The 60948-nt window shown below is 42.3% G+C and overlaps 1 long non-coding RNA gene across 2 annotated transcripts; it reads left to right on the top strand.

Annotated features, from left to right (window-relative positions):
* The first annotated feature begins 2203 nt into the window (after window positions 1-2203).
* LOC126073408 (uncharacterized) lies at window positions 2204-58034 on the top strand. 2 transcript variants are annotated; one of them, XR_007516733.1, is made up of 3 exons: window positions 2204-4461; window positions 10668-10774; window positions 57943-58034. It is a non-coding gene; the product is annotated as an uncharacterized LOC126073408 (long non-coding RNA). The 2 variants fall into 2 exon arrangements; XR_007516734.1 differs by lacking the exon at window positions 57943-58034 and adding an exon at window positions 24959-25324.
* The last annotated feature ends 2914 nt before the right edge of the window (window positions 58035-60948 follow it).

Here is a 60948-nt window from a genome sequence, read left to right as displayed (position 1 = left end):
TGGTGGTGCAATTGTTGAGAGCTTGGCTGCTAACCAAAAGTCCAGCAGTTCAAATCCACCAGCCAGTCCTTGGAAACACCCTGGGGCAGTTCTGGTCTGTCCCATGAGGTTGCTGAGAGTTGGAATCAACTCGACCCGAAGATGGGTTTTTTCCCCCTCCTATTATAGAACTGTACACTCATAACCTTTGCCATTTGACCTTGTAGTAGTACCTTTCACCAGAGTACTTGAAGAATATTTTCCTGCCCTTTTGATGTTGGGCTTGACCGTATGATTTGCTTTAGCCAATGGAATGTCAATGGATATGATCCAGCAAAGGTTTAGAGGTACCCGGAAACCTTGGTGGTATAGTGGTTAAGAGTTTAGCTGCTAACCAAAAGGGCGGCAGTTTGAGTCCAGCAGATGCTCCTTGGAAACCCAATGGGGGCAGTTCTACTCTGTCCTACAGGGTCACTATGAGTTGGAATTGACTCCATGGCAACGGGTTTTGTGTGATTTGGCTTGGGCCCATGTGCTTCAGTCATTCGCCTGTGAACACACCCTGAGAAACCACTGGTCTGAGGAAAACGAGGAGGTTCACAGAGCAAACCGGCACCCGATCTGCAGCTGGAGCCAAGCCCAGAGGATCCAGCAGAGCCATGGCTGAGCCACAGACCGTGAGTGAGAAAAATCCATGTTTGTTGTTTTAAGCCACTGAGATTTTGATGTTAATTGTCACACAGAAAAAATTGTCTATTGCCCCACATAAATTCTTAACCTAACATAAAATTTAAAATGTGTATAGTGTAGAGTAGTTACCTTTTTCCCTCTTTAAATAAAATAATGTATTGCATAGTAGGAAAGAGTTTAGATTTTGGAGTCAAACAGACCTAGGTTTGAATTTCAGCTTATTAATTCTGTTGTTACTTTATGCCTTTGAGTCTATTTCCACATCTGTAAAAACACATACATTAAAGAATTGCCGTGAGGGTGAAAGGAAACTGTTCTGGATTGACTTGTGTCCCCACAAAATATGTGTTGGATCTCTGTTTGGATCCCTATGCCTCTGGATGTAATATTATTTGGGAATAGGATTCACTTTGTTATGTTAATGAGGTCATATCAGTGTAGGGTGTGTGTTAAACCAATCACTTTCAAAATACATTAAAAAAGCAGATTAGGCACAGAGACAAGCAAGCATAGATGAGGGAAGGTGGACGCCACATGAAGATCAACACCAACGAACCAAGGATGGCCCGGCCCCAGAGCCACACTCTGAACTCAGACTTCCAGCTTTATGAACTATGAGAAGATAAATTTCTGTCCTTCAAGCCACCCACTTATGTTTCTGTTACAGCAACGCTAGGAAACCAAGACAGAAACCAAGTGTGTAAAGTGTTTAGCCTCAGAGCCTCATGCACAGCAGAGCTTGGGAGACATCTTTGGCAGTCTTGGAAGCATCCATTCTCTCTTTCTCACACTATCCCTATTTTTATTTGTGTCTCCCTTGTGTCCCCCTGTGCTTCCTAGGAAGCTGACCCCACCCTGAACTTCAGAGAGGGTTTCAGCTGGGCTAAGGGCAATTCCAACTCTCTTGCCACCATTATTGGCTCTGGAACTTGGGTCTACACTGGTCAGCAGAGGGCATGCCCCCAGCCCCAGCCATCGCTTAGGAACAGGCGTGTGAATCAGTCAGCGTTCTTAGTTACAATCACAGAAGCTGACTCTGAATGATTCAGCACTTCAGAAGTTTGTTAAGAGGACAATGGGTGGCTCACAAGATCACAGGGAGGGCTGGAGAGACAGGCTCCTGGCCAAGCTGGCCCAAACCATTCCACAGGTCAGGTCTGAAGAGAAACGTGCAATTGGCGCTAAGCTCTGGATGCAGGTGTTACAGATTGTACCCCAGCTGTTATGTGCCAGAAGCTTGACTTTATTGCAACCACTAATACCTCCAAAGGGGGGAGGGGGAGGGAGGAAAGGAGGGAGGGTGAGAGATGCTCTGAACCTCCCTTCTTGCATCACCAACTCTTGAGTCATAGTCCCATGTCCGTGTTTTGACTGCAAGGGAAGACGGGAGAGCAAAATCTGGCTTCTATCTGTGGGAGGTGGGACTTACAATTTCAAACTTGTCCTAACAGAGGATGAGTGTTCAAAAGAGCCAGGGTGACCACAAGCATGACAGACATTTACCACAAGATTTGTTCTAGCTTTGAGAAAATGAGGCACAAGGGGGTGATTCTTTGGGACTCCTTATGAAGAATCTTCTTTATTCACATGAATGACGCAAGAAGAGACACAAGAAGAGACGCTGTCTTCCTCTGGACGTTGTGTTGATGTGGAGCTTGGAAATGCTGTTAATCATTTTGTCAGCTTGAGGGAGGCCAGCCTGAGAATAAAGCCAACACACAGAGGAGAGAAAAAGCAAGGGAGCTGATTCTGACGCTGCCCAACCTCTGGGTTTCCAGGTACATGAACCGATGTGACTTGGATTTTCTGTTGCTTATGGTCAAAGGCATCCTAAAAGATGTAGCAGCAATTACACCTAAAAACCAATTAAAACCAAACCCACTGCTGTCGAGTCAATTCTGACTCATGGCAACCCTGTAGGACGCAGTAGAACTGCCCCACAGGTTTCTAAGGCTGTAAACCTTTATGGAAGCAGACTGCCACATCTTTCTCCCGTGGAGCGGCTGATGGGATTGAACTACCAACCTCCTGGTTAGCTGTTGAGCGCTGTAGCCACTGCACCACCAGGGCTCTATAAAAGAACTAAATGTATGTATATTGCTATAATACAACAAAACAAAGGTGAAATAAAGGCTTTTCAGACCAACCCCTTACCCACCCCTGCCAAGAAAAAAAAATGCCCCCAAAACAAAACACCACCAGAGACAGCGAAAAGTAGGGAAACAAGTGAGAAGACATGGGTTCTAGTCCCACTTCTGCCATGTGCCCTCTTTGTCAAAGCGTTTAATCTTTAAACCTCAGTGCCTCTTTTTTTTCACAGAGTTATTGTGAAACGAATGAAGGGTGAAAGAAGCCTTTGTGTTGTTGTTAACTGCTGTTAAGTTGACCACTGACTCATGGAGGCCCCATGCACAGTGGGATCCATAGGGTTTCCACTGGCTGATTTTCAGAAGTAGATCTCCAGGCCTTTCTTCCCAGTCCACCTTAGTCTGGAAGCTCCTCTGAAATCTGTTCAAATCACAGCAACATGCCATCCTCCACTGACAGACAGATGGTGGCTGCGCATGAAGTGTACTGGCCAGGAATCGAACCCAGGTTTTCCGCATGGAGGGTGAGCATCCTACCACTGAACCACCACTGCCCTCGAGAGCCCTTTGTAGGTTAGTCTAAAACGCAAAGAATCATGATTCTTGCCTACAGGCTCTTGTAATCGAATGAGACAGGAGCAGAAATGTGGTAATAAATGAACAAACAACTGTTTTCTCAAAGGCTTTAACATTCCAAGTTCCCGTTTGGCCTAAGTTCTCGTGTATTCTATGTACGTGCCAGCTGGGTGGGAGGTGGTGGGAGGTAGGAAAGAGAAGGAAAAGCTTTGAAGCAGAATTAGGTCAAAGCTGGTCATCAGATTTGGGGAGTTGGCTTTTGCTTTCCTCTGTGTTTCTAAAGAGGAATTGGGGAAGCTGGAAGTTCTCATTCAGGAGGGGAAAGAAAGGCCATTCCTTACAGCAGCCCTCGGAGGTAGGGATGACAGCCTCCATTTTAAAGATGAGGAAACAGTGCAGAAAGGGGAAGTCACCTGCTCTACGTATGTCTTTGAACTCAAGCTTGTCAGATTCCTGGCCCCGGGCTCTTTCCAGTACTCCTCACCATCTCCCAGGAAAACATAACAACATATTCCATGTAGTATTTGAGTTCCAAAGTTTTAAACAGAAGATTAAAGAAGGCTAGGAGAAGGTATTATTTACCTTTGGTTAACATTAAACATTCTTTTCCCCTGAGGGAGGCAAAAGAACAGGGTCATGTTTGTAATTACCAAGGATATCTTTGAAGGACACTTAAGGAACCGGTCATAGTGGGTGACTTGAGTGAGGGTGGCAGAGGAGGGAATTGCATCACTTAGGGATAAGAAGAGAGAGAAACTTTTCACTGTCAGCCACCTTTTCCTTTTTAAATGTACTAACTGCATAGTCCCTGGGTGATACGAATGGTTAATGTGCTCAGCTTTGGAGGTTCGAATCCACCACCAGCACCTTGGATGCAAGGCCTGACAATCTGCTTCTGAAGGGTCAAGCCATTTAAACCTTGTGGAGCACAGTTCTACTCTCACACACATGGGGTCGACATGGAATTGAATTTGTGGCATTGGCTTTTTTTTTTTTTTTTTACTATATGTTTGCTGCTAATCAAAAGGTCTGTAGTTCGAATCTATCAGCTGCTCCCTGGAAAGCTGATGGGCAGTTCTACTCTGTCCTATAGGATCGCTATGAGTCGGAATCGACTTGACCGCAACAGGTATGTGCAAGTATTACCTACTCAAAAGAATAAATAAATGAAATGATTTGTGGTGTTTAGGTCTCAGGTTTCTGCTTCTCAGTAGTGACCTGGGCTGGTCACTCTTAAATGTTTTCTTATTTGTAAAATAGGGCTAAAAATATCTGCCTGTCAGACCTGCTCAGAGGGTTAAACATAGAATGCACATGAAAGGGCTTGGCACTTAGTAAATGCTCAATAAACGGGGGCTGCTTGTGCAAACTGCAAAGCTCTAGCCATAAGAAAGCTAAAATTAGTGTCTTACAACCTGTCCTCTAAGGACTTTATATGCATAATTTTAAGATTCTACAAATGAGAATATTTTAATTTTCAACCTGTTCTACTTCTTGGACCTGAAAAAAGTTTGGTAAGTTCACCACAAGAATAAGCCATCTGCTCGAGGAAAGAACCCAGGTGTGGAGTCAGACAGATCTGACTTCAAAACCTAAGGCTGTTCAAGTGGCCGACAAACATGTGAAAAGATGCTCATGCTCATTAGCCATTAGAGAGAAGCAAATCAAAACTGCAGTGAGATATCATCTCACCCCGGCTAAAATAGCACTGATTGAAAAAAAAAAAAAAAAAAAAACAGATAGCAATAAATGTTGGCAAGGATGTGGGAGGGCTGGAACCTTTATCCATTGCTGCTGGCCCTATAAAATGGTACAACAACTATGAAAAATGGTATGGCAGTTCCTAAAAAAAACTAGAAATAGAACTACCTTATGATCCAGCAATCCCACTCCAAGTATATACCCCAGAGACCTAATAGACATTACACGAACAGACATATGCACGCCTATGTTCATTGCAGCATTATTCACAATAGCAAAAAAATAGAAATAACCTAAGTGCCCTTCAGTGGATGAATGGATAAGCAAAATGCAGTACACACATACAACGGGATATTATGCAACCATAAAAGACATTGATGAGTCCATGAAACATATTATAACATGGATGGATCTGGAGGACATACTGTTAAGTGAAATAAGTTAATCGCATAAGGACAAATACTGTACAATCCCACTTTTATAAGACAAGAATAGATATAGACATAGAAACCAATGTTCATTGATGGTTCCAGGGAGGGGTGGGGGGAGGGGGAGTCATGTTGTAGATTTTTGTTATTTTTAAAGATGGGAAAAGTAGCACCGAATGTGAGTGTAGTGAGCACAGCTTGACCAAAGTAAATGATGTCATTAAGAAATGCTCAAGAGAAAAGAATGCTTGTACTGAAGAATCTGACATATATAATTTGGAAATAACATCAACAATGATAAAAATAAAGAGTGTATGGTCACATATGTTTGTGTATAGGCATATAGGTATATGGGTAAGATGTATACATATGCATACATATGTATGCACAGATAAAAGTATCTGCGTGTATGTATAAGTACAGATATGTGTGTATAGGCACATATATTCATAGAAGACACAATTACAGATGCTTCTCAGACATAGCCAAACACCCCATGAGATTGGTTTTCTAGGTTTGAAGTCTTAGGACCTTGGTTTCATGGGACAACTCAGCCAATTGGTGCAATATAGTTCACGAAGATCATATTCTGCATCCTAGTGAGGTGAGTAGCGTCTGGGGTCTTAAAGGCTTGCAAGTGGCCATCTAAGACACAACGACTGGTCTCTACTCATCAGGGGCAAGAGAGTAAGAAGGAAACCAAAGTCTTAGAGAAGAAACAAGTCTACAGGGCTAATAGCCTACATGAGCCACAGCCTCATCTACCCTGAGACCAGAAGAGCTAGATGGCGCCCAGGTACCATTACCAACCATTCTGACTAGGGTCTCAATAGATGGTCCCAGATAGAATGAGAAAAAAATGTAGAACAAAACTCAAATTCTTAAAAAAGACCACTTGAGACTAGAGGACTCCCTGAGACCAGAGGACTCCCTGAGACTATTGCTCTGAGATACTCTTGAAACCTTGAATCAAAACTATCCCCTGAGATCACCTTTAGCAAAGTAACCGTGGCACACAAAATAAAGAATATTACCTGCAAGCATAGTGCTCTATTAAAAAACCATCTATATGAAACCAAAAGGTCAACACTTACTCTAAAGCAAAGACGAGACGATAAGGGGGCAGGGAAACTAGACTACTGGAAACAAAATAACCAGAACACAGTTAAAGAGAAGGTTGACACATTGTAAAAATGTAACTTATGTTGTTGGAAAATTTGTATAGAAATTGTCAAATGGGAACTTAATACCTAATTTATTTTGTAAGCTTTCCCCCAAAACACAATAAAATTTTGTTAAAACAAACAAACAAACACCCTAAAGCTGTGTAGTCCTGAGCAAAGCACTCAACCTCTCTGAGCTTCAGCTCCCTTGTAGCACTGGTACAATTGGATCTCCATGGGCAGTCTCTGTTCCTCAGGGGCTCACTTCCCAAACTAGAGTCAACTCCAAAACACATTAACTAGAATTTTTTTTTGTATTGGGAAGGGAGGAAGAAGATACATATCACTCACCACAGCCATTAAACCGGTTACCACCAAATCGACTCTGACTCATGGTGACCCCATGTGTATCAGAGTAGAACTGTGCTCCATAGGGTTTTCAGTGGCTGATATTTTGGAAGTACATTGCCAAGACTTTCTTTAAGGCCCCGCAAGGTGGGTTTGAACCTCCAATATTTCGATCAGCAGCTGGGTGCATTAACCCTTTGCACCACCCGGGGACTCCCACACATCACATAGTAGAAACTAAATCAAATTCTCCAACAGACACTCTCTTCTCATAACATCCTAAATTCCTCTTCACTGCCAATCATCTCTCTCCCCCTCTTTTTTACCTGTAAGACTTCTTCAACCCCCCCTCTGTTGTCCAGAGTAGCTCATCTCCACCCTCAGCTTGTGAGTCCCATTCAGCAAATGAAGACCCAGTAGCAGCCACCTTCCTGGTCTCTTTGGAGGAGGGGCAGGAGCAGCCTCAGTCAATCCTGTACTGTAAACCAGGGATAATAATACCTAACTTGCAAGGCTGTTGTGAGAATGAGCAGAGCTGAAATACAGGCCCAAGTTTTCTGACCTCAAGTTCGGTGTGCTTTCCAATATACCACGGCTATCTGAGGACAACAGAATATTGTAGGATCTTGATTACCAGAAACTCACTTCTCCTGAGCCTTCAATTTAACTGCATAGTTTGTTGCTGTCAACTTTTAGAAGAAAGAGGCAAAGAGTTAGTCAAGAATGACTAAAGAGAAAAAAAAATTCAATTTCCAGGGTATGTGCTGGGGTCACTACAAATTCATCCCAACATCTGCTTCTTTCTATAAGTGTGATGTCAGCCAGCGAGACGTGAATTTAGAGTGATGACTCCTGAGGCAGAGTGACATCTTCCACCATCAAAGAGCAAACTTATTATGTTCACTGACCTCTGCTTAGGCAAGAACATAGATTGAGAGATTTCAAACTATCATCCACAAGACTTGAGAGGAGATGAGGTTTTCTTCTTAGCATGAGTTCCCACTTCCTAAGCCTTCTAGCGCAGCAGAATTTCACAGTATATGACTTCCCAGGAAGGGAAGGAAGTCAGGGTACCTGAGTCTATCAACAGGGTGGGCAAAGGAGACAAGCTGGCCAAGACAGTCAGCAGCAGAGCTGGGAGCAGAGTGCTCTTCCTACTTACTAGGAGTCCCTAGGTGATGGAAACAGTTAACATGCTTGGCTGCTAACTGAAAGGTTGGCAGTTTGAGTTCACCCAGGGGCACCGTAGAAGAAAGGCCTGGCAGTCTACTTCCAAAAAATCAGCCATTGAAAACCCTATGGAACACAGTTCTACTCTGACACGCATGGGGTCGCCATGAGTCAGATTTGACTTAACTGCAACTGAGTTTGATTTCTTTCTTACCTCCTGAGGTTGGCAGCAGAAAATATCTGCTGAAATGACTCAATGGTTAGGACATAGCTAATAGTGATTGAAGGAGAAAGGTGGGAAGGTGAACTTGTAGGGTAGCAACTTCTACATTCCTGAGAATGGGGCAGTGGAGGGCTTGGGTGGCAGCCCAATCCTTAACCTCCTTTCTTCCCAATCCCTGGCAGAGGCACACTTTCAAAACAGGTATCAGAAGTGCAGAATACATTGCTAGTTTTGACCTGACCCATGACCTAGAAATAGATGCTGGAAATCGGCGTGTTCATCATTTACAAGGTGCAGTTTCATGTGATGGTGAACTGTCCCTTCCCAGGTAGACATGTGTGTAATTCATCCCAGTATTTGAGAGAGATCTCCCAGAATCCTACTCAGATTTATTATTCAATAACAGTTCTGAGAAATGGCTTCGGATGCTGACTCAGGCCTGGCAGGGAGAATTGCCACAGACTCTGAGCACTGGCATTGATCTGTGACTTACCAGCAGGAGAACCTCAGGGGTGGACACCCACAAGGCCTGATTGCCCTGTTAGATTAATATTTAATAGGATGACTGCCCCCATCCAGCCTGCCAACCCGGATCAGTGCCACAAGCCAAGGGCTCAGTCTTGCTGTGCTCGGGGGCTACGAGGAAGACTTGGCAAAATTTTAATTAACTGAAGATAAACATACATAGGGAGCCTGAGTCCATTAGCTGGCACCACCACCCAAAGAGAAAAGGCCTCACTAATCACATGTCACAGCAGGTGAAATGACCTGCAGACTGGCAACGTCCATTTGCTTTCAAATTAAAAAACATATTTTCAAAATAAATATGTGTGCAGTCCTTGTTTGCCATTATGTTTTTCCTGAAAAGCAGAGGAGCTGGGTTGCTAATGAGCAACTGTTTTCAATATTTCAGCCCAGGAAAGCTGAAAACACAAAGACAGCAAAACAAGGCAGGAATTGGCTTTCTCTTTGAGAAAGGAGGGATGCCATTTAGGAAGCCAAGCCAAGGCAATCAGAAATTGAGGACCTGTCCCCATGGAAGAAAACAAATAACACAGTAGGCCTGGGCTGGATCACCTAAATCTAGTTGTTGCTGTTAGGTGCTTTTGAGGCATTTCTGACTCATAGCACCCCTATGTACGACAGAACAAAACACTGCCGGGTCCTGTGCCATCCTCATGATCATTGTTGTGCTTAAGCCCATTGTTGCAGCCACTGTGTCAGTTCATCTCGGTGAGGGTGTTCCTCTTTAAATCTAGAGGTGTGTGGAAAATCAGGTGTGGCAGAGGTATGCTGTTGTTGAGGAGTCAGCAAGGTGAGATTTTAGGATAGGCCTGCAATTCACGAACCTTGGTTTGGATGGCAAGATGGCCAAGTGACAGGGCTAGAACTTGAATTTATAATATTTTTTAGAAGGAAGGTTTTACACTATTTTATAACCTGGTCAGAAAGTAGGCACTTCAATTATCCATTAAAATATATATTCAGCACTTACTATGTAAAAAGTGCTGTTCCAGGTCTGGGAATACAGTAGTGAATGAGACTTAACAAAACTTGCACTTTACTTGGGGTAGACAGATGACAAATAAGTAAGAAAATACCAGGTGGTAATTAAGTGTGACAAGAAAAATCTGAATGACAAGAAAAAGCTGAATGACAAGAAAAAGCTGACCATTCAAAGATCAGGATAGGGGGCGCCATTTCAGGAAGCGGGAGCAGCAAGTACAAAGGCCCTGAGGAAGGCAGGAGTTTTCCCTCTTGGAGGAATGGAGCAAAGGCCAGTGTGGTTGGAGCTCAGTGAGAAAGGAGACGAGTAACAGAAGGAAAGAACAGACAAGGGCAAGGTTAAGAAATCTGAATTTTCCGCTAACTACAATTCTTTGTAATTATTTATATGGAATTTATTACAAGCTTCAAGAGGGCAGGACCTGTATTTGTCTTGCTCATTCAATGTCTAGTTTTCATTCCAAAGCCAAATACTGGCTGTCTTATCTTTATTATTATTATTATTCATCTTCTTAGTATTACAGGTATGCAAGTTTTCTCCCCCCAAATAAGTCATAAACTACTTGATGACTTGAAACAAGTTCTCTTCTCCTGAATCTTCTGTAGTATGGCGGGCCAGCCTCCAACATGACTCTGAATGATTCTTGCCTCCTGTGTTGTCCCCTTTCACACTGAATCAGGGCTGGCCCTGTGTGACCAACAGGATAAGGTAGAAGTGATAGTGCATGACTTTCAGGTTAGGCATTAAAAATCATTGCAGCATCCTATTTCGTCTCTTGGTTCTCTTTCTCTGGAGGAAACCAGCTGCTATGTCATGAGGATACTCAAGCAGCAACCTGGAGAGGCCCACATGGAGAGGATCTATAGCCCCAGCCAACAGTCAGCAACCAACTTGCCAGTCAGGTGAGTGAGTCACCTTGGAAATGGATCCTCTTGCCCCAGTCAAACTGTCAGACGATTGTTGCCTCAGCTGATATATGACCCAACCACATGAAAGACTCTGAGACAGAACTGCCCAACTGAGCCCTTCCCAAATTCTTGAACGGCAGAAACAGTGAGAGATAAATGATTGTTATTTTAAGTCATTAAAATTTGGTGATTTGTTATGCAACGTTAGATAACCATAACACATAGCATAAGGTCATGCACTGTGGTGAATATACAACCATGAATAAATCCTCAAAGGTGGCACTTTTTATGTGGGCCAGATGGTCAGGGAACCCCTGAGACAAGGGGAAGGCTAATGTTATGCTTTGACGGCATCTAAGAGACAGATACAGAAGAAGACACCATTGATAAGGCTTATATTTAAGAATAAATGTAGGGAAACAACCAAACGCCTCATGGGATTTGGGTCCTTGATTTGGAGGATTAAGGTCATGGTTTCATGGGATATCCCATTTAATTGGCCTAATAACACGTTTAGTGCTTCTGTTCTACCTTCTGGTTTGTTGAATGGTGCTTGGGCTTTTAAAAGCTTGCAGGCAGCCATTCAGGATACAACAATTGGTTTTTATTTGCCTGGAACAACAGAGGAAGAAGTAGAGTTAGGAAAGGGAGGAGGAAATGAAATGTGAGGCCAACTGCTTCCATGAACAGCTGCCTCCTTTGGCATGAGACCAGAAAAACTGGATGATGCCCAGCTACCATTACTGAACATTTTGATCAAAGATTCTATAGAAGAATTCTGATCAATAGAGGGAAAATGCAGAACAGAATTTCAAATTCTCACAGAATCCAGATTTTCTGGATCCATAGAAGTTGGATGAATCCCTGAAACTATGGCCCTGAGATAATCTTTAAACCTTATACCAAAAATATCCCCTGAAATTTTCTTACAACAAAGAATAGTTTAGCTTAATTAGTGAAGAATGTCTGCCTTGAGCATGGAGTTCTTTTAAGATCTATCTATATGGGATCCAATTGGCAACCACAACTCAAAAGATTAGATGGGAAACTTAGGGGCAGTGAGTTTATATTAATGATGGAGGAAAGAAAGAAGGGTGAGAATGGTTGCACAACTCAAAGAATATAATCAATGTCACTGAATTGTACATATAGAAACTGTTGAATTGGTGTATGTTCTACTGTGTACACTCTCAACAACGACAACAAGAACAAAAGAATAAATGTAGGGGGAAGAACTGATCTGTTACTATCTCCCTTAAAGGAGACAAAAGTCATGAAGGAGACAAAAACCAGCCAGGGAATTCAGGCAAAATATATTTGCAAGAATAGAACCTGTGTAACTTCCCCAAGTTTGTTGTTTTTGCTACCCTGGCCTAGTTCTCCAAAGTGAAAAGTGCTTGAATGTTTGTTTATGGTAACAAAGAAGAGTGGAAGAGGGGCTGGGAAGAGACATTTTTCCACTCCAAAGCTACTTTGGGGTTGACAAAATTCCAGTAGGCAGCAGCTATTAGGAGGGGCGGTAAGCAGGCTGAGGGAATCAAGTTGAGGACAGAGAGCCTGGCTGGGCCTGAGTCAGAGCCCCAGGGACTAATAGTTGCAAGTCCACTGCACATACTTGTTGAATGACATGAGAATGTTTCAGTAACTTCCTGGGGAATAGACATAGCTGCTTTCCAAATCTACCCTCATCCTGAGACTGATCCACCTTACCTTACAGGTAAAAATGTGGAGTCTTCAGAATTAGCTGTGTGAGGCATCTACTCAGCAAATTATCTATCCTCAGACAACCCCCCTGACCCCAGACAAATTTTTCTGGGCTACTTCTATCTGTAATTAACTGATGTCATTCAATTGAGGTCTGTTGAATTCTTATTTAAAAATGAATTGTTCTGGAACTCTCGTATACTAAACCAACTGTCAAAAGTGTAAGCAACACTAAGTCTGTATGGAGAGAAATGATAGTGTTTTATTGAAGAATACAACTTGAAGTGGGCAGTACTGAGTAAAGTCACAAAGTGCTCCGATATTCACAAAGGAATGCAGGACTTTTATACAAGAAGTCTAGCGTAACTGCAACCACGAACAGACTTACCTTCATACCAGTTAATCTATTTTCAAATGCATTCTTCCTGAGGGCAAGCATTTTTTTCCACGAACAATTTGCAAACACTTCCTGGAATCATAGTCAAGGAAGCATAACTACATTTGTTTGAAAAACAAGACTTGTTTATCCGAAAGTAGTGCTCATGCTTTACAAGCAGCAGCAGGTGTTTCAAACAAAATGGAATCTGATCCAGATTTGTGTCAGCCATTTTAGTTATGCCAAGAACATCAGTTTTAGATTATTCTTTCACACTTCACCCATTTGATCAAGAATCTCCATGAAGATTCTTTGATCACCATTATGAAAGTATTTCTTCTGCATGGACTTTTTCATTGGATTGATCTTTTTCATAAACTGGATTCTTCATCTACGTCTTCACCATGCCATAGCTCAGACATTCTGCTTCTGTGATCCTCTAGTTGGAGTATGTGTGCAGAGAGGCCACATTTGGAGGAACAACTTGACATCCTAAAAGGCTAATTCAAGGTGTGAAGTTGGTCTTCTTAAAGGACTTAGTTTTTTCAAGATACATAATTCTCTGCATAGCAGAAGGGACTGTGGTTTGATTAAAAAAGCATTAGACAGGCATTTCATACTTTTAACAAGACCAAGACGTCAGCAGTTTGAATCCACCAGCCACTCCTTGGAAACCTTGTGGGCAGTTGTACTCTGTCCTATAGGGTTGCTATGAGTTGGAATCAACTTGACAGCAATAGGTTTCAGGTTTATAACAATTATTACAGCAGTTAAGATGATTAATCCAGTTTATAGTATAGAGTGCAACCAGGAACCAAGGCCATTGGGTTACGAACTAAAAATGTCTAAAAGGGAGAGTCAGGCATAGGAGGTATTGAACGTAGCCAAGTAGCTTTCTGATGAAATTTCTAATGTCTTGTTCTACTTCCCCTGTGATATTTATCCAAGTACAGAAAGAGGTGTTAGCAGTGGCACAGACTCCTCCTTGTTGAGCTAGGAGGAAATCGAGAAATGTTCTTTAATACTGCTTTAACAAGGGATTCTAAAGACTTCTATTAGGCTGCCAGTCCTTCTGCAATATTATCAGCCATTGTAGCAGATAAATTGTGAATAGATCTTTCAAGCTGGGAAATCAGCTATTGGATTATCTTGTGACATAGAGTCTGTCTTATTTCAAGCGAGCATTTTTATATCACTAGTCCAATGTTTACTTTCATTATAGGTATGGATATCTAAGTGGATTCCTAAAGCCCCTTAGTTGGATTGACCCACCATGTTCCAATCATCTAAGCAAAGTAATGCTCAGGCATAAGGGTGATCATTTGGTGTAGGATCCTCTATTCAGGGATAACCTGAACATCCATGAAAAAATACATACCCATAAAGGAAACAAACCATATTGTTTCTGGTAGTGTTGTCTTGGAAGGAGATGGTTTGATTGACCCTATCAAGCCAATTTTCTACCAAAGAATTATTACAGATGGACAATTGTTTCAACGTTAGACAGTTCCAAAGTTCAGTACAAATGCTCCTTTGTCCTCTCAGGCTCGCTGTTAAATTCACTACATGAACATTTTTCCAGAATCTAAGATGTCGATCATGTGAGATTAGAAAAACATTTTGGTAATCAGAAAGGTCCCGAGTAGTTTCAGAGCAATTCTTGCTTCCAATTTGGGTTAAATTAAATCATGGTGCCTGAGGTTAGATCTGCCATCCAGGGGAATGCCATAGTCTAACATGTATGATGTGTTCAAAGATGAGGTTGAAGTTAACAGTAACATTGGGCACAAGACTGCAATTTAATATGGGAGATGCTAATGGATCTGAATTCTCATGTGCATATCATGGAGAGGATTGACAGATCCAACATTCAGCCAAATTACTGGCACTAGCTATTGATTGGGCTCATTTAACAAATGCATTCTCTCTCCAAGTGTTAGAAGAAATTGTTAGGAGGGAAAGAATAAGACTTAAATGGGTTTTTATAGTGAATAAAAATATCAGGAAATAAGGCCACAGGTATACAATAAGGATAAGTATAACCACCAAACAAAGTTCATAAAATTCAGTTACATGCATGAAGTCTTGTTCTGTGATCTCGGGATGAGCTGTCTACTTCCACTGTCATCTGCTTCCGGCCACAAGGCCATTTAAATGTAATTTTCAGATCTCCAGAGGGATGAAAAATCCAAAGTGTTGTCTTAGCCTTTTTAAATTTTGACAAATTGATTCAGGGTTTTACTCCTTTCAGCTTCACCGCACATTGGTTGGTGAGGAGAACTAAGTAGAGTCCCTTCCAATGAGGTTCCAATGGGGCCTTTAACTGATGCCTCTTCCAATATGCATATTCTTCAGGGATGATGTTTGGTAGATTCTGGGTATTTGATTTCTGGTCATCAAACACTTTTCTAACCTGTGAAAGATATTTCTTAGAATACTGCATTAACAATGACAGTATTTCAGTAGGCCAAGCTGTGCAATGTTAGGGTCAGTGCAGGCAACCATGGGTCTCCCACTAATTATTTCATAAGGAGCAAGCTTGTGAGATTCAAATGGTATGGACTTCAAATTGAGAAGAACCAAGGGAAGTCCCTCAGTCCAAGATAAATTTAAGTTTTCAAAGCTTTGTTATTTGGCTTTTTTATTATTCCATTAGCTTTTCTCCTAGATGAGAAGACTGGGGATGATAGGGCAATGTAATCTTTGATAAATGGGAAAAACTCGCACAGTTTTTGGATAACTCGACCTGTGGAATGTATTCCTTGATCACTGCAAAGTGTTTTTGGTGCTCCCCAGGTCCCCAGTTTGTTTGCTACAAAAGCTGCCATAGCATGACAACAAGGAAAGACTTCTACCCAGTATGAAAATCTACAAATCATTACTAATACATATTTATGACCACTTGGAGGTGGGAGCTGAAAGAAATCTAGCTGCATGCTACCATATGTTCTGAGGGTAAGGGATATTGTCCATGTAGGACTTTAAGATGTTTTTCAAGGTTGCAGTGAGGGTAAATGGGACAATGAATAACAACATTGTTTGGCAGCCTCAAAAAAATTTCCCCACCAATATTTTTTTAAGGTCTCAATCAATTTTATCTTGTAGCATGTGAGAGCCTTCTTGTAGGGCTTGCATCATAGGAACATGCAAAAAATTGGGTAAAATTGTTTTCTTATAAGGCCCTATCCACAGTTTAGTGGCGGGATCTTGGTAACAGCTTGCTTTTTCTCAAGTTCTTTTCTACTTTGCTTGGGTTAATTGTTGGTGTTTTACCATATTTTTACTCAAATAACTTGCAGCTTCTGTGTTTGTTGGCCACACCCTCCCCTGGGAGGTATTTTCATAAGTGCACTATTCTAATTTTTTTACAGTAACTTTTGGAAGAGGATTGGCATGGAAATGCTTGTAGGGGAGGGTGTGGCCAGCAAAGAAACACAGAAGGCAAGTTATTTGTGTAAAAATACAGTAAAGCTTTTCTAAAGTTAAGTCATGAAGATTGGAGTAATCAATAAACAAATTGCAAGATCATCCTTTATTTAACATAGATGCAGGAATTACTTGAGAAGCAGTTTGTTTGACTACTGCATCTGCATCAGCAAGATTATTTCCTCTAATTTCTTCAGTTCAGGGGTACCCCTTTTGGTGATGAGCTTGTTTTTTTTTTTTTTTAATTTTTATAGTGCTTTAAGTGAAAGTTTATAAATCAAGCCAGTCTCTCATACAAAAATTTACATACACCTTGCTATATACTTCTAGTTGCTCTCCCCCTTAGGAGACAGCACACTCCTCTCCACCATGTATTTTCATCTCCATTCAGCCAGCTTCTGTCCCCCTCTGTTTTCTCATCTCCCCTCCAGACAGAAGCTGCCCAGATAATCTCATGTGTCGACTTGATCCAAGAAGCTCACCCCTCACCAGTATTATTTTCTGTCTTAGAGCACAGTCCAATTCCTGTCTGAAGCGTTGGCTTTGGGAATGGTTTCTGTCTTGAGCTAACAGAAGATCTGGGGACCATGATCTCCAGGGTCCTTCTAGTCTCAGTCAGACCATTAAGTCTGGCCTTTTTACGAGAATTTGAAGTCTGCATCCCACTGCTCTCACACTCCTTCAGGGATTCTCTGTTGTGTTCCCTGTCAGGGCAGTCATCAGTTGTAGCCAGGCACCATCTAGTTCTTCTGGTCTCAGACCGATGTAGTCTCTGGTTTATGTGGCCCTTTCTGCCTCTTGGGCTCATAATTACCTCATGTCTTTGGTGTTCTTCATTCTCCTTTGCTCCAGGTGGGTTGAGACCAACTGATGCATCTTAGGTGGCTGCTTGCTAGCGTTTAAGACCCCAGATGCCACTTTCCAAAGTGGAATGCAGAATGTTTTCTTAATAGATTTTATTATGCCAATTGACTTAGGTGTCCCCTGAAATCATGGTCTCCAAACTCCCGTCCCTGCTATGCTGGCCTTCTAAGTGTTTGGTTTATTCAGGAAACTTCTTTGCTTTTGGTTTAGTCCGGCTGTGCTGACCTCTCCTGTAATGTGTGTTGTATTTCCCTTCACCTAAAACAGTTCTTGTCTACTATCTAATTAGTAAATGCCCCTCTCCCTCCCTCCCTCCCCACTCTCATAACTATCAAAGAATATTTTCTTCTCTGTTTAAACTATTTCTTGAGTTCTTATAGTAGTGGTTGATGAGCCTGTATTTTTATCACAGCAATTTCAGAAGGGAGTAACAAAGCATCTAGAAGATCTACTACTAAAGCTCCATTTTTGTATAGTATTCCCTGACCAGGGCAAAACACCTTTGTTTCCAAAGCATCCCAAGTCATATATGACCCCAAAATAATATCTACTGTCTGTGTGAATATTAACAGACTTCCCTTTAGGAATTTTAGAAGCTCTGCTAAGCACATATCAATTCAGCTTGTTGGGATGAAGTGGGTTTTGGAAACACTTGGCTTCCAGGTATTTCGGTAGAAGCTGTGACAGCAATCCTGCCTGATAATGAGAATTACTGAGACTAAGTTTTAAATAGGAACCATCTACAAACAGAACCTAATCAAGAGTAATTAAAGGAAATTCCTTTGAATCCTTTCAGAAAGTTAGAAGTTGTTCAGTTAGGTCTAAACAGTCATGTGGAGGAGAGCTGTCTTCGTTCACTGCAGGTAGAAGGGTGGCTGGATTTAAACAAACCACAGAGTGCAACCTAATGTTGGCTGCAGCCAGGAGGAGGACTTCACAGGGGGTGAATCTGCCGCTAGGAAGATGTTGTGTTAAGACAGAATTAAGTAAGGCAGACATGCCATGGGGCACATAGAATCCAAAAAGTTTCCCAGTACTACATCTGTTGTGGTTTCTACCAGCTTAACAATGGCAGCATGAAGGCAGGAGGATACCCCCTCACTACCAGGTCAAGCTACGGGCTATACTAACCTATGCATCTTTGCAGTCGTCCATGTTTCTGAGCTAATAGAGCTAAAGAGTTTCCAGATACTTCATACACAGATAAGGAAAAAATTTAAATTATAGTTAGAAAATCCTAGAATGAATGTATTCATTAAAGCCTCTCGATTTAGTTATTGTCTCTTGATCTTCTGGTGTTATTTGGAATGAATTTGGTTCAGAAGTCTTTAAATATTTTTACAGAGGTTGAGCCCTCAAAGAAAAATTGGGCATCCAGGTTCAGCAATAACCATAAAGTCCTAAGAGACCTAGTAGCTGTTTCTTTGTCTCAAGTATAGGGAAAACAAGAATAGCTGTTTTTCATTTAGGGTCAATAGAGATGACTTCTGCAGCAATTTGGTGACCTGAATATTTAACAGGTGGTCAATTGCAATTTTTCCTTAGAAACCTTCTGTCTGCCAGCAATCAGATACTTGAATAAGACTATACCATCTTCAAGGCAAACTTGCTGTGAGACTGAGCAGACCAACAAATTATCAAAATATTGTAGTAAAGTAGATTGGTTTATAAATTGTAAAGACAGAAAATTGGCATGCAAAATCTCAGAAAAATAAGTAGGAGACTAAGTAAATCCTTGGGGTGTTATAGTCCAGGTAAATCATTGATTTTCCCAGGTAAAAGCAACCAAGCACTGACTTTCAGGATGCACAAGGATGCTGAAAAAGGCACTAAAAAGACCCACAACCATGAAGTGAATTGCATCCAGAGAGACATTGGAAAGTAACAGATGTGGATTAGGGACCACCAGGAGTCTAGGAATGATAACGTGGTTGATCACTCACATCTTTAACAAATATTCAATCTCTATTAATTTGGCTTTTTAACTGGAAGAACAGACGTGTTACAAGGGCTAGTAAAAGGGACAACTAAACTTTCAGAAAAGACATATTGTATGATAGGAAAGCCCTTCTTTAGCTTCTTGTTTGAGAGGATACTGGGGAATTTTTGGCAGAAGTTTAGATAAATCTATTTGGGTCTTAACTGGATTGGCTGATAACACTCGGTCTACATTTGTAGATGTAGCGGTCCGTAAGTTTTCAGGAACTGAGAAGAGTGTCAGAAGAGCAAGGGCTAGGCTGTGTTGAACTTTGAAGAGGCATAACAAGTGTCTGCATATAGCAAATGGCTTCCTTTTTCTGGATGTCATTTGATTCAGAGCCAGCCTCTGTTGAGCCAGAAATAAAGGCAAACTTAATAATATTTCTCCCTTTTCATTAAATTGTAAATGGCAGTTCCTTTTGCATAAAAAAATATCTTCCTAGCAAATTAACAAGGATGTCTGGCTAAACAAAAAGGGATATAAATCATCAGTGGACCTAGGGATATCAGAATGGGCTGGGAATGAATCAATGTTTGTCCCTGGTTAGTAACCCCCACTACTTCAGAGGTTTTTGTACTCTGGGGCTGGGGCTTTTGTAAACAAGTGGTGTTGACAAACAGGGTGACTACAGAATCAATTAAAACCTGGTAAGGTTTTCCATTAATGTATATTGTATTTTCCCTTTGTGAGTTGAGTACCACCATTGGAAAAGTCCCTGTGTTGCCCCCAGAACCCCTTCACTCCAGGTCAGACTGAAGGGCATCCACTGATGAGTTTTTTTTGTTAATTTTTAACTCACAGCACTCATTTTTCCAATGGCCGCGTTTTTTGCAATAATGACACACTCCAGCTTTAGTGCCATTGGAAGATTTGATGTTTCTCTTTTGATTGGGAGACTGTAATCACTGCAACTAGAGGGCCATCAACTTATTAGCCTTAGAAAACTTTTCAGCTTCTAAAGTATGGGAAAGCTTGTAGGCCAGAACAGTTAGCTCAACAGTAGGAGCTGTCTCCCAGTCCAGTTGGTGTCTCTTTACTAAGGCCGAAATTTCAGGCTTAAGGCCAGATATAAAAACAGCATTAAAAGCTCTAGTAGTACCTGGGGCTGATTTAGTACCCAGGAAACATTTGGAGTAACAAGGTCTGGTAATCATAAACATCTCATCTTTATTCTGTTTGCAAGAGTGGATTTTTGTCCAATCAATTTGTGGGGGAAAGGCATTGGCGATTGATTCCAATGGCCTTTTGCTTATGGCCCAAGAGTCTTCCAACATTTTGGTAGCTGTTTTATCTGTATTTAAAGTCAAACTGTCTTTAGGGTCCTTCTGCTCAGCTTGCACCAGCCATGATTGGGCTTCCCAGGCCCAGTTATCATGTGCACTACTAGTTGATACAAATCAAGGAGCCCAGGCTAGAAAGCCTCAACAAGAATCTTATATTCTTCTGCAAATTTATAAGGATCTTTGTAGTTTCAGAAAATCCTTTACAACACTATGCAGTCCTGACTGCATCTAAGGGATGAAAGTAATGTTAGGCAGGTCTTAAGCCTCCATACCAGGACGGATTTTAAAGGACATGTCAGGCAAAGGTTTATTGGTTGGTATTTTAGGAAAGAAGGGGAATTCAGACAGGGTGTTGCCTGAGAAATAAGATGGCAAAGAAGGATACAGAGAAGCAACAGCCAGCAGTGGAACAGAAGGGGTAGACACAGGATTTTGGTCCTGCAATTCTTTGTTTTGCTTAGTCAATTTAGAAACAATGTCCTGCTGGGAAGCAATTTTACTATCCTGATGTCTTTTAGAGACCTTTAACCACCAATCAAAATAGGCATCCCATTGAAGTTATTTGATTCAGGAGCCTTGGGTTTCTAACTTGCTGTGCAGAAAAGCCAGTTTAGAAAGTTTGAACAAACTCCAAGTAGCCACTGACTTTCCAAACTATCTCTGATAAAGTTATGCCAAGCAGACAAGAACCAGCACGTAAAGGGACCGAAATGCTTGTTCATATGATGAGTGGGAGTTCCAGAGGGCAGTTCTGACATAGCCTTGCACTTTGCATTTCCCATTCGTCAAAGAGATAGGATAAACTACTTACCTGCAAGGACAAAAACAAGTCCAACAATGAAACTTGAAGAGCTACAACACAAAGGAACAGAGCTTGGATTCAAGAAGTTACTTACCTTAAGACGAATTCCAAAAATCCACGGAGGTGGAGACCCAAAGTGGCTCAGCTGGTACCACAACCTTACTCCTTGGTGTCATGGGGATCTCAGAAGATAATGCCCTTTTGAAATCCCCACTTCTGACACCAGAAATATCAAAAGTGTAAGCAACACTAACTGTTTGGAAAGAAATGATAGAGTTTTATCGATGAATGCAACATGAAGTGGGCAAATCACAGTGTTCTGATGTTCATGAAGGAATATGGGGTTTTATACAGTCTGCAACCACAAACAGACTGATCTTCATATCAGTTAATCTGTTTTCATTGCATTCTACCTGAAGGCAAGCATTTTTTCCAAGAACAGTCTTGGAAATTCTACATTTTATGGAATCATAGTCAAGCAAGCATAACCACATTTGTTTGCAAAAGAAGACTTGCTTACCTAAAAGTGGTGCTCATGTTTTACAAGCAGCAACACGGGTTTAAAACAAAATGGAATACAATCCAGACCTGTGTCCACCATTTTAGTTATGCCAAGCGCCTCAATTTTAGAGCGCTCTTTAACATGACAAAGTCACTGTTGCTCCACGTAAAGTGGGACTTCGGAGAGGTGCTGAACTCTGGCCCCCTCAGCTTTTACCTTATCCCCTCCTCAGCGTCCCTGAGACCCTTTCCAGGAACACTGGTGCTCTGAAGATAATAGTTTGAAAACCACAGATTGAGGATATTCTGGAGGCTGACACAAAACTTTATAACAATCTGTTATATGTGATTATTTGTGCCACAATTTTCCTCCATTACTGCAGATAAATAAATTAATCAATCTTTCTCAGACATCATCTCATCATGCACACTTCCTTGCTTAACCCCACCAATGGGATTTTGCTTCTCAGAAGGCAAAATCAACTAGTCTGTCTTCCAGCCTTGTCTCTGCACCTTAGATACCAATGCCCCTCTCCAGTCAGATTATCTCCTCACTGTCCCAAACATACTCAGTGCGCTCACCTCCAGGCCCTGCACTTGCATTTTCTCCACCTGGAATACCATCTCCTTCTTCAACCTACACGCATATTCTTTGACTTCTTTCCCAGCTTCAGGGACATTTTCTCCTCAGCAGTCTCATTAGTACCAGTCCTTTGACCCTTAAAATTACTGTGGCTCAAAAGTCACATAAACATGAGAATTGGAAGAGACCTGAGGGATGGTCTAATTCAAGCCATTATTTTATTGATGAGGAAACTGAAGCCTGAGAGTTGAAGTAACTTGCTCAAGATCACACAGCTACTTAGTGCCAAAGCCAAAGTAAAGCCCAGTTCTCCAGGATGGGTTAACTACTCTGGGAGCTTCTTTTTTTTTTTTTTTAATTAATTTTTATTAAGCTTCAAGTGAACATTTACCATTCCAATCAGTCTGTCACATGTAAGTTTACATACATCTTACTCCCTTCTCCCACTTGCTCTCCCCCTATTGAGTCAGCCCTTTCAGTCTCTCCTTTCGTGCCAATTTTGCCGTCTTCCCTCTCTCTCTATCTTCCCATCCCCCCTCCAGTCAAGAGTTGCCAACACACTCTCCAGTGTCCACCTGATTTAATTAGCTCACTCTTCATCAGCATCTCTCTCCCCCCTGCTGACCAGTCCTTTTCATGCCTGATGAGTTGTCTTCAGGGATGGTTCCTGTCCTGTGCCATCAGAAGGTCTGGGGATTGCCTCCAGGATTCCTCTAGTCGCAGTCATACCATTAAGTATGGTCTTTTTATGAGAATTTGGGGTCTGTATCCCATTGGTCTCCTGCTCCCTCAGGAGTTGTCTGTTGTGCTCCCTGACAGGGCAGACATCGATTGTGGCCGGGCACCAACTAGTTCTTCTGGTCTCAGGATAATGTAGGTCTCTGGTTCATGTGGCCCTTTCTGTCTCTTGGGTTCTTAGTTGTTGTGTGACCTTAGTGTTCTTCCTTTGCCTTTGTTCCAGGTGGGTTGAGACCAATTGATGTATCTTAGATGGCCGCTTGTTGGCATTTAGGACCCCAGACGCCACATTTCAAAGTGGGATGCAGAATATTTTCATAATAGAATTATTTTGCCCATTGACTTAGAAGTCCTACTCTGGGAGCTTCTTGAAGGAAGAGACTGTGCTTTATATCTCTTTGAATTTCCTACAATTAACAGATGTTCAATTAATATTTATTGAGCCTTTGATCAATTGGTGGTTGTGAGGAGCAGCAATGCATTCTTTGTTTTTGAAGTTCACCAAAGCCAGAGCAAAATGAAGGCTGAGAGGTGGACACTGTGGAAGAAAGTGTTGGTACCTAAACTACAGGTGCCAAGGACCTGCCACGGACAGGTCCTGCCTCTGGAAGACATACATCCCAGAAAGGCAAAGAAGCTTCCTTCCACCCTGAAACCTAGTTTCTGAGAGTTGGCATGTAGAAAGAGTCTTTGGAATCAGGCGGGTCTGACTTTGGTCTTTACAGCTGTGTGACTCTGGGCAAGTCATTTTGCCCCTTTGAATGTTAACCTTCTGATTTGTAAAATCAGGATAATATACGGATGGGGGAAATGTATGCAAAGCACCTGGTAACCCTAAGGAAACAAAACAAAACAAAACAAAAATGAACAAACAAAAAGTCTGTTGCCATCAAGTTGATTCTGACTCACAGCCACTTTTTGGAGGAAGTACAGCCAGAACGCCCCTGAGATTTTGTTTTGCTTACTTTGGACACGTCATCAGGAAAAACCAATGGCTAGAAAAGAACATCATGTTTGGTAAGTGAAGGGTCAGGATAAAGGAGGAATATCCTCCATGAAATGGATTGACATAGTGGCTGCAACAATAGGCTCAAACATACCAATGATTGTCAGGATAGCAAAGGACTGGGCAAGGTTTCATTCTGTTATACATAAGGTTGCCAGGAGACAGAGCTGACTCAACAACAACTAACAACAACACTGTTTTTTAAAAATCAGTCACTCTATTTTTTCCCCATTTTTATGAAAATTTTCATACACAGCAAAATAGAAATAATTTCAGAGCGAACAGTTGTATATTAACCACCTAGATCCTACCATTAGCACTTTACTAAAATTGCTTTTTCACATATCTAACCATCTCTCCATCCCTCTATCCATTCATGAATCTATCTTATGGTGTGATGCCTTTCAAAGCAAACTGCAGACATCAGCTTTTTTTTTTTTTTCCTTTAGGGGTATATTTTGCATATACTTCCCCTTAAATAATTAAGCATGCTTATCGTTAACTAGAATTCCAAATTTGTTTACAGTTTTTCACTTGATTTAAAATTTAGATACAATGACATGCACTGGGTTTTGACAAATGCAAATACCTTTGTAATACTGAGTGGAAAATCAAATTCCAGTTCTCTGCCACTTCTGCCATGTTGATCAATCCAAATCAATTTATTACTAATTCAGGCCTGTTATGGATTGAATTGTGTTCCCCCAAAATAAGTGTCAACTTGGCTAGGCCATGACTTCCAGCATTGTGTGATTGTCCACTATTTTGTCATCTGATATGATTTTCCTATATGTTGTAGATCCTACCTCTATGAAGTTAATGAGGCAGGATTAGAGGCAGTTATGTTAATGAGACAGGACTCAATCTATAAGATTAAGTTGTGTCTTAAATCAACCTCCTTTTATATGTAAAAGAACCCAGCAGAGAGACAAGAGGACTTCCTACCACCAAGAATGAACCAGGAGGCGTGCATTTCCTTTGGACCCAAAGTCCCTGTGCTTAGAAGCTCCTAGAAATTGATGATGAGGATCTTCCCCCAGAACCAACAGAGAGAGAAAGCATTCCCCATGGAGGTGGCACCCTGAATTCAGACTTCTAGACTCCTAGACCGTGAAAGAATAAATTTCTGTTTGTTAAAACCACCCACTTGTGGTATTTCTGTTATAGCAGCACTAGGTAACAAAGATAGGACCCCCCTTTGTTCTACTTCTGTTCCGACACCAGCTGCACATGCATCACTTCTTCCTCTGACCTTAACCATCCAGAGCTAGAGGAGACCTCACAGCTTAAAAGACACAGTCCTCCAGACCGCCAAGTCTGCCTGAGGCTTCAGACGTTAGTCGCAAGCTTGAGAGTCCCCACAACATCCTTACTTCTGACCTGCTGGCTCCAAATTTGGAACTTTCTGACTACCCCTTCAGGATGTAGCCACAAGCTTGCCGCACCTCCCAGCTCCCTCATTTCTGACCTTCTGGCTCCAAGTTGGGGTGGGGTTCCCTCTACCCTTTCAGGATGTTAGCCATAAGCTTGAGAGTCCCCAGGGGCCCCTCACTCCTGACCTTTTGGCTCCCGATACTCCCTTGGGTTTGATAATTCACTAGAATGACTCACAAAACTCACAGAAAGTTTCATACTTATGATTACAGTTTTACTATAGGAAAAAGGACACAGAGAGACACATAGGGTGAGGTCTAGGAGGGCTTCCAGGGCAAAGCTTTCACGTCCCAAAAAGGGATGCACTACTCTTCCATGTACATGAGAATGTCTTTCATCAACCAGGAAGCTCATGGGGCTTCCATGTCCAGAGCCCTTATTGGGGTCCATTACCTTGAGCTGATACCAAGAGTGGTCTTTCTGGCCTGGCCAGCTCCCACCTGATACACTTCATTAACGTAAACCCTCAGGTGTGGCCTGGAGGCCTATAGATAACAAAGGCACCTCAATTACTCAGAAAATTCCAAGGGTTTAGAGTTATTGCTCAGGAATCAAGGACAAAGACCAAATTATTTAGGTAAAATTAATTCACAAATGCAAGTCTCTAAAAAGATAACTAAAATATTTCCATCACTGCAGAAAGTTCTCCCATGCTCCTTCCCCGTCCATCCCTGCCTCCAACCCTAAAGGCAACTACTGTTTAGATTTTTCATCACATAGATGACCTACTAGAGGACATCATATAAATGGAATCATACAGTAAGTACTCTTATGTAAGGCTCCTTTCACTCAATGGAGTGTTGCTGAAACTCAACCATGTTGTTTCATGATCACTGGTCCATTCTTTTTACTGATGACAGTGTCTAACAACAACATGGTAATTCTATGTTCACCTTTTTGAGGAACCCCCAAGCTGTTTTCCACAGTGCCTGTATCCCGCTATTCACCTTTAATAATAAATGTTATTTCCCTCCCTCCTTTCCTTACGGTAGATCCTCATCAACAACACCCACCACCACAAAACTCAACCAAAACGGAACTGGCATCTCTGAGGTAGAAAAAGTTTGGACCAATGGGAGTTGCTCCCCACAAGGGGTCTTCAGCCACTTCTTTTCCTGGCTTAAATCAGCACATAGATAACAGCATCATTTTGATAGACGATGAGTTTTTAATTTCCTCCAAGGAGATTCCCCACCCTGTCTTATTCTTATTCAGTGCATTTTCCCCCTGGCTTCCTCTAGCATGAAATGACTTGGAGCCAATTAAGAGCCTTCTGCTTCCTCATCAGTGATATTTATGACTATGGAAATATTTATGAGGCATGGAGAGGGCTGGGGTCAGGGAAGAGACCTAGCTTCTGCTGTCCTTGTAAATGGGATTTGTCTCCTGCTTGTTTTTTTCCAGGGTTGTAAAAAAGGATGAGTGCACCTCATATAGTTTAGGGCTCCTTTTTTTTCCCTCTTCTTCTAACCTTTGCATTTAGGCTGTGGATTAATCAGTGATAAATGTTCTTTTATCTGGGCATGGAACGAAGGGGGTCTTGGTTTTCTGGACACTTGGTAGTATGACCTTCTTTCTCTGAGCTGCCCTCAAATGCCCTGTCCAGGCTAGAGCTATAACACACTAGGGAAGGCATTTTTATCCAGTGACAGAAATGTCTGCATTCTACACAAGGCTCAAGAGCTGCTGGAATCTACCTAAATGCTTCTGCATAAATAAGGAAGGATCAGAGTCATTTCATGTTTTTGGTAAAATTGCTAGGGAAACAATCCTTTCACCTCAAAATACCTGTTTTTTCTTCACCCTCCCTGCATGCCTTCATTCCCATCTCTAAGGGATGTCCTTCTTTCTTACCAAGTCCAAGGCCTCCACCTGGACTTCAAATCTCACCTCCTACCCAGACCTGGCCTGGCTCATCTCCATCTTCAAATGCTCCATTGCAAAGTGTTCCTCCACCTCTGGCCACAAACAGGGTTTAGATCTTTTCTATAATACTCAAACATACAATGAATTTATATAAACATGTTTTATTTATACATAATCATTTAATAAATACATTAAACTCTTCCTATACATTGTTGTTGCTTTGTGCCATCCAGTTGACTCTGACTCATGGTGGGCCCTATAAGTCACAGAGTAGAGCTGATTTGTAGGGTTTTCTTGGCTGTAATCTTTATGGAAGATCACCAGGCCTTTCTTCTATGGCACTGCAGGATGGGTTCAAACCACCAAACCTTCAGTTACCAGCTGAGCACGAGTCATGAGCATCACCTAACCAAATAATAAATAAATAACGAAACCCTTTTCTGTAGCATTGATTCAGACTCCAACTCATAGGGACCTTATAGGACAGAGCAGAACTGCCCCATAGGGTTTCCAAGGAATGGTTGGTGGATTCAAACTGCCAAGCTTTTGGTTAGCAGTCAAGCTCTTAACCACTGTGCCACCAGGGCTCCATGCACCACCTAGGGACCTAGGGAACTTTAAATACATTAAATGTATTTACTAAATATATTTATATAAATAAGTTTATTTATTGAATGTATTTAAATAGATGTTTTATTTATAAAGTTAGATATATGTATTGACTAAGCATTTATGTAAAAGGATACATTTATGGAATGCCTCTTATGTGCCAAGCTGCCCTTTCATGTCCCTGCACTCTCTTCCCTTTACTTCTGAACTTCTTCAAAACTGCACTCTCTGTCTTAATTTCCTCACTCTTTGACCTCATGCAGTGAGGGTCTTGAAGGTCTTGACTGTTCATCCTCACCACTGTACTGTGAGGGTCTTGAAGGCCATCAGCCACTTCTCAGATGATAGGTGGAACAGCTTCTCCTGGTCCTGCCTCCTGCAGACCCGGGGTCCTGATGACCAGTCTGTTCCCTGATGGCTTCTGTGACTCAGCAATATTCCCAGCATCCTATCATTCTGTCTTTTCCTCTGTGGGACTCTTGTTTTCATTCCTCACAACTGTGTCCTTGGATCAACATCATACCTTCTGTCACCACAAGTTCAGCTATCTCTGTGGGCAGCCGCATCCCAAGTCTAGATCTGGCCTCCCTTCTGATCCTCAGGCCTGCATTTCAAGGTGCTCCCTAGATGCCTTTTCCTGAATGAATGGCAGGCATTGCAAATTTATGTCTAAAAGCAACTGCTATAGATTGACTTGTGTCCCTTACCAAAATATGTGTTGGAATCCTCACCCCTATACCTGTGCATGTAATCTAATCTAATGTAATGCCATCACCATCTACAAGGCAATCTCATGTAATGTAATCAGTCAGTTGACTTCTGGGTTATACGAAGAGAAGCACAGACACAGAGAGGTGTGTACACTCCGGGGTATATAGATGCCATGTGAGGATCACCAAGGAATGCCGAGGGCTACTGACAAGGAAGGCATCAGGTTGGCCAAGATCTTGATTTGAAAATATAAAAAAATAATATATATATATATTTTTTAATAACTGTGAAGAAATAAATTTCTGTTCTTTAAAGCCATCCTTGCGATATTTCTGTTATGCAGCACTAGGAAACTAAGACACCAGCCTTATCTCCACCCCCAATAAAAAGGTATAAAAAATGGTTTCTTCCTTCTAACCAAAACCAAACCCACTGTCATCGACCTGTTTCTGATTCATAGTGACCCCATAGGGTTTCCGAGGCTGTAAATCCCTACGGAAGCAGCCTGCCACATCTTTCTCCTTGCGGAGCTGCTGGTGGCCGACCTTTGGTTAGCGGTTGAGTGCTTTAACCACTGTGCAGCCAGGGCTTATTTCTGCCCTCTGGGAGATTATAATTTAGTCACAGAGACACAGCATGCAGATTTTTAAATGTTCTGTAACAAACCCTGAGAGTTAATTAGTATTAAATGAGAAGATATAATGAGAGTCATACTATATGACAAAATGTTAAATGGGTCATATAAATCATATCTTTGCTTTCTCCGAGTGGGAGAAGCTGTGGGCTACAATGCCCAAAGAAGGCCTTGTGGACCGTGGTCAGGAAGACCAGTAAAGAGGGGCAGAGAGGTGCATTTATTCCAGACATACAGAACAGGGTGTTAGCTGTTGTTAGCTGCCATTGACCTCGCTCCAACTCGTAGTGACAACAGGGTGAAACAGTCCTTCGCTATCCTCATGATTGTTATGCTTGAGCTCATCCTTGCAGCCACTGCGTCAATCCACCTCATTGAGGGTCTTTCTCTTTTTCATTGACCTTCTGCTTTGCCAAGTATGGTGTCCTTCTCCAGTGACTCATCCCTCCTGATAACAGGTTCAAAGTATATGAGACGAAACCTTGCCATCCTTGCTTCTAAGGACCATTCTGGCTATACTTCTTCCGAGAAAGATTTGTTCATTCTTCTGGAAGTCGGTGGTATATTCAATATTCTTGGCCAACACCACAATTCAAAGGCATTGATTCTTCCTCAGTCTTACTTATTCATTGTCCAGCTTTCACATGCATATGAGGCAACCGAAAAAACCATGGCTTGGGTCTTTTTTTTTTTGGGTCAAGTGCACCTCTGTCTTCAAAGTGACATTTTTGCTCTGGAGCACTTTAAGGAGGTCTTTTGCAGCAGATTGCCTAATGCAATATGTCATTTGATTTCTTGACTGCTGCTTCCATGGGTATTGGTTGTGGATCTAGGTAAAATGAAATCATTGACAGCTTCAGTGTATTCTCTGTTTTTCCTGATGTTGTTTATTGGTTCAGTTGTGAGGATTTTTGTTTTATGTTGAGGCATAATTCATACTGAGGGCTATAGTCTTTGATCTTCCTCACTAAGTGCTTCAAGTTCTCTTCACTTTCAGCAAACAAGGTTGTGTCATCTGCATATGGAAGGTTGTTAATAAGTCTTCCTCCAATCATGATGCTTTGTTCTTCTTGGCATAGTCTAGCTTCTCAGATTACTTAGTCAGCATACAGACTGAATAAGTACAGTGAAAGGATACAACCATGATGCACACCTTTCCTGATTCTAAACTGTGCAGTATCCCTTTGTTCTGTTTGAACGACTCCCTCTTGGTCTGTATACTGGTTCTGCACGAGCACAATTAAGTGTTCTGGAACTCCCATTCTCCGCAATGTTATCCATAATTTGTTATGTTCCACACAGTTGAATGCCTTTGCATAGTCAATAAAACACATGTAAACGTCCTTCTGGTATTTTCTGCTTTCAGCCATGATCCATCTGACATCGTTCCATGTCCTCTTCTGAGTCTGATTTGAACTTCTGGCAGTTCCTTGTCATTGTACTGCTGCAACCGTTTTTTGAGTTATCTTCAGCAAATTTCTACTTTTGTGTTATATTAATGATATTGGTCCATAATTTCCACATTCTGTTGGATCACCTTTCTTTGGAATGGGCACAAATATGGATCTCTTCCAGTTGGTTGACCATGCTGCTATCTTCAAAATTTCTTGGCCAAGACAAATGAGTGCTTTCAGCATTGCATGGTTTGTTGAAACATCTCAATTGGTATTCTGCCAATTCTTGAAGGCTTGTTTTTCGTCAATGCCTTCAGTGCAGCTTGGACTTCTTCCTTCAATACCTATGGTTCTTGATCATACGCTACCTCCTGAAGTGGTAGAACATAGACCAATTCTTTTTGGTACAGTGATTCTATGTATTCCTTCAATCTTCTTTTGATGCTTCCTGCATCAAATATGCAATATTTTGCCCATATTGCAAATCTAGGATTATTTTTTTCTTTAGTTCTTTCATCTTGAGAAATGCTGAGCGTGTTCTTCCCTTTTGGTTTTCTAACTCCAGGTCTTTGCATATTTCATTATAATACTTTACTTTGTCTTCTTGAGCCACCCTTTGAAATCTTCTGTTTAGCTCTTGTAGTTCATCATTTCTTCCATTTGCTTTAGCTACTCTACATTCAAGAGCAAATTTCTCCTTTTTTTTTTTTTTGGTCAATTTGCCAGTGGTTTGTCGATTTTATTGATCTTTTCAAAGAACTAACTTCTAGTCTTGATTCTTTCATTTTTCTTTTTCCTGATTCATTTATTTCTCTTCCAATCTTTATTATTTCCTTTCTTCCTGCAGTTGTTGCTTCTTTTGTTGCTCTTTTTCTATTCGTTCAATAGTAAGGTTAAGGCATTGATTTTGGCCCTTTCTTCTTTTTTGATGTGTTCATTTATTGCTATAAATTGGCCTCTGAGCACTGCTTTTGCTGTGTCCGAAAGGTTCTGGTATGCTGTGTTTTCATTCTTGTTTGAGTCTAGGAATTTTTAATTTCATTTTTAATTTTTTCTATTACCCAGTGGTTTTTTTAGCAAGGTATTAATCAGTTTCCTTGTATTTGATTTTTTTCTTGTTTGTCCTTTTCTTGATTTCTAATTTTGTATCATTGTGACCTGAGAAGGCCCTTTGTATTATTTTGATATTTTGTAGGTGACAGTTTATTTTTCCTGAGCTGTTCTCATAATACTTTCTTTGTCTTTGGTTTTGGAAAGCTTCATTATGATACGTCTTGGTGACTTTCTCTCGGGGTCTATCCTGTATGTGTTTTGTTGAGCTTCTTGGATGGATATCTTCTCTTTTGTGATATAAGAGGAGTTTTTGCCAGCTAATCTTCAAAAATTTTCCCTGTACTTTTTTTTTTTTTTAATTTCCTCCTGTTCTGGAGTTCCTGTTGATAGTGTTCCACATCACTCTTAGGCTTTCTTCATTCTTTTTTCTGAATGTTCCTCAAACAAATTAGTATCAAGGGATTTGTCCTCTATTTCATTGATTCTGTCTTCCATTGATTCAATTCTACTCCCATAGCCTTCCATTGAGTTACCTATTTCTGAAATGTTATTGTTAATCTTCTGAATATTTAGTTGCTGTTTTTGTATCATTTCTAATTGTGTATTTATTTTGTCATTTCATTCTTGTATTTTTTTCCTGAATTCTTCTAGAGTTTTGTCTGTGTTTTCCTTGGTTTTATCTGTGTTTTCCTTGATCTCTTGGAGGGTTCTATGTATAAGTCTTTCAAATTCCTTGTCAGGTAGTTCTATTGCCATTTCTTCCTCAGGAAGGTTTCCTGGCTCTTTATTTTGGTCACTTGCTTGAGTCATATTGTCTTGCTTCTTTATGTGACTTGGTATTGTCTGTTGTCTCTGAGGCATTAAGGTGTTATTATATTTATTGATTGTACGTTTGTTTGCTTCATTCTTTTGTTTTGTTTTTGTATATTCAGGTGGGTGGGGCAGGCTTGTTACTCTGGTCAATAGTCTAGCAGCACTGGAGCATTCACCACCTGTTTCTGGATGGGTGAGTCAGGAGCTGGGCGTGTGAGAGAAGGTCTTTATTTGCTGGTCATGCAGGGTAGCTGAGGGCAGACTGGGTGAACACTCGCCAACGTCTATCAATCCAGTGGTGAAAGTGTGAGTGGTGGTATGTGTCGAGTAGATGGGGTGGGAGGTGTGGTAGACATGATGGGTGGGTGAATGTGGGGGTGCAAGGTTGTCACCTCCTGCTGGATCAGGGGTGGAGTGGGTGAATAACCCAAAAGATTACTATAAATGTGTGGCTGAAGAGTTGCTTGAAATATTGATGATGCCTAAGAGTCTCACCTCAGGGAGGCAAGGCTGAAAGGATTGTAATTAAGAAATCTGAAGCCTAGTCAATGGTCCTATATCTTGTCTGGGGGAAGATTCTAAACAGCTGATGGAAGGCCAGTCCCAGTCTGTTGGTCAACAGATACTTATCCAGTAACTATTATGTCCTGGAGTCCCTGGGTGGTGCAAACAGTTAATGTGCTCAGGCTACTAACCAAAAGGTGCCTTGGAAGAAAGGCCTGGCAATCTAACCAAAAAAAACCAAACCCAGTGCTGTCAAGTCAATTCCGACTCATAGTGACCCTAAAGGACAGAGTAGTACTGGCCCATAGAGTTTCCAAGGAGTGCCTGGTGGATTCGAACTGCCCACCCTTTGGTTAGCAGCTGTAGCACTTAACCACTACGCCACCAGGGTTTCCGCCTGGCAATCTACTTCTGAAAAATCAGCCACTGAAAACCCTATGAACGCAGTTCTACTCTGACACACATACGGTCACCGTGAGTTGGAGTCGACTCAGCAGGAGCAGGTTTTGGGTTTTTTTACGTCCCATATACAGTGCTGGGCAGTGGGATACATCAGTGAACAAGTCAGTATCTCTACCTTCAAGGTGTTTACATTTGGGTGTGTGTGGGGGGAGAGAAAAAGATAATAAGCAAACAAATAATAGCAACATAGACACATACATATGTGTGCCTAGACAGACATAAAGAAGATAATTACAGTACAGCAGGAAGTCTAGAGAAATGCAAGTAGGAGAACAATAATTTCTAGGTTTATACAGAGCTCTTAGGGGTGGGAGAGATCTTGGTCACTGGTCACTTGATGACTAGTTCCCTAGGTCTCACCACGAATGGACGAAATGATCCTTGAGGCTACTCACCTTGTGCCTACATGCCCTGTCTCAGCCCACAAGGCTGAACTGGGCAGGCGCGTCCTCTCCTGGGTAGGGGAAGAGCAAAGCACTAGGGAAACACTGAGGGTCAGAGACAAGGGATCCAAGCCAAGCTCGAGTCTAGGGGGACAAGAGCAAGACTTGAGCAGAGAGAAAAAGAGTGGCACGAAGATTCTGGCTAGTCACCAGGAAAAAGGCTGAAGTGAGCATTCTTTGCTTTTATTGGCTCTCAGGCTTGTGGGAACGTGGTCTGATTTAAAGAAAGGAGGTCAGGGCAAGCAATTTTTGGTGCATAATTAAGCCTGGTGTCAGAAGAGGGTGTGTTTCAGTCATTGTTCAAACAAGAAACAGATGACACACTCATTAGAATAACTCAAGGAACATGATATTATAAAGGTGTGGGTGAGGAGTCGGGGAACCACAGGGATGGTGGGGTGATTCCCAGGTGGTCAGCAGAACTGTAACCATGCTATTGTTATTGGGTGCTGTCAGTTGATTCTGACTTATAGCAACCCCATGTGACAGAGCAGAACTGCCCCATAGGGTTTTCTTGGCTATAACCTTTACAAAAGCAGATGGCCAGGTCTTTCTCCTGAGGAGCTGCTAGGTGGGTTCGAACATGCCAACCTTTCAGTTAGCAGCCCAGTGCTTAACCATTTGTGTCTTCACGGCTCCTTGGAACTACCCTAGATTCTAGGTATCTTCAGTGGGTACTGAAAGCAGAAGGGAGAAAAGTCCTGTGTAGCGGGCAGACATGATGAGGTCATCTTGAGAGAGATTGAGGGGCACAGCCAGATTGAGAACACCTCACAGGGAAGCCCTGGGGCATAAATACTGTGCCTTTATTCTCCTGCCCTCCAGTGGGTGCTGAACACATATGTGGTAAGCAGAGGGAGGCAATAGGGTTCCCCTGTTCAGACTATGACAAAGAATAAAGGATTGTCTGTTCCATTGGTGAACCCAGGTTTTGTGGGACCTGAAGCTTGGATAATTTGGAGGGCCCTATTTAAGAAAAAATGGAAAATTACAAAAACAAAAGAAGGTATGAAAGTGAACCTTTATTTAGGTAAAGAAAAGATGTAATAAGTCATAAATTTTTTAAAGTTGAAAAATACCACAAACATCACAAAATACAGAACAATAACAATATCGGGGCTTGTGCTTCCATACACTCCTCTCATCCCCGTGGCCAGGACACTGATGGCCCAAGCCTGCAGGCAACACCTCTGGAATTGCAGGTGAAGGAGGTCAGCTCTCCTCATCTCTCTAATGAAGCTGTTTGTCTAATGGGAAAAAAATACTGATGTTTTTAGTAATTAACTGCCTAACCCACTGCTATAATACTTTCCTTCACTGTGTTTTTTGGCTGCATACTATTTTATTTTCTCTTCATATGACAAAAATTTTGTAATATTTTCTATACAGGGTAAGGGGAGAGAAATAAGTCTTTCTGCTGACATAATAAAAAATCATATTTATTATTAATGGTTGGGATGCATAAAACATGTACATTCACAACCAGACGTTCTTGCTGTTCATACGACTGCTATAGGCTTGTGCTCTACACCGGAATCTTGATAAAACCTATTTGGATTTGGTGCAATTTCCATCATAAAAGAAAAATGTTACATAGCATACTGTTGTATCACTGCATCGCTGAATATATTTCTAGTCTCTGTTACTAGGCATCGTGGAGAACTGAATCCTGCACTCAGGATTTTACACACCTGATGACTGGAAGAATGGTTTTGGCTCTATGCAATTCCAAGCTTGTTTCTTCTCTGCTGCCCATGTACTTCCAGTGCCAGGTTCATAGGACACTCTCAAATTTGATAGGACCTTTGGCCCTGCACCTAGGTGTCACTGTGCTAGGTGAATGGGCATCGTATTTCTGGAAGCCACTTCCACACTGGAGTGACTTACAAAAACGTAATTATTCAAAGAAGTGACTGCAAACCACATTAATATATCCTGCAAAACCCAAACCCAAATATATCCCCAGTTTAACTTTCCCTTAGCCGGATCCCCCAAGTGCCACCCAACAGGACGGCAAGTGTTACAGAGGGGACATCTGAGTAGAAAGAGACAGCAGTCTTAACTGAATGTGGTTGAAACCAGTTTGCGTTGAGTTGGCCCTGACTCATGGTGACGCCATGTGTGTCAGAGAACAACTGTGCTTCATAGGGTTTTCATTGGTTGGTTTTTTGGAGGTAGATAGCCAGGTCTTTCTTCTGAAGAGCTTCTGGGTGGACTCAAACTGCCAACCTTTTGGTTAGCAGCTGAGCCCGTTATCTGTTTGCACCACACAGGGGCTCCTTAAAGTATCTTACTTCTGTAAATTTTATAAAAACATGTGACCACATGAACATATTGCTAGGGTCCTTCTCAGGACTTGTGCTTATGAGAGACCCTAAAGTTTAAGCTTCATTAGTTTCAAAGTAAGCTTCATTAGATTCATGGTAAGCTGCCACATAAACCAAAACCAGATCAAACCTGTTGTTGCTGTCAAGTCAATTCCGACTCATAGTGGCCCTACAGGACAGAGTAGAGCTGCCCCACAGGGTTTTGAAGGAGCGGTTGGTGCATTCAAGCAGCCGATCTTTCGTTTAGCAGCAGATCTCTTAACCACTGTGCCACCAGGGCTCTAAAGGTGGCACATAGTAGGTGTTTCATAAACATACCCTGATTGCGGGAAAGCATTGCTTGGCCTCACTACCCAGGTAATATTCTCTTTCCCCCAGTAAAACTCATTGCCTTGATTTAAAGCTGGAACTCACAGCATAATTGAGTCCAGTTATTTGAGGCAATGGGAGGGGGGAGAGACGGGACTGCTTGGCGGGATAAGCTCTCCCATCCCCTCATCACTGGCAAATATGCCAATGCCAACACGTCAGCTGCCCTCCTTAGCACCGAGGCTGCCCTGGCTGCCCTCTCTGGGTAATTCTAATTGGCTCCAATCAGGGAGAGCCAGGCCGGGGCTTTATTAACAGTGACAGCAGCTCCGCTGTTAGAAGAGCAGGTAGAAAGGTCACATTGGAAACACCATTTCCAAAAGCACAGTAACCACTGACAGAGCTCATTTCTGGCTTTCACAGTGGATGCTGAAGAACCTTTATTTATCCAGCCCTGCTGCTGGGGGCCTTCTGGTTTCCGGCTTCCGTTTTCCTCCTGTTGTGAGGGGAGTTGGCCTTAGGGGTTCCACACGCCTCGGGGTCCAGCAAGCAGGAAAAGTTTAGATTCCCAATGGGCTATAGGGGCTGAGGGAGTCCCTGGGTGGTTCAAATGATTAAGCCCTTGGCTGCTAACCAAAAGGTTGGTGGTTCAAGACCACTCAGGGGTGCCTCGAAAGAAAGCCCTGGTGATCTGCTTTCGAAAAATCAGCTACTGAAAACCCTACGGAGCACAGTTCTCCTCTGACACACGTGGCTGTTGCCATGAGTAGGAATCAACTCCATGGCAACTAGTTTGGTTGTTTTTTTTAAATAGGGGCTGAGCATGCTGAGAGTCTAAAGTTCCAGGGCAAGGAGAGTGGGCTGCATTTCTAGACAAGAGGGAGTCATGGAAGGCCGTTGGTTTCAATATTCTAGTGAATGAGAACCAAGCACACGTCACACTTGTTACAGCCACTTAGCACGTCCAGCTCATCTGTCACTCGGTGAAGCCTCCCCGGACCCTCAGGCAGGGCGTCACCCATCTCTGAGCTCCTGCAGTGCTTGGCTCCTGTCTCTGTGACAGGACTCGCTGTGCTGGACTGTAGTTATTTGCTTAGCCATCCGTCTCCCAAGATGGACTGCCAGCCCCTCGAAGGCACTGACCAAGCCTTGTTCATATTCTTGGTTTATTCCCCAGCACAAAGCCCGGCACTTGACAAATATATATTGACTGACTCTCCAAATGAAGCATGTGGAAGACGCTGATAACAATCAGATGAACCTACGTGGGCACGGAGTTGCACAGCAGAAACAGCATGCCAAAGTGGCGAAGTTTGGCCTTTGGAGTCAAACTGGTTCAAATTCTAGCTCCACCACTGTTAATTAGGATTAGGTTTAGCTGTAAAGGACAGAAAACCCAAGACAATATTGGCTTAAGCAATTAGATGTTTATTTCCCTTTCACATAAAAGTCTAGAGGTGGTCACCTCAGGACTCCTGAGTTGGCTCCGTTCCGCAGAGTCCTGAAGGACCCAGGCTCCGTCTACCTTGTGGCTGTGTTTAGGGGAGCCTTGGTCACAACAAGGTTCAAGATGACACCCCTCCAACTCCAGCTATCACATCCGCATCCCACCAGCAGGAAGGGAGGAAAGCAGGTCCAAGCTTCCAGGAAGTTGCCCACATTTGTGTTTGCCTCCTCTTACCTATAATTTACTCCCATGGATACACCTAGCTTCCACAAAGGCTAGAAAATGTAGTTTGAATTCTAGAAGGTGATGTGCTCAGCTTAAAAATGGGAATCTATTACTATACAAGAATGAGAAATTAGATTTTAGAATAAAATAGTTTCTGCCATACTCACTAGCTACTTGACTTTGGAGAAGTGAATCAACTTCTCTGATTCTCATTTTCCTCATTCGAGTTAAAGCAATGCATGCAAATGCCTTAGCAGAGTGCCTGGCATTTACCATTTACCGTGGGTTCAGTTATTATTATCACTGTGGTTGTGAAAAAGCTGGCAAGACCAGGTGTCCCTAGCAGGAGGCTTGTGCGCTTGAGTCAGCCTACCTGAATATGAGTCCCAGCTCTGCAGCTTACCAGTTCTGTGACTTAGAGTTAGTTACTTGACCTTTCTGAGCCTTATTTTTCTCATCTCTGTTGTTGTTAGGTGCCATCCAGCCAATTCTGATTCATAGTGACCCCCATGTGACAGAGTAGAACTGCCCCATAGGGTTTCCTGTGCTATAATTTTTACGGAGTTGCTGGGTGGGTTCGAACCTCCAACCTTTTGGGTTAGTAGCTGAGAGCCTAACCGTTGAGCTACCAGGGCTCCTTTTCTAGTCTATAGAATGGGGCAATGATAATCCTTTCTTCATAGGGTTATGAAAATTATTCAAGATAGTGTATATAAACCATTTAGCTTAGCACTGAGCAATAAACAGTAAATGTTTGCTTGCTATTCCTAGTTGTTTTTGTTATCTAGTGCTACTATAACAGAAATACAATAAGTGGATGGCCTTAACAAACGGAAATTTATTCTCTCACAGTCTAGGAGGCAAGAAGTCCAAATTTAGGGTGCCAGCTCCAGGGAAAGGCTTTCTCTCTCTTTTGGCTCTGGAGAATATCCTTGTCATCAATCTTCCCCTGGTCTAGGAGCTTCTCAACACAGGGACCCCGGGTCCAAAGGACATGCTCCCGTCCTGGTTCTTTATTATTAGTGGCACGAGGTCATCACTCTGTCTCTCTGCTTCTTCTCTCTTTTATATCTCAAAAGAGAGAGACTCAAGATACAACCTAATCTTGTAGTTTGAGTCCTGCCTCATTGACATAACTGCCTCTAATCATGCCTCATTAACATCATAGAGGTAGGATTTACAACACATAGGAAAATCACATCAGATGACAAATGGTAGACAATCACACAATACTGGGAATCATGGCTTAGCCAAGTTGACAGACGTTTTCGGGGGACACAATACAATCCATAATACTAGTCAAGACAAGCCCTGAATGACCTTGAGATTGGCTGTGAAGTGGATGATAGAGAAGGTTTCACAGGATTCTGCCCAGCCACCAGTCTCTAAAATTCAACTCATTCCAAGGGCCGGGACCAATGCTGTAACCAGGAGGCAATAAATTAACTTGACCCACAGTGCCTGCATTAGTATGTTTACATTTTGAACTCTTTCCAAGTGGAGCTGACCTTAAATGCAACGGGAACATCCTCTGCCTTCCTACTTGTTTTCATTCCCCAAAGCTGTTAGCAATTTTCACCTACAGAGTGCTTTTCCCAAAGGGGTCAGGCAAGAAGCTCCAGGACCAGGAGTCCCAAGACCCAGAAGGAATTTCTGGCCCAGGCAGCCCCTGGGGGGCTGTACCTAGGCTGCATTTGGGCTGGGACTGCCTGTCCCCTCAGGCAGAAGGGGCACAGGAGCAGAAAATATGCCAGGATCAGGTCAATTAGCCTGCAACTTGATGAAACAAGCAAAACACACAATTTCTCTTCTGTTCAGGGCTTCTGGGATTAGCAGTCAGGTCTGCAGAGTATCCAGGTGTTTATTTTCAGGAGGCACAAGGCTCTGAGTTAGAGGCACAGAGCTACCCCAGGTATCTGTTGTTGGTTCTGCTTCTTGCAAGAACCAAATTGGGACCCTATGCGTGTACCCTCTGTGCTCCTGCCTCAGCACCAGCCAGGGGACCTGAGGGACAGGAAAGAAGGGGTGGGAAAGTGGATGATCGCCTCCCAGCCCAGCTCCCTGGTTCCCAGGGCACCTTTCCCACTCAGCCATCCCGCCACACTGACACCTCCATCAGCTTTGGCAGCTGCAGGGTGACTCCTGGGCAACCCACCTATAAACGAGCCACTATTGGAATCCGGAAACCTCCTAGCTAAATCAAGAATCTGCTGCTTCTCAGAGTCTGCAAGGATAATGTTTCACTCGAAGGGGAAAATTGGAAACAACCTAAATGACTAATGAATGGAGAATGGTTGTGCAAACGATGGTTCCATTGCTTCAAGCGATGTTATGGGGGCATTAAAAACTATAATCACGGAGATTACGTGGTGACATAGAAAAATGACGGTAAGTGAAAATATACAAAAATATACATTTGTGCCATGAGTTTAAATGTGAAAATTACATGTGCCTCTGGACATGTGCCAAGGAACACCAAAAACAAACAAACAAACAAAAATAAAAAGGGTGGTGGGATTGTGGCTACAATTTTCCCTGTTATTTATTCTGATCTCTAGGCCTGCTGTTTGTGCATTAAATAAGAAAAATGCTTAAAAATTCTGCCCACTACCCTCCCATGCACCTCCAAAGAACCTGAACCACTGGAATTTGCCAGTCTGGCTCCTTTGCTTGTTTGATATCAACTTCTCAGTCAATATTCTCAGGAAAAGACAGGACTATTTTAAGCTGAAAGCAAACCCCAGGTGAACTTGGTTCCCTGGCCAATTCTCCTCTCAGTAGGTGGTGGCTGATGAAAGCAGTCCCTTAAGGGCCAAGTCAATCTCATCCCTTGCACTGAGGCCTATAAACCTTCAGGTACTCAGTGTCTTAAATCTGGGAGTGCCTACAGCTGGCTCACCTGAGGCAGGCATTAGAGCTGGTGCTGGTTATCATTCTGCACCAGGAGCAAAGCCATCCGAAAGTTCTTGACTCTGGATTTGGCTGAGTGAACAGGAGAAATAAGAAATTATCACTTAACAAGGACCCAGAATTTCAGGAGGCACTTTAATACCATGGCTGCCACCATGTAAACATGAGCAAATCACTCAACCTCTCTTTAGATTAAGGGAACCGATTGTAACCTGCCTCTAAACTGCTGATGGGCAGAAGAATGAAGGAAAAAAATGCTGTTGAACACTCTGCCAATAGGAAGCACAGTCTATTGGAAAAAGCATGGAACCTGGAGTCAGAAGGTCTGGGTTCAAGCCGAGGCTCTGCCACTCATGAGCAGTGTGACTCTAGGCTAATAGCTTCTTAGTCTTAGTTTCTTTATCAATAAAATGGGAATCATACTATCTATTCGACTGGATTGTAGTGAAAATTAAAGAGCTCAGATACGTGAAAACCAAAAACCAAAACAAAACAACCAACTCCCTTGCCTTTGGGTTGATTCCAATATGCTCCATAGGGTTTTCTTGCCTATAATCTTACAGAAGCAGACTGCCAGGCCTTCTGTGGCACTACTAGATGGATTTGAACCACTAACCTTTCAGTTAGTAGCCAAGAGCAAATCGTTTGCACCACCAGGTATATGAAAAATTGTGGCAAATTGTAAAACAAATATTTTTCTGACTTATCCAGCACTGCTGTGATGGGCAGTTAGAACCAGGGCTTTGAACCGGCTCATTCTGGTTTGTTCCGGTTTGAACCCCAGATGAGAATTTGTATTCTACACCAGATATAATAAATCAGAATCTACAGTTTAACAAGATCCCCAAGTGATTCTTATATATAATAAATTTTGAGAACCACTGCTCTACTGAAACCCATTGCTGTCGAGTCAATTCCGACTCATAGTGACCCTATGGGACAGAGTAGAACTGCCCCATATGGTTTCCAAGGTCACCCGGTGGATTTGAACTGCCAACATTTTTGTTAGTAGCCATAGCTCTTAACCACCATGCCACCAGGGTTTCTACTCTCTACTAGTGGTTCTCAAAATTGGTTCCTCACCAGCAACATTAGCATCACTTAAGAACTTGTTAGAAACACAAATTCTCAGCAGGGGTTTGAACCTGAAGGAATGAGTCGGAAGCCCTGGTTGGAACTCAGTAGAACACAGCCTTGCTGTTTTCCATTACAGCATCATGGTGAAAGGCAGTGGGGAGATTTCTGCCAACACCCTGAGCTTATTCCCTGCTTCTGTGGGCCTGGAGTGGTCTTCTGAGGTTGTGCTGCCATTTGCTGCCATCCCAGATCTTGGGTAGCAAATAAATGAGCTATCATCCCTTTGGGTTTGAAATGCTTTTTTGTAGGAAAGGAGTTGTCAAATACTTAACAGTGATTAACTCAGTGGGAAACGGTGTGTATAGGGCAGTACGTGTTTGTGTCTTTGGTTACAAGTGGAGCGTCTTCTCAAAGGCGCCATCCAGATCTACTAGGAGCTAAAAGATAAACTGCCAATAGGGAGGTCAAGTCACGTTTCCTCCAAATATTTTCCTCCAAGTATTTACCTCTATCTGCTGGGCAAGGGCCTCTACAAACATTCAAAACTTTTTGGTTTTTTTGGTGCCTGGGGCTGTGCTGGGGACTGGAAGGAATGCACTACTGCTCCATCAGCCTGTTTAGTAAACAGACACTACCTGACCTACAAGGAGGACAGACAGCCTGCAACGTCAGGATCTGCGAATGAATGCACTTCTGCTGGCACTGTGATCACAGCAGAGGAGTGCACTCGTCAGGAACTCGGCTGCTAGGCCTGGTATAATATTTTAGTTCTTTATGGACGTAAGGAAGAGATACGTCCATGTTGCCTGCAAGGCATTCCTGAGTGGCACGAAGACCATTCCCGCAACACTGCCGTCCCTCTGGGTCCCAGTGCTTCCAAGGTGGTGGGTGGGGTGAAGAGAGGGTTCAGTAGTCTTCATGGAAATCTGGATTACAATTTAAGGCCATCAGATTTGCCCTCTTTCCAAATATCTAGATTTCATTCTAGCACAGATTAGAGCTTGCTGTATCAATTTGCCCTTCTCCAAAATGGAGCTCACCTGTTGGCCAGAGATGTAGAGGACATTTGTTTTTGCCTGTCTGGTTTAACTCCTGGAAATAAAACTCCACCTTCCTCTGAGGCATTCATTCTATGTGGTTCAGGCGGGCCGACCTTACCTGCCCGAATGCAGGGTGGGTATTTGTTCTCTGTCCAATGGGCGTAGACTTCTAGACCACCGCACAGTGATTGGCACAGAGTTGAACACATGACCCAAATACAACCAATCAGAGTCTCCATCAGGCATTGATACGGAAGCCAGAGGCGTGGTTCTCTGCCCTCCTCTGGGATATTAAGCTCTGTTATGGGTTGCTGTGAGTCACAACCTGCTGGTACCTCATAAGAATAAGAAGGATGATTCTGGAGCCGCGTGCAGCTATCTTCTCCAGTGATATAGAGGTGCAGAGGAAGCCATCTCATCTGGAGAAAATGAAGCCAATGTGCAAAGAGAAGCAGAGCTGAAAGATGGGAAGCTAAAGGGAAACTTAAAGACAATATTTGAGTCCCTGGATCCATCTCTTCCTAAATCCGTTGTGGTGGAGTAGATTCCGACTCATAGCGAACCTGTAGGACAGAGTAGAACTGCCCCATAGGGTTTCCAAGGAGCAGCTGGAAGATTTGATTGCCGACATTTTAGTTAGCAGCCAAGCACTTAACCGCTGCGCCACCAGGGCTCTATCTCTTCATAAACCCAATGCCACCAATCTCTTCATAAAAAAAAAAATCATAGGAGCCAACAAATTCCCTGTTTTGCTAATGTTCCTTTGAGGTGGGTTTCTGTCACTTGCAATGGGAAGAATCTTGACTGTTGTAGCAGGGTTTGCACCAAGTCTTTGTGGAGGGAGTCAGCCTTCCTCATGCTCAGCCCATCATGTTTATCCTTGGCAGGAGCCCTGATTCTTATAAAACTAATTATGGGCAGAGTATGGGAATAAATTCACTCAAGGATCAGGGCACAAGGCTTTGCAACTTTATGCAGAAATTACTACTTAGGACCACTTCCCTTGAAGCAAGCTTTAGACATGAGAGCCATTTAGCACTTGAACTCTTCCCTGTGTGCCATTGGCCTTTGAACTCTGATTTGTACTCCTTGCTTTCTGAGTAGTATTTTCAAAACACCCTCAAGAGGATCCCAGGTACTATACCAAACACAGGAAGCCAGTTTTTGCCCCAAATGTATGACAAATGGTTAAATGCTAGACTACTAGCCGAAAGGCTGGTGGTTTAAACCCACCCAGAGGCACCTTGGAAGAAAAGCCTAGCAATCCACTTCCAAAAATTCACAGTTTGAAAACCCTATGGAATCGACTCGACGGCACTGGGTATGGAGCAGTTCTACTCTGCACACATGGGGTTGCCATGAGTCAGAATCAACTGGATAGCCAACAACAACAATAACGTATGGATTTCAGACAAAGGCAGACTAGGAAGAAAGACTTGGTGATCTACTTCTGAAAATTAGCCAGTGTAAACCTTATGGATCACAACAGAACACTGTCTGACTCACATCAGGAGGGATCAACTGTGAGAAGAAGACATCGTGTTTGGTGAATTCAAGAGCCTATGAGGGCGAGGGAGAACTTCAGTCAGACGGAATGGCACAGTAGCCACCATGATGGACTCCAACATGCTGGCGATCGTGAGGACGATGGACGACTGGGCAATGTTTAGTTCTCTTGTACATAAAGTCACCATCAGTTAGGGTTGCCTTGAAAGCAACAGCTATCCATCTGTCCGTCTGTCCGTCCGTCCACCCACCCACCTATCCATCCATCCACATCTAATCTATCTAGATTCCTGTGGCTCTTCGAAAGAGCCCTAGTGGCACAAATGGTTAAGAGCTCAGCTGCTAACCGAAAGCTTGGTGGTTTGAATCCACCCAGCAGCTCTGCAGGAGAAAGACCTGGTGATCTGCTTCTATAAAGATTACAGCCAAGAAAATCTGTGGGGGCAGTTTTACTCTGTCACATGGGGTCTGTATGAATCAGAATGGACCCCAGGGCACCCAACAACAACATGGTTCTTTGGGCTGCCGAGGAGTACTGCACGGCTCTCATGGGGATGGATGGTGAGGAGAGGTGGAATGGGGGTCTTTGCTAGTGTAACTTGTCTCCATAACTCCTGCCAATTGGCATTTCCCAACCCAACTTACTATCAACCTATCCCATCCCTCCCAATTACACTGTGGTTCATTAGCCATTTCACATGCATGTCATTGTAACCTCAAAACCACACAAACTCCTGTCTAAACCTGAGGGAGCATACTGAATTATCTTCAGGTGACAATAACAGTTTACATCTGGGTTTGTTTTGGGACTGGGACTCAAGATCCAATTTTCACTTTTACTTAGGCTTACAAAATGAGAGCTTGTTCCAACTCCAAGGTCTTAACAAAGCTGTTCTAACTCAATTTTCAGAGGTAATAACAGTCGTCCCTTGAACATCTGATCTTCAGTATTCTCTGTTTCCTTTTGCACAAGGTACTTGAATTATTTCTCCTCTGCTATGTAAGGTTGACAGCTTGGGTTTCTTTCCCTGCTATGGGACATAGCACAAGGGTTTGGACAGGAGCCTGACTCATATTCTTTCCTTAATGTTTTTGTTTGTGTTACTGTCAAATTGCATCTTTTTAAAGGCTGCTTCCTGTTCTTTCTTAGGAGCAGATAAAAAAAAAAAACGGCCATGTGTCTTATGCCCTATCTGTATAAAATGCTTTTTATTATTGATAAGGATATACTCTTGCAGGATACTCACCTGCTTTTCCAGGTCAAGAGCTGGGAACCTTTCCCCAGGCTGTGTTCAGCCTCTAGAACCCGAGTGATGTGAATACAAAGTAGCCTTCGTTGCAGGTGTTGAGCACACAGGCATATGTATGGCATGTAGCAAGAAGAGGTTCACTTTGTGCTTCAGCTTCTGGGATTCTAACTAACCCAGAGAAGGAACAGCAAGGAGAGGATCCACGATTAGAAACCCCTACGTTCTACCCTCTTGTTTCTCCTAATATTAATGTCGTTAAGTGCGGTGGAGTCGGTTCTGACTCATAGTGGCCCTATGTACAACAGAATGAAACACTGCCCAGTCCCGCGCCATCCTCACAATCATTGCTATGTTCGAGTCCATTGTTGCAGCCACTGTGTCAATCCACCTCATTGAGGATCTTCCTCTTTTTGGCTGACCCTCCACTTTACCAAGCATGATGTCTTTCTTCAGGGACTGGTCCCTCCTGAAAACATATCCAAAGTACATGAGACTGAAGTCTCACTATCCTTGCTTCTAATTAGCATTCTGGCTGTACTCCTCCCACGAAAGATTTGTTCGTTCTTCTGGCAATCCATGGTATATTCAATATTCTTTGCCAACATCGTATTTCAAATGCATAAATTCTCCTTCGGTCTTCCTTATTCGTTTGTCCAGCTTTTGCACACATATGAGGTGATTGAAAATACCATGGCTTGGGTCCAGCCTTAGTCTTCAAAGTGATAATCTTTGCTTTTTAATACTTTAAAGAGGTCTTTTACAGCAGATTTGCCCAATGCAATATGTCATTCGATTTCTTTTTAAAATTTTTTATTGTGCCTTAGGCGAAAGCTTACAGAGCAAATTAGTTTCCCAGTAGTTCACACCTAAGTGTTCCATAGCATTGGTTTCATTCCCCATAATGTGCCAGCACTCTCTCCATTTCTGTCCTATGCTCCCCATTTCCCTTCGTCCTGAATTGCTGCCCCTTCCCGCCTTCTCATCTTTGCTTTTGGGCAAATGTTACCCTTTTGACCTCGTGTAATTACTCATCCTAAGGAGCACGTTCCTCTCGAGTATTACTGTTTATTTTATGAGTCTGTCTGTGGTTTGGTGGTCTCCAGGAATGGCTTCAGTTTCAGTTCAGAAGGGTGTCTTAGCACTATAGTCTCAAGGATTCCTCCAGTTTCTTTCAGACCAGTAAGCCTGGTCTTTTTTGTGAATTTGAATTTTTGTTTTGCAATTTTTCTCCTGCTCTGCCTGGCACCGTCTGTTGTGGTCCTAGTCAGAGGGGTTAGTAGTGGTAGCCAGGCACCATCTAGTTCTTCCAGTCTCGGGGTCATGTAGGCTGTGGCTCCTGTGGCCCATTAGTCCTTTGTTCTAATTGCTTCCTTGGGTCTTTGGCTTTCTTGATTCTCCTTTGCTCTGGGTGGTAAGAGACCAATTGTTTATCTTAGAAGGCTGATCACAAGCTTTTAAGACTCCGGACACTACTCACCAAAGTAGGATGCAGAACTTTGTCTTTATGCACTATGTTGTACCAATTGGTATAGATGTCCCCCGAGTCTATAGTCCTATGCCTTGGAACCTAGGAACTTCATCCCATGAGGTGTTTGGTTATATCTAAGAAGTTGCCCTGACTCTGGCATATCTATCTACCTATATAACCATTTGTAGATTAGTGTTTGTTAATACTTTTGTTGTAGGATTGTCTATGCTATAGTAATTACTGTGGTTGCCCTTTATTCTCGCATTCCTCTCAGTGTCCTCACCTGCCTTGGTCATGTTTTGTTGACTTCCTCCATATTGTGTACTGCCTTTCCCTTCACCACTATTAGCATGTGTCTTCAGGAAACTCTATGGGGCAGTTCTACTCCGTCCTACAGGGTCGCTATGAATTGGAATCGACTCGAGGGCACTGGGTGGGTTCTATTTGGTAATTTTCCCTCCTTCCCTCACCTGTCATGGATTGAATTGTGTCCCCCCAAAATATGTGTCAACTTGGTTAGGCCATGATTCCCAGTATTGTGTGGTTGTCCTCCATTTTGTGATTGATGTAATTTTCCTGTAGGTTGTGAATCCTAATCTCTGCCTGTGGTTTATGAGGCAAGATTAGGTTACGTTAAAGTGGATTAGGGTGGGATGTAGCAGCCTTACTTAGGTCACATCTCTGATCCAATGTAAAGGGTGTTTCCGTGGGGTGTGGCCTGCATCACCTTTTATCTCACAAGAGATAAAAGAGAGAAGCCAGCAGGGAGACAGGGGACCTCAAACCACCAAGGAAGCAGGGCCGGGAGCAGAGTACATCCTTTGAACCTGAGGTTCCTGTGGTGAGAAGCTCCTAGTCCAGAAGAAGATTGAGGACAAGGACCTTCCTCAAGAACGGACAGAGAAAGCCTTCCCCTGGAGCTGATGCACTGAATTTGGACCTCTAGCTTACTAGACTGTGAGAGAATAAACTTCTGTTTGTTAAAGCCATCCATCCACTCGTGATATTTCTGTTATAGACTAAATAACTAAGACATCCCCCTACCATCATCCTTGTTAACCATCAAAGAAAGTTTTTTTCTTTTTTTTCCCTGCATAAGCCTTTTCTTGTTTTTTTATAATAGTGATCCCAACAATATTTGTCCGTTTGTAATTGACTTATTTCATTCAGGATAATGTCCTCCAAATTCATCCACATTGTGAGATGCTTCTTGGATTCATCCTTATTCTTTATGGTTGTGTAGTATTCTATTGTGTGTGTATACCACAGCTCGTGAATCCATTTATCTATGGATCAGCACTTAGGTTGTTTCCATCTTTTGCTACGGTGAATAATGAACATGTCTGTGCATATGTCCATTGGTACCATGGCTCTTATTTCTTTAGGGTATGTACCTAGAAGTGGGATTACTGAGTCATATGGTATTTCTATTTCTAGCTTTTTTGAAGAAGTGCCATACTGTTTTCCAAAGTGGTCGTACCATTTTACAGTGCATAAGACTTCTAATCTCTCCACATTTGTTATTTTCTTTTTTTTGATTAGTGCCAGTAATGTTGGGGTGAGATGGCATCTCATTGTGGTTTTGATTTGCTTCTCTCTAACAGCTAATGATCACAAGCATTTCTTCTTGTGTTTGTTGGCTATTTGGATGTCTTCTTTGGTGAAGTGTCTGTTTATATCTTTTGCTCATTTTTTAATTGAGTTGTTTGTCTCCTTGTTGTTGAGGTGTTCAAGTTTTCTACAAATTTTAGAGATTAGACCCTTTTCAGATATATCATAGCTAAAGTTTTTTTTTTTTTTTTTTTTTTTTTTTTACCAGTCTGTAGGTTCTCTTTTTACTCTTTTGGAGAAGTCTTCTGATTAGGATAGGTGTTTGATTTTAGGAAGTCCTATTTATCTAGTTCACCTTCTGCTTTTTGTGCATTTTTAGTTCTATTTGGTATTCTATTTATGTCATATATCAGGGCCCCTAGCATTGTCCCTGTTTTTTCTTTCATATTCTTTATAGTTTTGGGTTCTATATTTAGGTCTTTGATCTATTTTGAGTTTGTTTTTGTGTATGGTGTGAGGTGTGGGTCCTGTTTCATTTTTTTACAGATGGGCATCCAGTTTTGCCAGCATCATTTCTTAAAGAGACTATTTTTTCCCCATTTAATGGACTTTGGCCCTTTGTCAAAGATCAGCTGCTCCTCGGTGGGTGGATTTACATCTGGGTTTTCAATTCTGTTCCATTGGTCTATATGTCTATTGTTGTACTAGTACCAGGCTTGTTTTGACTACTGTGGCTGTATAGTAGGTTCTAAGCTCATGTAGTGTGAGGCCTCCTACTTTGTTTTTCTTCAGTAATGCTTTACTTATCTGAGGCCTCTTTCCTTTCCATATAAAGTTGGTGATTAGTTTTTCCATCTCGTTAAATAATGCTGTTGGAATTTGGATTGGGATGGCATTGTATCTGTAGATCGCTTTGGGTAGTGTTGATATTTTCACAATGTTGAGCCTTCCTATCCATCAACATGGTATGTTTTTCCATTTATGTAGGTCTCTTTTGGTTTCTTGCAGTAGTGTTTTGTAGTTTTCTTTGTATAGGTCTTTTATGTCCCTGGTTAGATTTACTCCCATGTATTTTGCCTTTTTGGAGGCTACTGTAAATGATATTATTTTCCTGATTTCTTTTTCAAAGTTCTCTTTGTTGGTATAGAGGAATTCAACTGATATTTGTATGTTGATCTTGTATCCTGCTACTTTGCTTAATTCTTCTATTAGTTCCAGTAGTTTTCGTGTGGAATCTTTGTATATGGTTATATCATTTGTGATTAGGGATAATTTTACTTCTTTCTAACCAACTTGGGTGCTCTTTTTTCTTGCCTTATTGCTCTAGCTAGGACTTCCAGCACAATGTTGAATAAAAGTGGTGATAAAGAGCATCTTTGTCTGGTTCCTGTTCACAAGGAGAATGCTTTCAGTCTCTCTCCATTAAGACTAATGTTGGCTGTTGGTTTTGTATAAGTGCCCTTTATTATATTGAGGAATTGCCCTTCTACTCATACTTTACCAAGAGTTTTTTTTATCAGAAATGGGTGTTGGGCTTTATCAAATGCCTTTTCTGCATTGATTGAGATGATCATGTGATTCTTTTGTTTTGTTTTAATTATATGGTGGATTAGGTTGATTGATTTTCTAGTGTTGAATCATCCTTGCATACCTGGTATCAATTCTACTTGGTCATGATTTTTTTTTTCATCCTATTGAATCCTATTGGCTAGAACTTTGTTGAGAATTTTTGTGTCTCCATTCATGAGAGGTATTGGTCTGTAATTTTCTCTTTCAGTGTGCCTTTGCCTGGCTTTGGTATCAGAGTTATTCTGGCTTCATAGAATGAATTTGGGAATATTCCTTCTTTTTCAATGCTCTGAAATAGTTTGAGTAGTATTGGTGTGAGCTCTTCTCTGAATGTTTGGTTGAACTCTTCTATGAAGCCATCTGGGCCAGGGCTTTTTGGGGGGGGGGCGAGGGGGAAAGTTTTCTTATTACCGCTTCAATTTCTTCTTTTGATACAGGTCTATTTAGTTTTTCTACCTTAGTTTGTGTTTAGGTAGGTAGTGTGTTTATGGAAATTTGCCCATTTCCTCTAGGTTTTCAAATTTGTTGAAGTACAGTATTTCATAGTATTCTGTTATGATCCTTTTTATTTTAGTTGGTTCTGTTGTGATGTCATCCATCTCATTTCTTATTCAGGTTATTTTCTTCCCCTCCTGCTTTTCTTTTGTCAATGTGACCAATGGTTTGTCGATTTTGTTGATCTTTTCAAAGAATCAATTTCTGGTCTTGTTGATTCTATTGTATTTCTGTTCTCTATTTTATTTATTCCTGCTCTAATTTCGTTTCTTCTGGTGACTCTGGGCTTCTTTTTCTGCTTTCTTTCTATTTGTTTGAGTTGTAGGGTTAGCGTTTTGATTTTGGCCCTTTCTTCTTTTTTGATTTGTGCATTTATTGCTATAAATCGACCTCTGAGCACTGCTTTTGCTGTGTCTCAAAGGTTTTGGTAAAATGTGTTTTCGTTGTCATTCTAGTTTTTTTTTTTTTTTTAATAATTTTTATTGTGCTTTAAGTGCAAGTTTACAAATCAAGTCAGTTGCTTATACAAAAATGTATACACACCTTGCTATGTACTCCTAATTGCTCTCCCCCTAATGACACAGCACACTTCTTCCCTCCACTCTCTTTTCGTGCCCATTCAGCCAGCTTCTGACCCTCTCCGCCCTCCCATCTCCTTTCCAGACAGGAGATGTCAACCTTTATTCTAGGTTTTTTGATTCCATCTTTGATTTCTTCTATTACCCAATGGTTTTAAAGCAAGGTGTTATTCAGTTTCCATGTATTTGGTTTTTTTCCTTGCTATTCCTGTTATTGATTTCTACTTTTATGACATTGTGATCAGAAAAAATCCTTTGTATTATTTTGATGTTTTGAATTTTGTTAATAGGCTTGTTTTGTGGCCTATTCTGGAGAATGTTCTGCATGCATTGGAAAAGAACGTATACTTTGATAGTGTTGGGTGGAGTGTTCTGTATATGTCTGTGAGGTCAAGTTGGTTGATTGTGGCATTTAGATCTTCTGTATCTTTGTTGAGTTTCTTTCTAGATGTTCTGACTTCACCAAAAGTGATATGCTGAAGTCTCCTACTATTATTGTGGAACTATCTATTTCTCTCTTCAATGCTGTTAACGTTTGTTTTATGTATTTTGGAGCCCTGTCATTGAGTGTATGTATATTTATTATGGTTATACCCTCCTGGTGGATTGACCCTTTAATCATTATATAGTGTACTTCCTTATCTTTTATGGTGGCTTATGCTTTAAAGTCTATTTTATCTGAGATTAATATTCCCACTCCTTCTCTTTTTTGATTATTGTTTGCTTGATATATTTTTTCCATCCTTTGAAATTTAGTTTATTTATATTTTGTGTCTAAGGTGTGTCTCTTGTAGATAGCATATTGATGGATTGGTTTTTTTAAAATTCATTCTGCCACTCTCTGTTTCTTTATTGGTTCATTTAAGCCATTTACATTCAGTGTAATTATCGATGGGTGTGAGTTTACTTCTGTAATTTTGTTGTCCTTTTTTTTTTTTGTGGTGTTGACAGTTTCCTTGTTCCGCTTAATTTTCTGTGTTATTTTTGTTCGTGAATTTTCTTTTTCATTTCCTCTGTTATTGTTGGTTTTGTGTTTACTGAGTCTTTATGTTTTTCTTTTCTATTTTGATGAGTAGGTTTGTTAACTTTCTTTGTGGCTACCTTGAAATTTACCTTTATCTTCCAAAGTTTAAATCAGTCTTTTATTTCTTGATATTGCCTTGACTTCCTATCCATATGAAAGTTCTATAACTATATCACTTATTCTCTCTTTTTAGTTTTGATATTGTCTTTTACATATTGATGTCTCTGGTTCCCTGTTTCCAGTCTTTTGTTTTATTTTTGAAAATTCTCTATCTGATTGGTTTCTACCCTGTGTTCTAATCTCTGATTGTTTTCTTATGTTGTTGGTTCTCTAACCAAAGGCCTTCCTTTAATATTTCTTATAAGTTTGGTCTGGTTTTTACAAATTCCCATAATTTCTGCTTATCTGGAAATTTCCTGATTTTGCCATCGTATTTGAGAGACAATTTTGCAGGACGTATAATTCTTGGCTGGCAATTTTTTTCTTTCAAGGTTTTATATTTGTCATCCTATTGCCTATTCGCCTGCATGGTTTCTGCCAAGTAATTAGCACTTAGACTCATTGGTTCCCCTTTGTAGATGACTTTTTGTTTTTCCCTAGCTGGTCTCAAGATTTTTTTTTTTTTTTTTTGTCCCTGGTTTTGGCAAGTTTGATTATGTCTTGGTGACCTGCTTTTGAGGTCTACCTTGTATGGGGTTCATTGAGCTCTTCGGATGGATACCTCCTCATCTTTCATGATTCTAGGGAAGTTTTCTGCCAGCAAATTTTTGACACTTCTCTCTGTGTTTTCCATTGTCTCCCTCCCCTGACTCTCACGCAAGTTTTTCCTCTTGATGGTGTCCCACATAATTCTTAGGCTTTCTTCATTCTTTTTTCTGATCTTTCCTCAAACAAATTGGTGTCAAGGGATTTGTCCTGTATTTCACTGATTCTGTCTTCCATTGTTTTAATTCTGCTCCTATATCCTTCTATTGAGTTGTCTATTTCTGAAATTTTATTGTTAATCTTTTGGATTTTTTTTTTTGTATGACTTCTAATTGTCTATTTATTTTGTCATTTTGTTCTTGTATTGTTTTCCTGAATTCTGATATTGCTTTGTCTGTGTTTTCCTTAGTTTTGTCTGTGTTTTACTTGATCTCTTGGAAAGCCCCGTATATTAGTCTTTTGAATTCTTTGTTGGGTAGTTCCACTGCCATTTCTTCCTCTGGAAGGCTTTTTTTGTTCTTTATTTTGGTCACTTGCTGGAGCCATCTTGTCCTACTTCTTATGTGATTCGATATTGTCTGTTGTATCTGAAGCACCAAGGAGTTATTATATTTATTTATTTATTGTATGTTTATTTGCTGCATCCTGAATTTTTGTTTTGTTTTGTCTCAAGATATCCAAATTGGCTGGACATGTGAGTTACTCTTTTTGCTAATCTGACTGAATTGCAGCTCTTACCTCCTGTCTCTGGGTGGGTGGAGCAGCGACTGGGTTTATGAGCATGGGTATCTGTTCACTGCTCTTTGCGGGCTCCTGAAAATATAGGTGATGTTTCTGGTGAGGTGATCTCTCTGTCCAGCTGGTCACCTGGCCATAGATGCAGTGGGCTTTCTCCTTGGTTACTGGGCCGGGTGTTGTGTGTGTATTCTGCTGATTGCCGGGTGGTTGAGGTCAAGGGTGCCTGGGTCATTGGTGGTGCAGAAACTCACCAACAGTCTTGGGTGGGCAGGCCTGCATGGGGGTGTTTGAAATGGGCACAAGCCTCTGGTTGCAGGGGAGGGAGCAATGTGGGGGGCGAGCGGGGGGGGGGGGATGTTGCCTATCCACGGGTGCTCTGTTGGAGGGTGTGTCCCTGTTCACTACAGTGTGTCATGGGGGAGGTTCTGCAGCTGGTCCTTGGGCTCCTGTTGCAGTTGGCTGTAGGGAGTAGGTGGCATTGCCTGTCCTCAGGTCCCTGGCATGGGTGGCTGGAAGGAGTAGGAGGCATAATCAGCTGCAGGGAGTAGGGGGCACCACCGGCTCTCAGGTCCTTGGCGAGGGCAGCCGAATGAAATGGGAGGCACTGCTTGCCCTCAGGGCCTCTGTTTGGGTGACTGGAGGGGGTAGGAGGCACCTCCTGTCCTCAGGCCCCTGGCGCAGGTGGCTGGAGGGATTGAGAGATACCACCAGTCCTCAGGCTCCTGGTGCTAGTTCCTGGAAAATGTGGAAGGCACCTCTGACCCTCAGGCCCCTGGTGTGGGTGGCTGGAAGGAGTAGAATGCCCTGCAGGTCTGTGGGCCCCTGACACAAGGCTGGTTAAAGTGGCAGCCACCTCCAGATTGTAGGTTCCTGGCTTAGTGAGTGGGATGGTGGTGAGTGCCACTGGACTGTGATCACATGTGGGAAGGGTGAGGAGGATGGGGGTGCCCACAGGCTAGGATGGGCATGGTGAATGGGGTGCAGGCACTTGACTTTCACTGGGTGGGGAGCACTCCTGTCTGGCACTCATGTGAGTGCAGAGTTGCTCCTGCTTGGCTGTACCAGGTGATGGGGTTTTCAGCTGGGAATGCTGCTTGCTTTGTCTCAGTATGGCCATGCTGTGCATGTTCAGCTAGCAGGTTGCCTGTGTGGGTGACTGGAGGGAATAGAAGGTGCTACAGGCCTGCGGGTCCTCTGCACAAGTGGCTGTGTGAAGAGGCAGGCACCGCCAGACTGTGGGCTCCCATCTTAGGTGGTAGGATGGTGATGAGTGCTGCCAGACTGTGATTGTGAGTGGGGAGGGGGGGTGTGCAAGGACTGTGGGAGTGCCCCACAGGCCTATGAACTTCCAGCACAGGGTGGTGATAGGGTGGGTGTGGTAGGTGGGGTGGATTCACTTCACCTTCGCAGGGTGGGAAGCAATTCTGCCTGGCTCTGGGCTTGGGTGCAGAGTCGTTCCTACTTGGCTGCACCAGGTGATAGGGATTTCAGTTGGGAATGCTGCTTGCTTTGTCTCAGTATGTCCATGATGTGTAGGTTCAGGTAGTAGGGCGCCAGTGATTCATATTTCTCCATGTCCACTGTTTTTGTATTGTCTCTACTTGGCGCTCAGTCTGATTCTTCAATCTTGTCTTTGTTGCTCAGGGTTCCTAAGTTGTTGTCTATATCCAATTCACTTGTTTTTTCAGGTTTTTGTTGTAAGAGAGATGTTATGAAGTGTCTGACTACTCTGCCATCTTGGACTGCTTCATCGTTTGATTTCTCGACTGCTGCTTCCATGGGCATTGATTGTGGATCCAATCTTTTCTGTTTATCATGATGTGACTTACTAGTCTAGTTGTGAGAATTTTTGTTTTATTTGTGTTGAGGGTATAATCCATACAGAAGGATGTAGTCTTTGATCTTCATCAGTAAATGCTTCAAGTCCTCTTCTCTTTCAGCAAACAAGGTTGTGTCATCTGCATATTGCAGGTTGTTAATGAGTCTTCCGCCAATCCTGATGCCACATTCTTCTTCATATAGTCCAGCTTCTCAGATTATTTACTTAACATATGGATTGAATAAGTATGGCGAAAGGATACAACCCTGACGTACACCTTTCCTGGTTTTAAACCATGCAGTATCACCTTGCTCTGTTAGAAAGACTGCCTCTTAGTCTATGTACAGGCTCCACATGAGCATGATTAAGTGTTCTGGAATTCCCATTCTTTGCAATGTTACCCACAATTTGTTATTAATCCCAAGATTAATAATGATTATAACTTATTGAGAGTCTATTAATGTGCTTGTAGGTCCTTGGGTGGCACAAAGAGTTTCCACTTGACTACTAACCTAGAGGTTGGCAGTTCAAACCTACCCAGCAGCACCACAGAAGAAAGGGCTGGTGATTTGCTTCCACAAAGATTACAGCCCAGAAAACCCTATGATGCAGTTCTACCGTGTAAAACATGGGGTCGCCCTGAGTAGGACCTGACTTGACCGCAATGAGTTTGGTTTTGGTTTATTAATATGCTTGACCTGTTATCTCAGCTAAGCCTTAAAAGAACCTTATGGGGTAAGGAGTATTATTCCCATTTTATAAATGAACAAACTCAGAGGTGTTGAGAGAATGCCTGAAAGAAATTAAAAGGCCATTCCTTTTGTGAAGCCAGGGGCCCTGGGCTTTTGAGAGCTGGCAGGTGCCCAGCACAGATGTGGGAGCTGTTGGATGGCTGGCAGACCCCCAGGAGTTAGGGAACAGTGCTCCTGGGACAAATTCTAGGAAGGTGGCCTGTGTGGGTACCTCACTAACCCTCAACCCTCCGAAGAGAAGGCAGTTTACTCACAAAGCCAGGCACATCCCTGGTGGGGCAGGAGGTAAGGGAATGTATCATCTTCCAGAAACAGCTGCTGAGTTAATATTAGATTTTGTAGTTTTTGTTGATTACATTTGTTAATATAAGTTTGTGCCCATAGGGCTTGCAAGATGTGGGCTTGAGGTAAAACTATCATTTGGTTTATTGTCATAGTTATTCTCAGGCATTATACATACTAAGCAAAGCAAAATATTTATAAAATTCTTCCTCTGAGTTCTCAGGGCCAGTAAGCAGAGGTTACAGTTCTTTCCTAGCCCCACTGGTGAGTTACAATCTTGAATCACTCTGTGTTATCAATATGTCAATAAAATGTCAGTCAGCTGGGCTGGGGTGCATGTTGCAGAATTGACTCTTGGATCCTAAAGCAAAAGACCTTTAAATTGTTTTACCAAGTGTTGAGTAGCCAGTAAGTAGGGAATAGGCCCGGGAGGGTTAGGGACTGCCATCTGATCTATATTTTTCAGCTTTGAGAGGCTTGAAGCATTACAGAATCCACTTCTCATTCCCTCCACTTACTTTGCTACAAAATTCATATCAGGGTCAGAAATAGGAATGTGCAAAAGTTAAAATTTGAGAGAATACCTTTGTTCCTGGCTTACATGGGTGCTATGTTAGTAGGGTGGGGACAATGCCCAGGTCTAATCGTTTGCCAGTGTGGACAAGTGAACTAGTGGCAATGATGTTTCAGCGTGGGGGGAGGAGATGGTGCTGCCTTTATCCCCATAAACATTGCTTTATCCAATTGGACTCTCCAGTTGTAGTGTGGCTAGGAATGAGGCCAGTGGCTGCCAGAGTGCAAAACAGTGATTGTTTCACCTTGGGCGTGTCATGTGTTCTTGAAAATCCTTCCTATCTCTCTCCCCACAGAGCAACAATGGTTACCATTTCTCTTTGTTTTTAGCCCATAGGTGTGTCTCCAAAGTCAAGCTCTCATCTAAGGTGTCTTCGTTATTAGTGCTGCTATGACAGAAATAGCACAAATGGATGGCTTCAACAAACCGAAATTTATTCTCTCACAGTCTAGGAGACTACAAATCCAACTTCAGGGCATCAGCTCCAGGAGAAGACTTTCTCTGTCCATCAGCTCTGGAGGAAGGTCCTTGTCACCAATCTTCCTCTGGACTAGGAGCTTCTCAGCGCAGGGACCCTGAGTCCAAAGGACATGCTCTACTCCTGGCATTACTTTCTTGGTGGTATGAGGTCCCGATGTCTCTCTGTTCACTTCTGTCTTATATCTCAAAAGAAATTGATTTAAGACACAACCTAATCTTGTAGATTGAGCCCTGCCTCATTAATGTAACTGCCTCTAGTCCTGCCTCATTAACATCACAGAGGTAGGATTTACAACACATAAGAAAATCACATCAGATGACAAAATGGTGGACAACCACACAATACTGGGAATCATGACCTAGCCAAGTGAAACATATTTGTGGAGGGGGGGCACAATTCAATCCGTGACAATGGAGGACACACTTTGGCAAGGATTTGAACACATGTCTGACCTTGGGGGCTTTTACATCCTAATGGCCTTGCTACCATTTGTCCTCACTCTTGTTTCTCTCTTACTTCTTTCATTCTACTTTTAATTCTCAACCTACACTGCCATTGGCCCATAGAAGACTTTGTGTAAGCTAGAGAAAGAAGCCCCCTCTAGTCAGGAGTAGCTTTTGCTGAGGTGCATGATTTGGTGAACAGATAATGGTTTGGATTTCGGCACCAACTGCCCCCTCGGTGGGTGTGCTTGTGCTGTGAACACCCTACACAACTGAATGGGGTGGCCCTGTTAATGCTTGCTGTTTTCTTACACTGTGTGTGCCTATGTATGCTGCAAAACCCTTTCAGAGCAAGGTGAGGTATAAAGTGAATGAATGGATGTGACATATCCCACTGCTAAGTTGAGAGGCCACCACCTGTCTGTCAGTCTGTCAGACTCTGTTGCTATAATGCTAGGATCTGTGCCAGTGGTATTTCAAATATCAGCAGGCTCACCCATGGTGGACAGGCTTCAGTGGAACTTCCAAATTAAGATAGACTAGGAAGAAAGGTCTGCCAATCTACTTCTGAAAATTAGCCAATGAAAACTTATGGATCACAACAGAATATTATCTGATATGGTTCTGGAAGATGAGCCCTTTTGGTAATACACAATAGCAGCAACACTGGGCTCAAACATACCAACGATCCTGCAGATGGCACAGGACTGCTCAATGTTTTGTTCTGTTATACATAAGGTCACCACGAGTTGGAGCTGATTGACTTGATAGCAAAAAACAACAACAAGATGAGATGAATAGGTGGCCCTGGTTTAAGAGTGTCCCATACACCCAGTGGATGGAGGGGTGAGCAAATATACTGAGCAGATGCAGGCTGGACGGAAACTGCAGGCCTAGGTAGAAATTCAGAATGGACTTTGAAAAGCCTGGGGGTGTGACAATTTTGGAGCAGGGATGGTGATGTGATTCGATGCTGCCAAACGGCAGCTGAAATGGCAAAAACTCTCACTAACTGACTAGAACCAGTACTTTAGGTAAGGCAAGAGAGAGGAGAAGATAGGAGGAAGAACAAAGAAGAAGAGAGGAAAGGAGAGGGGGAGGGGAGAGAGAGAAAGAGGAGAGGAAGAAGGGGAAGAGAACAGGAGAAGAATGATAATGGTACATTTCCCAAGGTCTGAAGAATTCAATTTTATCTAAAAGCAAAACCAAGCCCATTGCCATTGAGTAAATCCCAACTCATGGCAATCCTGTGTGTTACAGAGTAGAACTGCTCCATATGGTTTCCTTGGCTGTAATTTTTATGGAAGTAGATGGTCAGGCCTTTCTTCCGTGTCCCCACTGGGTGGGTTCAAACCACCAAACTTATATTCGTAGTTGACTGTAAACTGTTTGCACCACACAGGGACTTCTTCAATTTTATCTATGTTCACTTAAAATCAAAACAGCCAGTTGCCTGTCAAGTCCATTCTTACTTACTCCCTCCTTCATTTAGTAAATGTTTTTTGAGCTTCTTCTATGTTCCAGATACTATGATACAGAGAGGAGCATGCAGTCTAGTGAGGGCATGAATGTGTACAGCAACAATTGCCGATTATACTCTGATGGATAGTATATGGCAGCATAGAGTGAGCTTGGAGTTAATAACAGGGAAAAGTGAGGGATGCCACCCTGTTTCTGTTTTAAGCAAAGAGTGCTCTTTGCTAAGATATGGAACACAGCTGCACAAACTGAGATGAAGCCTACAAAAGAAGCAAGTTTGGTGGATGTAAGAAGAATGAGTCTAACATTTGACATGTTGCATTTGAGCCAGGACACCAAATGATGGCCAGGAGATAGGTACACCATTAGAAGGCAAGCTCCAGGAGGGTAGGGCTTTCTGCCTGGTTTGTCCAACTCTGTATGCTCAGTACTTACAGAACAATTCAATAAGGTGATCAATAAGTGTGAAATGGGAATGTAACTCAGATGTGGGGACCCCCATGGAAGACCTCGATTGTTGCCTTATATCCACCTTGTCACTGTACTTAGTACATTACCACACCCCCCAGCCCAGAGCCAACTCCACAATGCATTGATGTACTGAGCCTATCACATAGCAGGCACTTAAAAAAAATTATTAATAATAAATAGATATGTTGCCCAAGATTTCAAGGGGAGTTAGGAAATAATAGTGACATTACCCACCAGATAGCAGAAACCTAAATATTTCTTTACTCCTCGCAACCATCTCACGGCCTCTAAACTCTCCCCTTAACTGAACTGTTCATCTTTGGCTCTCAGCTTGCATACTCCACTGAGCATAACAAAAGTCTGGTATTTCACCCGGCAGTGACAGTCGATTTATTGGTCTTGAAACTTCTCTTTGTGGGGCTCAGTTCATCCTGCCACAAATGGGTCTGAAGGTCAGGCTG

Source organism: Elephas maximus, chromosome 3, assembly GCF_024166365.1.
Source record: "Elephas maximus indicus isolate mEleMax1 chromosome 3, mEleMax1 primary haplotype, whole genome shotgun sequence".
In the NCBI taxonomy this organism is placed as follows: Eukaryota; Metazoa; Chordata; class Mammalia; order Proboscidea; family Elephantidae; genus Elephas; species Elephas maximus.
The sequence above is the reverse complement of the archived record's forward strand: the minus strand, read 5'-3'. Positions and strand labels throughout refer to the sequence as shown.